The 72,089-nt window shown below is 35.6% G+C and overlaps 3 protein-coding genes across 3 annotated transcripts; all 3 read right to left on the bottom strand.

Moving 5' to 3' along the window:
- Positions 1–20,212: 20,212 nt before the first annotated feature.
- Positions 20,213–44,791, bottom strand: LOC108594388 (zinc finger protein Elbow). Its single transcript, XM_017979554.2, has 3 exons — positions 44,259–44,791; positions 22,534–23,347; positions 20,213–21,288 (listed from the first exon to the last, which is right to left on the bottom strand). Exons 1-3 carry the CDS (start codon positions 44,325–44,327, stop codon positions 20,549–20,551), a joined length of 1,623 nt encoding a protein of 540 aa, XP_017835043.2. The 5' UTR covers positions 44,328–44,791; the 3' UTR covers positions 20,213–20,548.
- Positions 44,792–55,339: 10,548 nt separating this feature from the next.
- On the bottom strand, positions 55,340–55,975 carry LOC108604965 (partner of bursicon). Its single transcript, XM_017994538.2, has 2 exons — positions 55,634–55,975; positions 55,340–55,569 (listed from the first exon to the last, which is right to left on the bottom strand). The coding sequence occupies exons 1-2, from the start codon at positions 55,886–55,888 to the stop codon at positions 55,399–55,401; spliced, it is 426 nt and encodes a 141-aa protein (XP_017850027.1). The 5' UTR covers positions 55,889–55,975; the 3' UTR covers positions 55,340–55,398.
- A 12,373-nt stretch (positions 55,976–68,348) lies between these two features.
- On the bottom strand, positions 68,349–69,112 carry LOC108594397 (histidine-rich glycoprotein). The gene is made up of 2 exons (XM_017979566.2): positions 69,101–69,112; positions 68,349–69,044 (listed from the first exon to the last, which is right to left on the bottom strand). The coding sequence occupies exons 1-2, from the start codon at positions 69,110–69,112 to the stop codon at positions 68,349–68,351; spliced, it is 708 nt and encodes a 235-aa protein (XP_017835055.2).
- Between the last annotated feature and the right edge of the window lie 2,977 nt (positions 69,113–72,089).

Here is a 72,089-nt window from a genome sequence, read left to right as displayed (position 1 = left end):
GATTTTTGTTAAATTGTCACAGCATTATTACATAAATTACAACAATAAAATTAAATAATTTAGTTATACTCGAAATTATTTATTTATTTACAAGATTAATTGTTATACAAACATTAGTTTTTAGACTAAAGATGGTAAGTGCTAGTACTATGGCCATCAACTCCTACTCTAAATTATATAAGAATATTATAAACAATTGCTCAAATTATAAGCATAAGTTAAAAAAATACAAACAATTTAATTATTTAGCGGACGTGTAAATAAAGAAATATTTTCAATTACCAAGATCTATGATTTTCACTAATAATTTAATAAGATATTTTACTTATACTTTATTTAATAATGTAATGTAATATTTGAAGAAGACAATACCTATTTGAAGAAAAGCTTACAGTTTAATTATTTTAAACACTCAAGTATTATCAAACTAACTAAAGCTTAAACTAAGCTAAAATATTCAAAAATTGTTAGTTCGCATGCAACCAAAAATTAATGTATAAATAAATATTTAATCTGCATTTTAGCATTCAAGCATTCTTATTTATTATTTTTTATAATTTTTTGCTATAGTTGCATGCAAATTTAACAATTTATATGCAGAAATTTTAACTGCACATGTCAAAGCTAATATTTTTTTAAATTAGTGCAGTAGTTAGCTGTTTTATCTAAAATCTAATTTCCAGTCTTAGCCGTAATGACCTCTCGTTTCAATGCGCTGTCGTTTGCTAGTTAATTTTGTAGCATTTTCTTAACAACGGCTTATCCAAATCATTAGCAGCAAGAAAAATGGCTAAAACAAAAGGCAAAGTGTGTAATTTTTATGGCCAACATACACACAGACACAGACATATATATGTATATATAAACATGGCTAACACAATTTAACACCGCTGCCAATGTAGCCATCAGGCGGCATGCAATGTTCGGCTAACGAGCAAAAACAACAACAGCAACAACCACAACACAAAACAGCAACAGTAATAACGACAGCAACAACAACAATAAACCAAAAACTGCCCCTGCCGACGTCGTGGTAATCAATTTTAAAATTTATGACAAAATTTGCAGCTTTAAATTATGCCATTAAGCACGGCATGTAACTCATATCGTCAGGCGGCGTCGGCATCGCGTTGGCTTAAAACAAGACAAGAAAGAATCGTTATGACCAGGCTAACAACGAATTCGAAATGCCCTCCCATGGTGAGCAGACTTGCATTAGTTGAGGAACTTAACAGTGTGTTAGTTATGTGATTGGTAATATGTAGGATAGCAACAAATTTAATTTGAATTTTTAAGCTTCACGCATTTAAATATTTTTAATATCATTGGATATTGATATCCTAAAAACAATAAATACGCGAATTTATTGCTTATCTTCAACTATTAAAGTAAAGTATAAAATAATATTATTGTAACATTTTAGTATTTTTTTTATAATATATTACTCAATTGTCTAAATGAGCAAAAGCGGATAATGCGAGTCTTTTTAGCCTTAATTTTTTCATTTTTAAAACATTGTTCCTAGCTTTGTATAATATTGTATATAATATTCACAAAATGTGTTTGAAATTGAATAAATAATATTGCAATCTAAGAATAGTTGGATTAGCCTTATTAGTTTAAGTTTAAACACAAAATTTGCAAACATTGACTGATAATTGTATCAGTATAATATTTATATTATATTCAGATTTATTTTTTATTGCTTAATATTTTATTCACATTTTTAAAAACTTTAATTCTTTTTTATTACAAATATTCAACTAAAGTTCACACTTAACAGAATTTCGGATGCTAAAATATCCTTTTAAATCAACGGAATTAAGTTGAAAGCTGGTGCGACTCTGGGGCAAGTGTATCAGAGAGCTGAAGGAGAAACATGTTAACTGCTTTCTTGCAACTGTATGTGTGTGCTTGCCTGTGTGTGTGTGTGTGCATGCAATGGCGTTTGCATTATACGCTCGTATTTCGCCACATTCAACAACGCTGCAGAGTTGACGGGTGCCATAACTCATGGCCCGATGCCGTTGCCAGTTGGAGAGTCCAACTCCGACTATGAGTCTCTGACTCAAAGACGTACACGATAGAGAGAGAGAGAGGGAAGCGGGGGCAACGAGCAGTTGTTGCAATTACAACTGGACACCACATGCTACAGCTGCCATCACAGTCTATATATCACACACTTGATGCTGTGCGTGTGGTGTGTGTGCGAGTGTATTTATGTGCCGGCGTGTGTGTTAAATATTGCAATTTATCACGCAAATGCGTTTTTCAATTTTAACATGCCGCCAGGCATCATAAAAACGTTACAAACCTACAATATGAGCCAACACACTCGCACACACACACGCTCAGAGAAGAGAGTGGTGTGGTGTGGTGGGTGGGGTGTGGGGAGTTGTCCGTTAAATCTGACCATAGGCAGGCGAGGGGAAGTGGCAAACAAACACCATTTATTCAATGCACCACACGTTGGCTAGAAAATGTGCAAGCAGCCAAGGGAAATCTGATCTGAGGAGCTGAACCTGATGAGAGATGGCTTCTTCGCCTACTTAAAGTGGTGGTGGAGAGCGGGAGCGCAAGAAGAGAGAATAAGTTATGACAGCTGCTCAGCATTAACTAGCACTGGACACTGATATCAAAGATTATGCGTATAACATTGTATTTTATTATACAGCCAGAAGATACAGATCTCATCAGAAACGACAATCTGGGTTCTATCAAAGACTTTTATATATTCCAAGTATTGGAGCAGTATTAATATTGGCTTTAAGTCGTTTGAAACTCAACAAAAGTTTGAGTTTAAGTTCCAGAAATTGTATAAAATATTCTATAATACAGCACACTTGTTGTTTACTTATAATTAGCACCTTTAATCATAAATTTCATTATTTATTTTAAATTTTAAATATTTATGAATAAATTGCTAATGTTAGCAAATAATTTATGTTTTACTCAATTATTTAATGATTGCGATTATGAACAATTAAAATGCGGTATTATTTCAGATTATTCAAAAGAATTTAAAGGTCTTATTTTCAATTCTTTTTGGTTTATTTTGGAATTTATTAAATATTTTCCAGTACATTAAACTTACGATTCAGACTTTGTTTTGTTGTTTTGCTGACATTATTAAAATAATTAAAAATATTCATCCAATTATTTTGCACAATCTAATCTAATTAAATTTCAATATTAAATATTATTTGATATTTTATCCGGGCAATATACATTTAATCATTTTGACTATTTTAGCTAAGAATTAAATTGATTAAATATCTATGCTATAAATTTATTATTTTATTACTATTTTAGTGCATGAATATGAATTTAGGGCATTAAATAGTGGCCAATTACTCATGCAGCATTTGATCGGCTTTGGCTCAAAGCAACGGCACTCAATTAATTATTGAATTTGGTTCCATAGTCCAATTAGCTAAACGCAATGCGGACTGTCAGCGTATTGGACTGTAAGTCTCTTTGCCAGTTTTGGCATTTTGAAATTTTAATAAAAAATGCATGGGATATGCATAGGACAGGCAGCAAGCAAGCAATGGTAACGATGTTGTCGTTGTCATGGCCAACTCTGAGCCAGAGCCACGAACTGTGCCCATTTGGGGCATTGGGGGGCTGTCAGAGAGCCACAGACCACAGACAGTCGACAGTTGGAATCGGACGCGGAGTTCGAGCTCGAGACAGTCGAACAGCTGGACAGCTGGACAGCTGAACAGTCGATATAGATAGTCTAGCTAAATAACTGGTCATGTTGTTGGGGCTGGTTAAACTGGCGTTTAATCTTAAAACTCAACGCCTGCAGCTGAGGCGCGCTGACGTCGATTAGTTTACTCGCAATTTGTACAATCAAATGCATGACATGCGTTTATAAAGCGATTCAGGGGGCTTTACAGATAAGGAGTAGCCCCAAGACTACTTTCTAAACTCAGTCAGTCAGTCAGTCGGTGAGTCGGTGCGTCAGTGAGTCTTTCTTTCGATCCCAAATAGACTGACTGCTCGCTTGGGTGCGGCATTGATGACTAAATATTTAAATGTCGCGTTTTTAAGTTTTAATTTGTTTATTTTCGAGCTTATTTTGATCAAATTATCTAAACACATCTGTCGATATCTGTTTGTGGCGCCACTAATGAAGTTGGTTATAAAATCTTATGACACTCTTAAAATATTGTATTTTAATGATCGATCGATCGCTCGATCGCTCTGCCCTATAAGTCCATTCGGTTGCAAAGTGGGCGCTGAATTCGAATTTGTATTCGAATTTGTTTAAAAATGACATTTATAAACATCAGCGATTAATATACGCTTACCAAATATATATATACGCTTTAATTTTGTGCTCACCCCAAAGCAAAACAAAAACAAGAAACTTAATAAATATGTTTAAGGTAAAACGCAGGTGCTATAAAGTTTTAACATTATCGCTCACACATTTCACAACTTTACATAAAATTGACTAAAATATTAGCTAATAGACTGGACCACTCAGAAATTATTTGTTGGTTCCTTAAGTGTTTTGAATAAACATTTAATTCAACGATAAAACATTTATTTTTGCATTTCCTGTTTTGCTTTTGTTTTTGTTTTCTTAATAAAAATGTTCGCTAGATTTATAAAGCTCAACGTTTTGTTCTAAACTCAGCCACAATATGAAAATATATTTTAAAAACACTAAAATGCTTATTTATGTTTATAGATAAATTCCCAAATGGTTATGAGGTAGTGTATACCGCTGCTCGACTTTTGTTTATATATTTTTAGCATTGTTGTCGTTTCATTTGGCATTTCATTAAATTTGAATATTAAATTAACACAATATTTAATGTCAGCCATATTCGCAAGCATCGTAAAATACGCTAAAATATTTTTATGCGAAATTATCTCTTGTGCTAATGGCTTGTCTGTATATAATTTAAAAACAAACTTTACTTATAGCCAAGCCAGCAAACCGCAAAAAATCGGTGGCATTTGTTATTTAAACAAAATATTTTGTTGCGGACAAATTGAAATGTGTTAATATCTTGATGCATAACAAACTATGGCTAATGATATGTAAAGTCTTCAAAAGAGCTAAAACAATACAATAAGCTCATTTAATTAATACTATTTATTAATAACAATACGACTGCAGCTTAAGTCATTTGCAGCAGATATAATAATTTTAACATAATATATGTTAATTGCTTGCTAATTGCGACATACTTTAGAAGCAGACAATAGATCTTTAATTTCATAAATGCTTTTTAATTGAGCACTAGACGAACCAAGCCCCTCAGCTTATTATTATACGCTTTGCTTTCAAGCTAAAGTTGGATGCAGCCAACTCTTTTATCCAGCGAAACCGTAAATCATTTGGAAGATCGTTAGATAAGTGTTGCAAAAATAAAATAAAAGAGCTTATAATATAGTAGAGCTGTGACTAAAATTGCATAACAAAGCGTATATTGTAGTTGGTTATTGTCACAGCTGTTTGCCTAATATTATATTCACTATTTATGTAGCAAGCATTGATATTTTGCTAGCTCACAAAGATCATAAAGATATATCTTAGTCGCTTTGCCTTACCAAGCGTATTCTATAGTTGGGTTGCTGCCACATTTGGCGCTTACTAAGCTAATTACTTGCAACTATTTACTTTTAATTTTAATCCACACAAGCCATCGCCGTATTTTGAGTTAATTGCTTTGCGTAATTTCAAGTGCGGTCAAATTAATTAGCTCGTGCAATTGTTGTTATGCTTATGTGGCAGTGTTAACAATTTATTTATGTAAAAGGCTTGCAGCTGTCAGTTGATGTTATTTATAGAAATGTCAGTGCGGCAACACCTCGTGGCACGATTTTCTTTTATTTTGTATTTTTTTCGCAGTTTCAACTCTAAGACAATCAGAGCGTCAACAGTTGGCTTGATTTATGTACACACAGTTATGAGTCAAATAAATATTTCTTTCGGCTTTGGTTAGTTAGCTTGGCTAAGACTGCAGCGGCAGTCTCTAAGCCTTGGCTAGGTGAGGCTGTCTTAGCTGTAAGCTATGCGACAGTTGATTATGATTAAGTGGCAGGCCAAAAGCCAAAGCAGCAAGTATATTCAATGCTGTGCCATAAATAATATTAATATATTTGCTAAATTAGCATACATTTGCTTAATCAAGTTGGCATTAAAAATTCCAAAAACAACAACAAAAAGCGAGGCAATCACAACATGTTGTCGCTGCTTAATTTATCTTTATAATTAAGCAAAGCATGCACTGAATTTTGCAATCGATTAGCTAAATATACAGACGTAAGCAAGCATGTTTATTAAGATTAAGTTGATTTTCAACTGGACCCAATTGGGTTGCTAATTAGCGCATTGGTGAATTTCAACAATGAAAATTCACCAACGTTTGATATGGCAGAATTAAAGCTTAAGTAATGCCATATTCAAATTCCAGCTGATTGTTTCAAATAAAAAACGAACGTTGGTGTATTCATTGTTGATTGTTGACGCCATAAAAATTTCACCAATCTTCAAAGTGAGCAAAGCTTGAAGTGCGTGTTAAATTAATTTAACTTATTTAAAGCAAACAAATAATAAATATTCATTATATTCAAAGTCTGTCATTTCTTCTTCTTATTTATTGCCTGCCGTCAAGACACAACAATACAACAATAATATTTGCAACGGAAACCGACGAAGCGGAAGTTCTATGCAAAATACACAGAAAGCTTTGTCATATATCTCTTAGTCAAAATTTTAGACATTTCCATTCATTCATTTCAGTCGCTCTTTTCATCTATGCAAACAAATACATATGCACATGTCTGTATCTGTGTGTGTATGTGTATAAATTTTGTATTTGGCTTTTGTGCAAACACAAATCAAAAGTTAAATGACATGCATAAATCAATCAATCGAATTATTGACAGACAGTCAGATCGTGTCAAGTTGAGTGACGAGTTGTTTATTGTTTTCTTTACTTTTGTTTAATAAATTAAAATGCATTAGTTGTACACTGTTTGTATACACTGAACGCAACAAATCGCTGCCTCTGTGTGTTTATACTAATTTAAATAATATTCTGTTCTGCTTTTGCAATTCTAGTGTCATTCATTTCATTTGAGAACTTGTTGGCTCGCCAATTGAAACTGCTTTAGTTCCAGTGGCTATCAGAACTTTTAAATTTAAAAACCAAATTCAAATTCCAAACAGTTTTTCATAAATTTCATATTGACATTTTTAAAATCAAACAAAAATAGCGTAAGGCTTAACATTTTTAGAATTTCTCTTTAATCTATAGACTATAACATAAAGTTATTGCAATATCTCGACTAATTTCAATGAAAGGCAAAATAATGTTTTTAATAAAATTATTACAGTAGATGTACTCTAGGGTCAAATTGTTATTTGGATAAGTAATTAGTGAGGTAAGTAGATAGTGTGGTTTGATTTTAAATAAAAGCCACTTCAAAATGCTTTATAGTCCCTTTGCTGTATGTGAAGCAGACAACTTGTCACACCCTTTGCGGTGTTGGTGGCGGTTGCGGGTGTTGGGTGTGGGGGCCTATTCTTAGGCAACTTATTAAGTGACCACTTTCGAATGCGAATGCGCCCCCGTGTGATGATTTCATGGCCCATGGATGGGGGGGTGTGGGTTAGGCGCTCAACTCAATTTGTGTGCTCATTGAGCAATCACAAATGAAATATCGTTGAATCGTTGTGGTAAAATATACTTGCAGTGTATATTTTTGGATGAACATGGCATTTCTGTTTTGCCATCACCCACTAAAATGTTCACGCACGATTAATAAATTAAATGGGAAAGACACACGAACTGTAAAATAGAGAAATAGAATTTGGTTACGTTTCAAGAGAAATGGTTTAAATAGTGGCTACATTATTTTCTGGCATATGCCTTGAAAAATGTCTCGACATGCTAATAAAAATATATATATACCAGATATATATATGTTGACTAGATTTATACTTGCTCTTAAGACAAACGTGTGTGTGTGTGTGTGAGTGAGTGTTTTTATTTTTATTTATTAGCCGTCTGCTAATAAAAATTAATTTGAAAATACGATTAGCCGTGGGTATGACTACGAGGGGCTAGTGCGCGGGGGTATATACCGCGAGTTGGGGCGTTGGCGTTAGCGTTAGCGCTGCTTAAGCTTAAGATGCTTATTTATTTGTTTTTCTAATGTGTGTTTTTGTACACATTATATATATATAGTATATATATCTAGTGAATAGTAGTACAGCATGCGGACTAAATTTAAATTGTGCGCCTTATTTATGAGCCGTGTGACTTGAATATATTATGCTATTTGAACAATCAGGCATAGTCTATGCATAGTCGAAACATTGTTAACCCCGGCGGATTATTCTCAGAGATCTCTCGAGTTGATGAAATACAAAGTGTTTAGTGTTAAGTGTGTGTGGCATGATTTATGAATATTGCGGCATTATTTGCTTAAAAAGATGAGTTCATGTCTACACAAAATGCTTTCCCGAATTCCTGCCACATATAAAAGTCAAAATTGTTCGGTTCGTTGGCGTGGCGTGGCGTGGCGTGGCCAGTGTGAATTTTCATTTTCAACATGTTGTTAAGAGAATATTGCAATTTATTATGTGATTTATATAAACTTAAGACCCCGAGCCATGGCTGCATGGAATATTTATGAGTTTATATACGATACATACCAGATATTTGGACCACTTGCATGCCCACGATGCGATATATAAAGGCCATAAACAACTTAAGTAAAACCGTTGAGGGTCATTAAATAAAATCTGTCTGCTTATTTAAAACATTAACAGCTGTGCCAACAATTTGTCAGCAACTCGCCGAAATTTATTCCTCCGAGCGGGTCGACAAGCAACAGATTCTATTTAAAAGCATAAATATATGTATTAGTACAAGTATATTTATTTGTTTTGCTGTTTACAAATATGTGTTCGGCAGTCAAAAGTGTCTGGAGCTGACATTTTCATTATTTTTTATTTTCACTCAAACATGCGACTTAACCTCCATAAAAATTAAGTAATTTCATGAATGATTCGTTGTTGGCTAAATATTTCTGTCGCATAAATTTTCCTCTTACCCACTTTCTGACAGCCCCAAGAGTCGACAAGAGTCGACTCGAGTCGAATATAATAACAAGAGCATTGATAATGCCACACGACGGGGCAGATCAAAGCGAACTGTCGACCGCCCTGATTGTCAGGCATTATAAATAATGTTGAAATTATGTTTTATGTGATTCTATTTTATTTTATGATTCTTTACTGCTGACACAAGTCATTAGTTAAACAATTTCAAAAATGTTTCAAATTTGGCTTTGAATTTATCAGAAGCTTCTTTACATATTTAAAAGTTGCTTTGTTATGTGGCAAACTAAATTGATCTATAATAAATAAGCAACTTATAGCGACTTAGCATGTAATTAATGTAGCTGGAGCTAGTGTGAGCCTTCGAATAAATTTCGATATTATTTTCATGAGCTTAGTACAGTTAATTTGGCTTTTATTATGCTGCAAGGTTATTTTAATAATTTTTATTCGAAATATCGAAATAATAATTTCATAAAGCATTATTTATTGATTGCAAGCTTAAGTCTCGTATATATAATTTTGTAGCAAAATAAACAAAAGATTAAGAAGACAATAGTAATTGGAATATTTGAAACAGTTTAAAATTGTCGCACTGCTTTCAAATATTACAAATATTAGTACTGAATTCTTTTTCCATTAGTTGTAATCAATAAGTAATTGAAAATATTTGTCCTAAATTTATTTGATTAGTAATCGTAATTGAAATTTATTAGCTATGGCTGGAAATTTTACTATTCATAATACTAATAAATTAATGTAGTTTTCAAGAAATGTGATTTTTTTTTTAGCGATTTATATAAGATTAATGAAAATAATTATATTGGAATAAATATCGCAACAAACTTTTAGCTTTCCAGGACTGCGACAATAATTTCTAGAGATTTTAGCTTGAAATCTGATGAAGTTTAGAAATATTTTATTATTCGGATTATTTAGTTACAACAGCTGAAAGTTGCTGCCATTCATTAAAATATCTTAAAGCCTCTAAAAGAGGAATTTGTCTCCATTAAAACAAGCTCATTGCTGATTTTATGTTGCTTTCAGAATAATTTAAAATTATATGGGCTGCGCTTTTTAAAGAAGCTCTCTCGAGTTGTTCCAATTTGCTAATCTGTTGATTGCTAATATCTTTTATTAACATAGCTTTGAGTGCGCTTTCACTTACAAAAAGTGCTTAAGCGACTTTATCATTTAAAGCTCTTGGAAGCTTTTTATTTTTGTTTTTATCACTGATGTCTGTTGCTGTTGCTTTAAGCAAACAATAAAATTAAATAATTACAAGTCGTGAGTGAATTTCACGCGAATCCAAATGCTGATGCACACACTTTGATAATAATGCCAAAGCACAAAAACCCGCTGCAGACCCAAAAGCAACACCACACAGCCCATGGCCAACTGCAGCTCCCAGCTCGCAGCTCCAGCTCCAGATGCAGCCAAGCTGAGCATGAAGTATGCCAAGTATGCGCAACGGATGCCAATGCTGATGGCGATGCCTTTAACCAGTGGACCAAGCGGACAAAACAAACCACTTTTATATCGATGACAATGTCACCAAATAAGTGCCGGCCAGACCGGGCCAGAGACCACAGCAATAACCACACCAGAGAGATAGAGAGATAGAGAGAGAGGGAGAGAGATAGAGACAAAATCAAGCCACGCACCAAGGCAATGTTTAATGATGTTCATGATGATGTTGCCACTGCTTTTGGATCTCCCAATGCCGGCACATAAAGTAAAAACAAAAACAAAACAAAAGCAAAACCCACTGAATTCCAGGAACATGTTAAACGATGTCGAGCATTTAAAAAAGAGTAATGTACGTGGCATAGCTTAAACATGCTTGGCAATCTTCTTACCAAACAGCATAGTAATGTTTTTATGAAGATATATTAGCCATCAGACGAATAGCTTTGGCCTAGACTTGGCTAGAAATTTGCATTGAAATTTGAGAAAAGCTCGAATGGGGTTATTATGTTAGCAATGAAATAATATAAAATTAAATCAGAGCTATTAATTCACAATAAATAAAGATTACACCATGAGCCAATTTCGTATCCTCTACTTATTTCCCTTTTTTATTTTAAACTAATGCTCTGAGTTCACTTATGACTTAACTTAAATTCGCTAATTCCAGTTCTAATTCTTAAGCGTCTAATTATAATCGTTATATTTGCTTAGAGTTTAGAGCTCTCTACATACTCTCTACCACACACCAGCAGTTCTATATTTGCTTAGTAATTTGTATTTATTAACATAATAATAAACAGGTAATTTTGCTTTGATATTAAGCTTCGATTTGCAACATTTTGAATTTCACAAAAATAGACTTGGATACATAGCCATGAAATAAAGATTTAAAAATATTATAAAAATCAATAAAAATCTTAACAGCTGTTTAGCTTTTAGCATAATTCTTCTATCGAATTTTGCTATGACTTATTAAATCTTAATTGAGAAATAATACTTGCTGTGCTTTATTAATCTAAATAAATGAATACAAACAAACTTTTGCCCAACAATTTCTATAGCTAAGCTGCAAGCCCACTGATGTTTATTAATAAAAAAAAGTACATAGAGTTGTTAATTGATTGACTCATGATTGGCACTCACTACTTACATTAGTATTTAGCAAACTAATTTACTGCATTTATCAGATTCGCAGATAGTACTCGGGTCTGGGGTCGGTCGGTGGGGGCAGTTCAATTAAAGTGGCTTTGTTGCTGATGTAAAATGCACTTAATTGATTACAAATTAAAAATGCATTTAATTAGCATGCTCGTCGAGTTTTATTTGCGCTAATTAAACGATAGCAAATGCTTTGGTAAATATTGAAATAAATTCAATTGATTAGCATGTTAAATAAGCGCATTAATAAACACGACTACAAGCAGATAGAACAGGCCAGAAACCAGTTCATAAGCTCTTGACCATATAGCACACACAGATACAGTAATACACATGTATGTGTAGGCTTTTAATTATATATGCAGCTGCCTACACAAAATCATCAATAACAATGCTTCAAGGATTGCATAAACTCAGCCCACCCAGACTCTCTCGCTCTCACTCTCACACCCTCCTGCTCTCTAGCTCTAATGGCAGAGAGATTGTGCACACAACTGTTTCAAGTTGAGCACAGCCTCTGGTCAGAGCACACACACACACACACACACTCACACATTGGTTAATAAATTATGAAGCAAAGCTAGAGACATGACTGCAGCTGCTGCTGATGAGTAACTTTCAGTTGAGTTGAGCTACTCCAGCTCCAGCTCCAGCTCCGATTCCTGCTCTCCCCCCCACTGTCTGTTCCTGTAATAAATCAAAAGCAGCTCTCGAGTCTCTGCAATTGTCTGGGCAGTCGGTCTGTCACTTAACCTGACCACCTGCCCATCTAATATGAGAGCGAGAGATAGTTTCAGTTGCAGCTTTTGCCTTAGATGTTTATACATATATTTATGCTTGGCTTCACATTTCTTCAAGTTATCATTTGTTACCTAAATTATGCATGTTGAGTGGCACTTTTTGTTGTTGGCCAAAGACGATTAACTGTATGTGTGTGTGTGTGTGGGTTCAACTAACTGTCTGTTGCCAATTAGTAGTAGGTTAATTAGTTATACATACATTTCTGGTTTTCGTATTTTCAATTATGTAAATTACCAAAATATCCAATGGCAATCAGTTGAAGCCTGCAATTTTACAGTTACTTAGCCATGCGCATTTACAAATAGTATAAATTTGTATTTTGCTTGTCAACAAATTGTTTACAAATTGGCCTATCTAATTTCTCAGGCGACATGTTTAGATTTTCTAATTGCAATTTGTAATTTCTAACATGCCAATCACAATTTTCGCATGCACACGCCAAAGCACACAAACAAAATGAATTTCAAGTTTTTTGTATTAGCTGCAGGTGCAGATCATAAATTGCTTAAAACCTTGGCCACTTTGACAGTGTTTCACATTAACTTGATCTATGGGCGATGTTTGCTTTGCATTGAAATCAAAATTGAATTACTTATGCTGCGGGTTCGAAACTTGACTAGGTGTTGGGAATTGGATAAGCGGCTGCGGACGGGGGCTTGATTATCAATTCTAATTTTTAGCTGCCAGGCCTTATTTACGCCTATTTTAAGCTGATTTTGTAATTAAAATTAAGATATGCCTTGCATAATTAGTTAGTTGGATTCGATTTTTAGGCTGGAACATGCTTAGAAACTAATTCTGCTGCAAATATGATAAATAGACGCTTCTTAAATTCATGTTGGCAACAACAACAACAGTTATTTGCTCTGCTTTGTAATAATTAACCGACTAAGCAGACCGTATGTGCATACGTAAGGCGTTTGTATGTAAAACAGAGATATAACTCAAACGCCTGTGTCAACGATATTTATCATACGCTTACATTGTCATTAATAATGCCGCCGACTTGAGTTGAGCAAGTGCACAAAGGCATAACGAGAGCGAGGATGGAAAGAGAGCGCAATGGGAGGGGAGGGGAGGGGAGCGGGAGCGGGAGCGGGAGCGTGTGGTCAAAGAGCGAGTGAAGTGTACAAATTGCAATATCTATGCAAATTTATAACAAATAATTACTGACAGCAATATTTCATTAATAATTGCAAGTACTGCGTGCACCGAACAACATTTTCTAGATAAAATTGCAAAAGCAGCAGCCCACAGCCCACAGCAAGCAGCAGCTCGGACAGCAGGCGCACAGTGAGGCAATTAAGCTGATGACGTTGATAAAAATCAACAGCAGCAGCAGCGCAGCAGCAGTAGCAAGAGCAAGTGAGCGAGCGAGAGCGAGAGAGCTGACATGACAACAGTTGCTCATGATTTATAGTGAGCGCGTTGTTGCGAGCACTGAGAAAATTATCTTCATGCAATACACACACACACACATGCGTGCGTCTCTGTCTGCCTGTGTATGTTAATTTGTATGTATGACATCGAGCAGTACTTGTAGTTTGTATTAAAATGCAGCGACATATTACATGTTAAAAGGTTAAGCGTCTCTGTAGAGCAAGTCTCCGCTCCGTTCCGTTTCGTTCCGTCCTGTCCCGTCCCGTAGAGTAGAATGATGTGACTAACTAACCGTATGACAGCTCGCTTGTCACATCGTATTTATAATTAATACTCATTGCTACTAGCACTTGTAGCCTATTTATTTTAATGGTCAGTCTAACGACTTTGAGATAGTTTCATGACTTTTGTGTAGCATATAAAAAATTAATCTTGAAATCTTTCGATTAGCAAAAGCTATTCAAAATATATATGGGTTATAGCTTAAAATAGAATTTTGTATTCCAAGTGCGCAAATTGTTTCAAAGTTCGTTGGTGTAAATGAGTCCAAAGGTGGATTTAATAGCCCGAAGCTCTAAATTATCTATGAATTCGTTATTCTTCGCTGATGCACATCGAGTAACTTTACTGGTTAGCGATCATTAGCCTTGATTACAACATTGTTGAAATTTAGCTGAAGATCACCAATCACCATTAAATTCACCAACAACAGCCTACTTTGTTTCTTATTTTAATACAATACACTGAAATTCAAATATGGAATTCCTTAAGCTTTAATTATGCAAAAAAAGTGTTGGTGAATTCATTGTTGAAATCACCAAATCAACAATTTCTGAATTGGCTTAAAACTTAGAACAGTCCTTTGAACTTTTATACATTTTTTGAAATTAAACTTACTTAGATATTCAATGAATTTGGTTGGCTACTGAGAATGACAAATTATAGAGGATCTAACCGCTAATTGAATTGAATTTAAGCATAGCCAAGTTAGCTGGGGCACGTAGCACACCACACACTGCGTGGCAATGTTGAGGCCCTAGGCGAGGACAAAGCCCCAAATCGGTGACAGGCGCGCGTGCTACGTGGAGAAGCCATAAAATCGTGGCATATATTGTCGTACTTGCAAATTTAACGTGCAACACGACAACACACACACACACACACACACACACACACACATAGAGAGTCGATGACAACAAGCGTGTGGCAGTGTGACAGGAGCGTGGAAAGGGGAGCTGACTGGGATTGAAGAGTACATGGAGTGTCAAGCTGCCAGCGCAAAAATTCTTGACAACATTGCAGGCGAGTGTAAAAAGCAAAAAGTGTGTGAGCTGGAGGAAGGAGCAGACGTTGGGAGGCTCATATTTAAAATGCACAACAACGTTGACCACAAACGATGAAAGGAGCCAAAGAGCAAAGGCGCGAGGTAATTGGCATGGGCCAAAAACCGAAACGTTGGGGGTAACAGCAGCACAACAGCCAAAGAGGCAAAGTATATTCAGTATTTTATGCCTGCATCTCGCACCTCGCACCTCGCACCGGGGACTTGTTCGCCTGTCAAATGCTTTCAAGGCGGTCTTCCTCTTCTCTCTCTCTCTCTCTCGCTTGGACTCTGCTGACGCTGCGTCGTGTGATCGGGCTCAACACCTTCAAAAGTGGCATCATCATTACCATCATCATCATCGATAAATACAGTTGCCAACTGTGCTCACAAACTGCGTTTGCTTTTGGCTTTGCTTACATTTATTTATACGTAATGTCCTCTCATGCATATTTAATGTTCACGCATTTCTGCCAGCGACAAAAACGTCCCCAAAAAGCACAGCAGCGAAAAAGGAAAAAAGGAAGAAGCCGAAGAGAAATAAAAGATAAACTGCACTTACCTGCAACCCAATCTTGACCTCTCAGCTCCACACACACCATGTTACTTGTGTTTCTGCTCCCGGTTTTCTCTTCCTCCCTCTCTCTCGCTCACTCTTTCTCTTTCTTTGCTTCTTTCTGTTGTCCATCGTAAGCAAGTAGCTGCGTTTGCCTTGTTCACGCTTGTAGCTACCGACGCTCTTAGTGATCTTCGTGTGGGGACCTCACTCGGTATCGTGTTAGGTTCCCTCTTTGTGGTTGGGAGACCTCAACTTGAGAGTGTTGGAGCGTGGCTTCGTATGTAACTGTATCTGCAAGTAAAAATGAAATTAGATTGTCTTTGCTTGTTTTGATTAAATATGAATGAAATCAAATAGTGTAAAATAAATTCAATCGACTTTAATGAAATTCAATCGAAAAATTTGGGTGTCATTACATAAAAGTTAAATTTTAAAGCTTTTGGAATTTGCTTAGTTAAGTAAATTGGGACCCGAGTTTCTTAAGAACAATGGGATCTTATTGTTAGTAACCAAAAGGTGTCAGTAGGGCAAATGACAAAAAGAAAAGAAATAAATATGCCAAAAATTCTAAAAAATATGCAAGTAAGAGGGAAACTAATAAAAAAATTTAAAACTTGGAATATTTGAAACTTTTCCTTGAAAGCTTTATCGAAATTTAATAATTTAGACCTTTAGCTCGTTGACTCTTAGTATGATAAGTAAGGAACTACTTTTATAACATCAATAGGATTTTAGTTTCTAAAGGTGTTATTAGGGAAACGATTAAATGGCAAAGTAACAAACTGAATGATTAAAGAAACAGTTGATATACCAAATAAAATATGTAGCGATTAATATGAAAAATGATTTAACCTGTTGAATATTTGAAACTTTCGCTATTATGTAATTATGAATTTACCTGTAAGGCGCTCATATCAAAATCGCCGTCACACCCAGAAATTTTGAATTGAGGTTAAAGATTTCGAGGCCCAAAGAGTCAGTCACACGGACGTCTGTCTGTCAGTCAGCTCATATAGCGATTCGTATTCGCAATCGCAATGCGCAGTCAACATCTCAATGCGAGACGTAGACGTCTCTTACTCACAACATATCACATTTGCCACCTCTCAGCTCAGAGCTGCCGAAGAATGAGGAGAGTGAGGAGAGAAAAGAGAGCGGAGCGGAGCGGTGCTGTTGTTGTCGTAAGAGAGACAGACTCATAAATCAAAATGACATGAGCAACCAACTCTGGGCATTAATATTTCAACACCATAAATGCGGCGTCAATTCGCACATGGGTTAAAGAGGAAGGCGAGCCGACCGACTAAGACTTCGAGACTGAGGTCTGGGGCGAGAACTGCAAACTGTGCATAATAAATAAATATGGTATGTAACGACAGACAGACAGACAGACAGGCAGAGCTCTGACTTCAACCTCGAGCATGTCAATCTTTAACTCCAACTCCGTCTCCAACTCCATCGGCGCAAATTACAGCTGAGCATCAAATCAAATCAAGGCAAGCGTTTAAACATGCAACGTGCAAAGACAAGTCGAGACACGCTCGACTAATTATGGAAATGTCATCAGACGCGTGAATTTTCTGGCAAGCGCGATTCCATTTATTTTCTTTCTTTTCTTTTCTTTTCTTCTCTCTCTCTCTCTCTCTCTGTCTATCTCTTTTGGCGTTTTGTGGGGTCTGCACTACATAAATATAGTGCGCATAATTTGCTTGCAATGCATCAACATTAACATCAACACATGCGACAATTTTCAGCGACTTTGCATGGCAATTTATTAAGTAAGTAGTTTGGCTTTTCTTTTTGCCACTCGCTCGCTTTTCGTTTTTTATTTATTGCCTGAAATTAAAATTTAACATGCCAGACTGTCACAGCGTGGCGACGCCGACGTCGACGGAGACTGAGAGCCGCGATTGGTTAAGACAGCCAGCGACGCCTTTTAAGTGACAAAAGTTCAGCTCGTGGGTGGCAAAGCCAGAGAGCCAGACAAGGCAAAGACCAAAAGGCCCCCATGCCACAATGATATATGGTTTTGTCGGCTGTCATTTGGCTTTGAAAATTATTGTTGTGGCTTGCATTATTCTCCTCCATGCACCAGACTTGAATTATACGAGTACTACTACTACGAACTCCCAGCCAGGCAGCGTCAGTGCCACTGGGAGTGCGATTGCGATTACGACTGCCTCGGCGACTGCGACTGGGCTGAAAATATTCATGAAATTCTCTTCTCTGTAGACTTTATGCAAAATGTGCATAAGCACTTGGCGAAGTAAGCTAATCATTATGAATTTAATATTACAAATTAAAATACAATTACATATATATGCACATACATATTTCAAAGGGGGTAGTCTCCCTCAAATAAATAAATTAGATTCATAAAAGTCTGACTAAGATTTATATATGTAAGTTCTTAGGCTAGACAGAAAATATCTATCTATAGTTCATATTTATGAGAACATTTTGAAGCAGCGACAGAGTCGTTGATTAAAGCCACGTTAAGAAAATTAGGGTACCAAAGATACTCTTCGAAAATAAAGCCTAGAGATCAAAGTTATAAATCCCTTCTAAGACTAAAACTATACTCAATTATTTTCTATATTGCTGTATTACTTATTTCCCTTTAAAAATATATATTCTAGTATAAAATAGAACGAATACTGTTTTGTTAAAACTTTGCTATAACCATAGGTCTATCAATAAGCATATAGGATCTGCAATTATTTCAACCAAATATTTAAAAATATTTAAGGTCCATTGCTTGAAAACATCTATCAAATGGACAATAATTATTTTTTAATTTGGATATAAAAAAAAAATATATATAAATTATTTACCTTTTAGAATAACTCTCGCCTAAAGCAAGTCTTCGAATAAAAGTTCCAAGTATCTATTAGGGCTGAATGATATTCTACTTTAGTTCATTAGATGTTATAAGTCTTAGCGTCTATACAACGTTTCACGTATCGCCATCTAAAGATTTGTACTAAATATTTAAATTGTACTAAAGATTGTACTAAATATTTAAATATTGTATTTTAGATGCTTAGTCATTCTATTGTTTGAAAATATCTATCAAAGGGACAGTACATTTTTTTCCTTACTTCCTAACTAATATGACAATTTAAATAACTTTTCTATCTACTCGCACTTACAGTTTCGAAAACTTTCACTTCATCAATGACACTTCTGAGCTGCTCTGGCTCTGGTGTCGCCTTTGCCCCGAATATTATGGAAAGTTTGTGCTTTTGTTGCTATTAAATCGACTGATTTCACAGCTACTTGAAGTCATAACTCATTTTGATATTGTATTGTTTGTTATTCCTTTTGCACGTTACTTCGATTTTTCATTTCCATTATATGCTGGCAGAAATAAATTTGCAAACTGTAAAAGAGAGATATATATGGGTATGTATTTCTTTTTTCTACCAAGCGATAAATATTTCTTTTTTTTTTTTGTGCGCTACTGTCTGTTGCTCCACGTAGTACGTGGGTGACAGTTGCAGTTGCGCTATGGGCTGTGGGTTATGGGTGGGAGAGCATTTGTTTTATGATATATGAACGCGGTCGGTCAGTGGGCAGCTTTCACCTGCGCTGGGTCAACAAATGGAAAAAAAAGATATATAGAGCTCGAGCTGGCGCTGGAGCTCGAGAGCTGCTGCTGCTGCTGCTTGTCAGATGCATTGAACCTGAACAATATATATATGGTATATATAGTATGCTTGGCATGCCGCGATTCTGGCGGCTGTATATGTGGCGAAATGGACATTTATGAAAGAATTATTGATAGCCGACTGCTGGCCAAGTTTTTTATGACCCCCCGCCCGACCCCCACACCACCGCTGCAGAGGTCATAGCCAATGTGGGCTGCCAAATGCCAGAGCGTATAATACAATAAATTGTCAGGTAGTCGCTGGGCGGTGGTTAGCTGTCAAAACGCAAGGGCATGCCTAATATATTGCCCACGACTGTCCGCTCTCCACAACTCGCACTCGCACTCGCTCTCGCGCAAATTTTAATTTATCGACGCCATATGTGGGCAGCCAGCGAGACTGGGAGAGAGCGAACTATTGAACAGGTCCCATCGAGAGGCCTCTGTGTCCCTTAAGTTCAGCTCAGCTATTGCCAAAAGCGCAACTTCTTGCTTTTTTTTTTTTTGGTGCTGGCTGGAAATATAAAATTTGATTTACTGCCCAAGCAGCAGCAGCTTTTCCAGCGCATAATTCAATGTTTGGGGGGGAAAAACAGTAGTAGGTAGAATAGGTAGCTCTGCTATGATTTGTGGCTCTCGCTGGTTTATTGCCGAGAGTCTGCATTGCCAACTCTTCCAAAAAGTTTCAGAAGACAAGCCTTAGGCGTTTGGTTGAATTTTGTATTTCTGTTGTTGTTTGTTTATTGGATTCCTTGTAGCGACTTAAGTAAACATTTAAAATAGCGCTCGTAATTACATTTAAATATAATTTACATAATTTTTTTTACAACTTTTAGTTTTTGGACAATCTTTACTCTTTACTCGTTACGCTTACTCGCTGCTTCTACAACTTTTAATAAATAATATTACAAATTATCATAAGCATGTATTTATTAATGGGGTTTGTTTTTCGAAAAACACACACACAAGACTTTAGAATTCCTTCTCAACCTAAAGCTAAGATTTCCAGATTTATCCATTAAAGGTTTTTTTTTTGTATGTAGCTATAGTACATTAGATCACTAGCGTTTCACGTTGGACGCGTGAGTCGAGTCCCGCCCACATCTATTACTACTACGGATGCGAGGAGCCCATGCGCGGCCCATAAAGCGAGTAGGGTGCAAAGTACTGGGCCAGCGCTGGATGCGGCGGCAGTCCGGGCATGCCGGGAGGCCCCAGTGATGGCGGCAGCATCGAGGGCTTCCCATACGGATGATAGCGCGCTGCCGCCGACAGCGGACTGAGCGGCGGCGTCGGATACGTGCGCTGGAACAGAGGATGATTCGGCGGAATGCCGCCCGCCGCTGCCGCACTCAGCACCGCATCCGGCACCGAGGCTGTGTGCGTGCGCAGATGCTGGAAGAGATCGTCGGAGGTGCCGAAGCGCTTGCCACAGTACGCGGCATCGCTGCCTATCCAGGAGCACACATAGGGCAGCTGCGAAGCCGCCGCCAGTGCCGCCAGCTGAGCGTGATATGAATTCGCAGCAGCAGCGGCGGCGGCAGCTGCTGCGCTGCTGCCACCGGAGCCGCCCGCTCCACTCGACTTGCCGCCCTCGCACTGCGGACAGCCCGCCGGACAGGGCTGACCCGCCGCCTTGTTGATGTAATGCGGACTCGCCGGACAGCCGGTGCAGTAGGGATCCCTGCAGACATTCGGAGCGGAGGCGGCCATCATGCTGGCCGGATCCGTCAGTCCCTTCAGCCGCGCGTAGTTCAGATACGGATTCATTGCGGATGCCTTGAACATCGCATGATGCGGCGACATCAACGAACTCGCTGTCATCAGATCCATGGGGTAGGGTGAGCCATAGCCTGACCAAATAAAAGATACAAGCGTTAGATATATAAATATAACTTTTATGAATGCTAATTACACAAATCGAATTGATGACTCACTTACAAACAGTTCATAATAACAGTTATCAACTCAAGTGGAAAAATTTATCTGATTGTGCGTTTGCTAGTTATTATTACAGAATTTATTTAACGGTAACTAGCAGTACTTAGTTCGAAATTCGAAAATTATATACAATTCTCTCATAATAATAGATGATTTTTTTAAACAATATATACTTTAATGCAAATTACTTGATCGACTAACGACTACAAAATATACATAATTTATATATATTTAGTTCGACTATATCATAAGCACTCAACTCAACTCGCAAGGGGCTTTACCCTTATAACGATTACGAATGAACTATAATCAATATGAAGTTTTGACAGACTTCTGTATAACGAATTTAAAGATTATTCGGGTTTTTTGCTATCAAAAATATAAATAAATAGAATGATTCAAACTAAATTTGCTTGGGCTTTACCTATTAATAAAAGTAAATACTTGTGATATGCTAAGTCTGCCTAATAATTAAGAAGTAATATGGGCAAGCAGTTCTTCCGATTCCTAAACATTATTTTATTCTATTATTAAAAACTTTATATTAAATTATTGTAATTTAACCATTGCACTAGTTAAGCCTTTTAAGATTAAATATAAAAATATTTCCAATAGATTATATCAACTTGCCTTATAATATAATTAATAAACTATTTATTGGAATTTGTATTTTATCGTTTTAATAAAAAATATATGGTTCGTATTACTTTTTATTTAATTATTCGTTAATGTGCTCTAATAAAATACAATCTTCTAAATATTTTTTTAACTGAATTTATATAAATAGAAATATCTTTCGAATTGTTTATTAATTAGCCTTTTTACTTTATTAAAATTATTGCTAAAAGTACTATAAATTAGATTTTGATTATTTCTTTAAATAAGAAATATATAGCTCAATAAAATGCCTTTAACTATTTATTTATTTTTCAACTAAACGCTAAGCTGCACTCATATTTCATTATTTAAATGCTTTAGCTTAAACTATATTTAGCACTAGCATTTTACTATAAACTGAAGCTTCAAGTGTGTCTATCAATTGATTGTTCATTCATAACTCGTTGGCTGCTGCTGCTGCTTCGCTTCGTATTAAAGCCAGCGCCATGCACTTGAGTCTACAGATAAGCTGCTTATGCTTATGGGTATAAGTGTTTTACCTGGTGGATAATAGGAGCCAGCCGAGGAGGCCTGCTGGCTGGCAGCCGCCGCATGCAGCGCCTTCACATAGTTTGCCTCCTTGGCGGCGGCGGCAAAGGCCGCCTCCTGCAGACGACTCTGGCTCTGGCTTTGGGCTTGGGCTTGGGCTTGGGTCTGGCTCTGATTCTGATTCTGGTTGGGGCTGTGCAGCGATGCGGACTCTTTGGAATTGCTGCGTTGGGGCATGGGCATGGGGCTGCCATTAAGCCGGGGGTCGTTTGCAGTGGGTGTGCGTCGCAGTGGCGCAGCAGCAGCAGCAGCTGTTGCTGCTGTTGTTGTTGTTGGCGATTCGCGCTGTGAGCTGCTGGCACTTTGGTTGGAATCGCAGCGCTGCTGTTGCCCATTCGAAGTTGCCTTGGGCGTCTTGACGCGCTGGTTGCCGCCACTGTTGCTGTTGCTGTTGTTGTGGTTGCTGCTGTGACTGGTGAGATTTGTAGCGCCGCAATCGTTATTGTTGGCCTCGTAGGGCTTGAAGGTGCTCGGGGTTTTGCTGTGGGCCGGCGGCAGCTGCTGTTGCTCCACCGAGCCGGTGCTAACGCTGGATGAATGACTGCTAACCGGCGAGGATTTATCGCGTGTGCTGTCCAGCAGACCCAAACCGTTGCCCAGGCTGCTGCCACCGCCTTTGGATTGCTGCTGTTGCTGCTGTGACTGCTGCTGCTGCTTTGTGGACTTTTCAATGTTGGCCGCCAGCAATTTGGGATTTGTGGTGTCCGCGCCAATGGCGCTGCATGTTTGCGCCAATAGCGCCAACGGGCTGCTTTTATTATCCAGCTGCAAAAAAAGAAGAAGCAGAGCAAGAGTTAGTCAAGAGTAAAGAATTATTAGCCTCAGCTCGAGTCTCTGCCTCGTTTCGTGCCTGGCGGCATCAGATAAGACCCGCTAGTCGCCTCTGTCTTTGTCTCTGTCTCTGTCTCTTATTTCTTTTACATATTGTCTTTGCACTTGGTTTGCCTTAAACACTTCCTCGCCTTCATCTCCGACTCGATCCTAATCTCAGTTCGCGCGATCTTTAACATGCGCTGCCTTCGGTTTCGGTTTCGTTTCAAAAACACAACTCTCAACTCATTTTAAGCCTAAAACAATGCCCCTATTTTCTGCTTCTTCTTGCTGTTGTTGTTGCCCCAACGTGCCCCAAAACAAGCAAATTCATGAGGCTATTAAAAATGTGTGTGTAAATAAAAATCTGCGGAAATTACAAGCGATTGTTAAACCCAAAAGCGCGAACTAATAATTTTAACAAAAAAGTAGCAAAGGAAAGGCAAAAGCATTAACCACAAGTATTTATTAAAAAAAATGAATTTTTTAATGCTTTTTATGCTGTATATAATGCAATTTTCAAATGAAATTATGATTTTTCAAACTATAAATTCAACGGCATAAGTGATTTCAATTTTATAACTTAAACTATAGACCAAGCAAGCCTTATGCTAACTTTCAGTATTGTAATATTTTTTTTATATTAAATTTGAATTACCAAACTTTCAAGCAATCGCAACATTTATTATGATTTATTTCATATTTAGTTTTAATTTATTTGCTACACCATCTCATAATTTACTTAATGTGTATCATTATTTAATTTTTAAATTTATTTAATATTTCTCAAGTTTGATAAATATCATAAAAAATTTATAAATAATTATTCATAATTATATTGATTTTATTATTAAAGTTACTTACAATTTCTATTAATTTTAATTTTTATTTCATATATTTCTTTTGTATTATTCATTTCTTTCATGTGAATTCGATTATCATACTCATGCTAAATTATTAATTATATTACTAATTAATGTTAATTTTATTATTTTTTTATTTGCAGCAATTCGCTAGCAATTCATTTATTTAAAAACAATAGTTAAGTAGCTTATGTAATTTTTGAATGTATTTTTCGCAATTTTAATCGCTTCCGCGCCTGCGGTTACTTTTAAGACTATGAAGAAAAAAATACTTGGGCTTGAGATTAAAATGAAGTGCGGGCACTCAAGTAATTGCGATTGGGACATTTGATGTGCTTCATACTGTGACTAATTAGCCAATTGCAGCAATTCATAAATTAAAATTGCCAGCCATAAAATAAGAGGGCAATAAATACATTTGGCATGATTAGAGCTGCGATGAATGGCATTCAAATGCCGTAAACATAAAACAATAGCAACAAAAAGAAGAAAATAATATAATTTAGTGCAAATCGTTGCAAATGTTGAAAATGAGTTGTTTGATCTATGGGAGGAAATGGCAGCGCATAAAGCAAATGTGCATTTAAATGAAATGGATATAACCCACTCGCCATAAACTCGAAACACACACACACACACACACACACACCACAGATGCAAGCTATTCGCTAATTGCAATAAAATCCATTTCGCCGCATGCTATAAATTATGGCACAGCAGGCCAAGAGAGTGAGATATAGAGCGAAAGAGCGGAAGAGAGAGCGAGCGAGCGAGTGCGAAAGCAACGAGTTGAGTGTCATAAATTCATGGCAACTAACAAAAGCCCCAGCGCACATTGAAAATAATGACGTACAGTTTATGTTTTAATGTACAACTGTATGCGTGTGCATATGTGTGTGTGTGTGACTGTGTGTGTGTGTGTAATTACCCCATGCTCATGCCCCAAACTGGCGCAAGTCATAAACTACAAAATATTGAAGCTTTTATAACACTCAATGGGCCGTCATAAATTATTATGATACTATTGTAAAAATGGCAAAATTTCTTATCGGTACTTAAGCAACTCCCCACCCCTTGATCCACATGCTCCGGTCTGTGCTCTGGCCCTAATGTGTGGCTGGCTGGCTGGCACTTGAGTCTGCTGGTGGTGGTGGTGACGCTTCAAGTTTCCAGAATCAAGTGTTAACGACTTTATAGGGTTAAGCAATGTATTCGCAGAATTCGCTTGATTTTGATTAAGTTACCATGAATATTACATTGAAGCGAATTTTTTGATATTAGCAGAAATCTGAGTCAGCTGATAATTAAACATTAGCGAGAGGTATCGAAATTTTTATTGAAACTTCAGCTTCAGGCTTTGAACTTTCATATATTAAATAATATACTTGCTATGATTACCACTTAAAATAAAATAATACAATATGAAAACAAAATTCTAGGAAAATATATTGCCTAAAATATAAAAATAACTAACTAACTATTAATTCAATATGTATTAGCATTCAAAACTTTAATAAACCCATTTATAATAACCAAATTTTTAGCGATTTGTATTTTAGTTCAAACTTGATTTCGCATATTAGATTTAATAATTTTTTAAATATTGTTCGAATTTACAATAACATATTTTGTATTTTTTTTCTCTTTTTAAAATATAAAAGAATTGTATTCCTAAGTATTATTGTTTATACCATTGATTATTATTTAAAAATGTCTTTGCTTTGAAGAAATAATAACTCCATATGTAAGACAGAAATTTTACGCTTATCTATATTTCAGTTAATTTCAATTTCATATTAATTATTTTGTTCAAATATTTGTTTTAATAGACATTTCTCTTTATATGAAATATTTGCACATTATTTTTTCAAGCTCAAACCCCCAATTGGCGGAAAAAACAGAAATAATTCCCACTTAGTCATGAACTTCTAGCTAAACAAACTAATGCTTTATAAAATGCACACACTAAATAAATAAAATTGAATTATTGCAGTGCATTTAATGGTATTTATTTATTTGTTATTTATTTGCTTAGAGCTTTTGCGTTTTGGCCGCCCATTTAGTGGGGTAGTCCCCACTAAATCAACAGTTTATTAATTTGGCCGGCAGGCAGACGCAGCCGCGTTGGCCAGGCCATTGAGTCTCGTTTTTAGCACACAATTGGCCATAATTTATATAGAATTGTTGATAAAGAGTTCGAGAACGGGAACGAGAGAACGTATTGCATTGTATTGATTTTTGATATTACGCATTTGTGTGTGATTTAGTTTTATAAACATTGTCGCAATATTGTGCCACATCTTGTATTTGTCGAGCACTAAGCACTAGGCACTCGGCCTATTATGTTTGCTTTCAGATAGAGCGTTCGACCCGAGGCAGGGAGCGCCATATGGGGCTCGTTGAATTTATGAGTGAACAACAATTGTTGTTATGAAGTTTATGTCGCTGCTTTGGCGATAATGACGCTGATGATTATTATTACTATTATTAGCCTTAGTCTGGGTTTTTTTTATTTTGCTAGCTGCATAATTAAAGAGCAAGCGTAAATAATATTTATGAAGCAACGCATATTAAAATGGGAGCGTGTTGTAATAAAACAGCGCTAAATTTATTTAAATAAATATATAAAAAAAAAAACAGGTATACTAGTTAGTTAACACACTTAATTAGCACTCAACGTTTTTTTTTCGAAAACGAGCACAGCGAGCGAAAAAAGATTAAATAAATAAATTTCCTGTTCTTTTGCATCCGTTTACAAATTATGAGTTGTGTGTTAATTAAAATGTTACACCTTGTGAAAAATGCGCGCAAACAACAATAAATATTTAGCTTTAGCCTTTTTGAGTAACAATAGTGTGTCTATGTGTGAGTGTGTGTGTGAGTATTTAGTCATGCATTTTGCACAATCAACTCACAGTCGGTCGTTAAATGTAGATAATTTAATTAGACACTTAAAACTAAACAGAAAGCCACAATTCGAGTCATGATTTATGACAGGCATTAACTGCATTTGCTTAACATTAGCTGTTTATTTATTTATTTATTATGCAGTGCTTTGCTTTTGCTTTTGGTTTTGCTTTTGTTGTTCCCCAGTGCTGAGGTTAGCGTGCCAACAAATTATTACTCAGCTGTTTGCATTTAGGGTGAGGTGAACGTAAGCTCTATTAAGCTATTCAAAATCATATTGTTCAGTATCAGTAAATTAATAATTTAGCTTTAATTCACTTTAATAATAAAAAGGAAGTCATAATTTTTAAATAATTGCATGAGCTTTCTTTATTGGGTTTTCAATTATGGGAAGCTAAAGCCTAGTCGTATATATTAAAATATTTTAATTATAAAATTATTTTCTTTCTTTATATTGAATAGTAAAGTTTTTGTTTGTATATAATAGTTGGTTAAAATTCATAAATAAGAAATTGTAAATAAGAAATTTTTTAATTTTGAATTTTTTTATTTTGAAGCAAACAAAAAATATTCGACTAAAAAAATAATTTGTGCAGTATATAAATTTAGTTCAATCTGCTAATTCCATATTCTACTTTTTTCAGCAAAAGCGTATTACACAGTCGCTTATGTCCCATTTTTCTTCAAGTGTGTCAAATGTAGCGGCTTCTCTTTCGCTTAATTCCCCAGGCAAGACGCGTCGCATTTTCAAAGCTCACACTTAACATGCTCGACACACTTTAGCCAGCGAATAGACACTTGAAACAATATTAAGTATGACAATCAAATAAAAAATAATAACAAATAGACAAACAAGTCTTTCAATTGCCCCCAGTGGCGTGTGTATGCAGGGGGAGCTGCGAGGGGGGTTCGATCAACTGCACACTTGAGACCACTCAAAGAATCATACTTTATGTTAATATGACAAAACATAAATGTTGAAACATCTCTGATAGAACGAGACAATGACAGCTCTCCAAATGTTCAAAGCATGAATTCAATTGAATTCACAACGAGAGCAGCAGCAGCAGCTGCCGACAGTCGACAGTTGGTTCGACGGATGGGTGGTGAAGGGGGTTGCGTTGCTAGACAGCCCAAGATCAATTCGTTGTTTGTTATTATTATTCAAATTGAAAGATGATGGCTGCTTTGTAGTTGCTTTGAAGTTTTAGCGGCAAACGCGTTGCGTTAACAATAAGTAGGCATCATTTGTCAGATTTTGAATTTTGGCAATGGAAAAACAAAAACCAAAAACTAGTTTCCATACTAAAGTGCGTGTCAAATAAATTTTTGGTAAACAATTCTATTGTCATATATGCAAAGAGACTTTAATAAAGTGTAAGATTATCTCTCGACTCGTTAGACATAGGAATCAACATAAAGTGTTGATTATAGCTGTGTCAATAAATTAGATTTTAAAATGTAAACACAGATAATTCGAGGCGTAAGCGTTGGAAATTATTTTTATGCTTGACCGCCACTGATTAGCTAATCAACCACAAAGCTTGAGCTTCGGTTGTGAACTGAATTCACCCCCGCAGAGCGCTTTAGCTTTTAAGCAAATGCACTCACCTCACACCATGCGCCTACGCTAAGCTGAAGCGCTCTTTAAGCAAATGAACTCACCTCACACCATGCGCCTACGCTTTGATAAGGTCAGATCCTTGCTTGAGTGTGTGCGTAAGTGTTGAGTTTGAACTGCAGCACAGTTGAGCGCATAGTTCAGTGAGAATGAGAGCGAGAGAGCGCAGCAAGCAAAGTGAGCGTTGGCTGACGAATTATAACTGTTCTTAGTACATGCGAGCTTCAATTCATAACAGTAGACGGCATTTATTTTTTGACAAGCAAACTTTTTCGTAGCCAAATGTTTATTACTTTCATAAATAAAAGCACATCTGGAGCAAAAGTTAACATTTAAATACTTTTTTTTATAAAAATTTTTGCACATTCTTAAGAAAACATGAATCATAGTGCTTCAGTAATTTAAACTGGTCAATATATTCTACTGATACTGAGTCAAATGAAAAGACCCGTAAAGCTAACAAGATTTTAGTAAGTAAACCCTATTTCATGTATCTGGAGGGATTCAAAAGGAGCTGATGAATTAACTTAGTGCACTGTACAAATTTGCAATTTATATTATTTTGTAAAACTTAATAAATTTAAAAGTAAGTGAAGCTTTAATGTATGTTTTTTTTTTATAGCTCCATATTAAATGCATTTGGCGAAATACATGCCCGGAACCAGACCAGGGGTTAGCAGCTTGCTATAAAAAGTATCTGCTATAAATATGAATTACAGGATAAGCATAAAAAGCGGAAATTGTGCGGCGCCGTTGATGTCGCACTTTGCATAAGCCGAACCCGAGCCCCGAACTCGAGCCAAAACCAAGTTGCTACCAAATTGTCTCCTAAGATGCTTTTACACTTTCCCAGCGAATTATAAAATAAGCCATAAAAATTGTATAAAAAACCCAAAGGCAGACGTACACACACACACACACATTGAGGGTTTATGTATGTGTGAATGGCAGACGCTTGCATACTTAATACTTACATATGTGCATAATCTCTTTGCCTGTTAGCACCTTTTTGTGATTCTTTGGCTGGTAAGTAATAAATTTGTCTGTCTTGCTGATATAGCAAAATATATACATATAGCAAAAAAAAAAAAAAATATAAAATAATATTTACATAACTGCGCACAAAGCGTTTAAAACGTTGGTGTTCAACCGATATTAAATTATATATGTAAGCGACTATTTATTTCAATTTATGCATAGGGATATTTCGAAGATAAGACTTGAGCATTTGTTGCTTTTATAAAACTGCACATATTAAAAAAAATTGATATTCATTGATATAATTAGAATTTTAATAAATAACTTTTATAACTTTTGCAATAGCTGTGAATTAAATTTCAAAATTTAGATTAATAAAATCAGAGCTTTCACTTTGAATGATATTTATTATTATTACTAACAAATAGATATATTAATTATAATAATTAGTGGAAGACTTTTAGCAAATTACAAATACTGCGAAAATTTTAAAAATAAAGCCTGGTAATTTATTTCTCTTTTAAATAAAAAAAAATTTTTTGTTTAAATTAATTTTTTGTTTAACTAATTTTTTAATTGGAGAAAGACGCATTTTTTTATTATTTATTTCTAATAATTTATTTGAATTAAATGACTTGTAATTTATAAAAAATATAAAAATTTATAGACTTATTGCAAATATTTAATTAAAATTTCCTATAATTATTAAAAGCAATGTAACTGCACTAAACGATCTACTTAAAATTCATAATAAATTCACTTAAATTATTGTGAATTGTAAACAATAAAATGAACAAATTTGAAGCCAATCCACTTTACAAATTTGATTGCCACACTGTGCTCTAGAAATTGCTGATATGTTAAACTATTTAAATATACCGTTTGCTGCTGCTGTTGTTGTTGTTGTTAATTTTTAATGTCATTTATTTAGCGAAACTAACGTATCAAGTGGCATAACAAATTGCGATAAAAGTGCAGCAGAGCACGAAAATGCGAATGCGAATGCAGAAGGATGTCAAAAGCGTTTGAGTGTGTGTGTGAGCCAAATTACTCTGCGTGTGTGTGTGTGTTTGTGTGAGTGCAATTGCAATCCAATATGCCTGTAAGTTGCGCCTTTTTTGCCGGCGCTGTCACATTAACTGTCAACTGGCTGCAAGCCTGACACTTGTCATATTGACAACTGACAGCGTCATTTGACTGTCAAACTCGGGCCGAGTAAATATGGTCGACCAGCAACAACAACAACAATAGTACAAGATAATATGTATACAAGTATATTTAGCAGACACACACACATAGAAACAGAGACACACACATAGACAGTGGCATGAAGTGCACTTGGCGTTAGACAATGTTGCAATTTCAAGCGCTGCTGCTGCTGCTGCTGCAACAACAACTGTCAGCTGTATCATTGCAATTGTCACAGTTGCTGCTGCTGCTGTCTGCTTGTTATTGTTGTTGCTGTTGCTGCTGTGGCTGTTGCTGTTGCAGCTTTGAGTGACACATTAATGCCATTTTCATGTGTCACTCTTTCTTTCATTTGCGAGCAGCTCGTTGTGGCTGCTGCTGCCCGCACCTCTCCTCTCCATCGCTTGTTAGATTTCATGTCAGACTTTTGTCAACATTACGTGTCCATTTAGTTGTCAGTTAAATAAAAAAAATATATATATATGCATATATGTTATTAGTGGCGCTCTCTCACATTTTGGCTTGTTGTTTATTTATTTAAATTAAAATACATTTTTGTTAGCTAATATTTTGTTCATTTGCTTTGTCAGCGCGTAATTGTTAAAACACTCATTACTCATACGCAGCGTAGTACACGCCTATAGCCAACACTTTTAGCTGCTTAAGCGCTTAGCTCAAGGTTTCTTTTTTTTTTAGCAGCTGCGTATGCTCAACATATATTTATCAATCATACGTCATGTGCGCCTTGTCAAACGATCATCATGCCTAGTTTATGGCTTGTCGCGCTCGCTCATTTCACGCTAATTATACAAGCGTTTATGCTATGCTATAAAATGTGTCCAAGTTCAAACTGACTATAATTATAAATATAAAACGCACAAAAATTGATTAAACTCTCGAACAATAAGTTTTGCATTCGCCTGGCGGCGTCGGCAGCTGTTGCAATTTGCATAAATTGAAACGGAGATTGTCTGTCATGCTGTCATTTGATTGACTGACTGTGGCGCGTATATAAATAAATATGAATCTCTCGACTTGCGCTCATTTCAATTGTAGGGAAAGCAAAAAAATAACTACACTCGTTTTAAGCTGACAGCTGACTAAATTAATTTGACAATAATTAGCATTTCAAGTTGTCAGCGTTAATGAATTCGCACACAGCAAGCGGCGACTGTGGCTAATATTGAATATGCATACAAATATTTTATATTTATTCTCGCTGCAGTCCCCCTCTCTCTCTTTCGCTCTCTTTGGCACACGACACTGTTGCCAGAGCATGTCAGCCATAATAAATCCAATGACACTTTTAAAAAAATTATATATTTTTCGCTGCTGCAGCGGCCAATGCACATTGCAGCTTGTCAGCGACAATTTCACTGTCATCTGTTGCCTTGGGCGCTGTCAAAATGCCAACCAGCGAAATTGCCAACACGCTCAGCTCAGCGAGCGAGCGAGCGATTCCGCGACCGAAGAAGCAAAGGAGCGAGTGAGGGCACAAGAGATTCGCCGTTGGCGGGAGTAAGAGTAAGAGTGATATCGACAAATGTTGAAGGTGTCATTTGCATTGCATTTGCGGCGCGTTAATTACGTGTTATTTATAATTATGCACTCGACACATGCGTTGACAAGTCTTGTCAGCAAAACAAGGGAGGAGCGCACTGCTTTTGTGTGTGTGTGTCTACTCGCTGTGCTGCTAATAACGGGTAATATTTTTAATTTCCTTTTTTGTATCCCGTTAATACACAAATATACGTTTTTTAAACTGATGTTTTAATTAATGAAATATTAGTTGTTAGTTAGTAACGAGTACCTCTTGAACTCGATTTATTATTAAGCAGCTAAGACTTTTAGATGTCTCAGATTTACGCTTGACTACAAGAATTCTTGTTTAAGGACTTGATTTTCTTCTTAAATTTATAACGAGAGTATTACAGAGACAGTACAACGAGTATGAGTTTATTACTTATATGTTTTATGGACCTATGGCTCCCAACTATGGGGGAACGCTAGCAATAGCAACATTGATATTGTCCAGAGAGTCCAGTCAAAAATCCTTAGAACTATCACCGGGGCAACAGGGACGTTCGAAACGAAAACATAACAGAAAGATCTAAATATTCAACCAGTCAGAGAGGTAATAGCTGAACACAAGGTAAAATACTACAGCAACCTTTCTTCGCATCCTAATCCACTCGCGCGAGGGGCTAACAAGGCTGTGCATCCGCTCCCGTCTGCGTCGTAACGACCTACCAAACAGCGATAGAATCTAGGAACGTGCAATCCTAAAACAGTTTTACAGAAACTGTTAGATAATGTTTAGTATAAGATTTGTATACTGAGTTTATTACTTATATGTTTTATATACAAATTTGCAATCAGTTAAATTAAAACGGGTAAAAGTAATAACAAGTAACGAGTAGAACATGAACTATATTTATTCATTTATTTATTTTAAAATACGAATTAAGTCTGTTATACGCTTGACTACAACAATACTTGATTTACTCGTTAAGTTTTTAAAAAGCAGCGAGTTTGTAAATTAATTTACTTTGATAATAATGCCATAGAGCTGATGGTTCTATGCAATAATCTTATGCTGCAACTGTAGCGAGTAACACACACACTCGCTACATTTGCAACGAGTGTGCAACTTTCTTTTTATGTCTTTGCGCTAACATCAATTTGCTTTTAATTGAAATGACACTTCATGCATATTCACAGCAACTTGGCCTGGGACTAACTATAAAATTTTCTGCTGCATAAATAGATTATTGTGAACTTCCGTTATGCACACAGCTAACTCATTGAATATACGACGACGACAAGAGACAGCCAGAAGGCCAAAAATAAAAAACGACGAGCAACTGGCAACTGTTATTTGGGAAACAGTTACAAATAGTTGCAATTCTTATATGAAAAGCGTATAAAAAGTGCGCCTGGCTGCCTCTGCCTGCCTCACGGCGTGAGAATACGCGAATGATTGACTGACACACAGACAGACAGACAGACAGACAGAACGACGCCCTTTTACATACGCTGGCTGCTCTGTTGTTGTTGTTGTTGCCAGAGTCTTTTAGGTTTGTCAGTCTTTCAGTCTTTTTGTCAGCTCGCGTCCATCACTTTGCATAATAAAAATGAGAAAAAAAGCGAGCGGAAAAACGAACGAAATGTACGAAACTAAAATGCATGCGAATGCGAACAAGCGCCCAAAAAAATGCAAGCGAACATATTTGTATACCAATGTACATGACAGCGTGTTAGAATTCACACACACACACAGATAGAGATACGTATGTATGTAAATATGCATTGCATTTGTACTTCCGTTTTTTTATTTTTTTTTTTTGGTGTATGCCCCTTAAGCCCTTTGGCTGATTTTTTACAGTGCGATAAGCAAATTTCAAAAAAAGTGCAGCTAGACAGACAGCAAAGAGAGCGAGAGAGGCAGAGAGAGCGGGAGCGGCAGAGCGCGAGCGAGCGAGTGAATGACAGCGGGTGAATGTGCGGGAGTGACAGCTGCAACTGTATAATGGAAAGCAAAGGTAAAAAATTAGTTTTGTTGTCTCTCTTTTCTCGCTATATTTGCAGCTAATTTAAATAAGCATCCAACAACAACAGCAACGAAAAGTGCAACAGGGAAGTGTTAAAGAGGCCTCCTTTGTGCGCCTCTGAGCTCTGATCTTCAGACACCTGATAAGCAACGTCAGCTGGAGCGAAGCAGCGCAGAAGAAAACTTTAGACAACCCGGACCCAGAGCCAGCCCCAGCCCCAGTCCCAGTCCCAGTCCCAGTCCCAGTGAGCGACCCAAATGAGGATGTGAAGGCGTGAGTCGCTTGTCAGCTTATTGTCGTGCTTTAAGCAAAATGCAATTTATTTTCACTTTCTGAGCGAACATTTTCACATAGTTTTCAGTTTTAGGGTTAAGCAAAGTGCCAGGCAACGCTATAAACTTTTTTTTGGCTTCTAAAAACTTGACAAACTGCAGACTTTTGTTGACTTTATTATTATTGTTATTAAAACTTACAATATGCGGCTTCAAGACTAGAAACCTTTGAAAGTGAGGCTCTTAAAAAGAATATTTCGCATATATTACTTTTGTAGGCTTCTATATAATTTTTTTTGCAATTTAAATGCAAATTTATTTTCAAATTCATAGCTAAATTTTACGTAGTCTTAAGTTCATACAAAGTTGAAGTAGTTATAATAAAAATTAATTTTTTTTGTGCTAAAAACTTTATAGACTAGATACATATATATGTAGTTCTAAATGCTTGAAAAACTGTAGGATGAGGTTTTGGGCACTTGAAATCTTTTTAGAGCATCTAAGGTTTGATTATTCTTTGTATAATTTTTAGAACCTACCGGATTTTATTTTATTTGCATAACCTACAACATAAAATAGTGCGCAACCTTTTGTAGCTGTCTATATCATATCTATATATATATATATTGCTGTACAACTTTTTGCATTGCTTAAAAACTTTGAACTAGATTTTCTTTCGCTCTTGCTTCGATTATGTTTCCTACACAGATATTTGAGCATTTGAATTGCATTTGGATATTATTTACGTGATGTGGAGCTGTCAACGGCAAGTTGGAAACGTTAGTAGAGTAAATATTGTGCTTGCTTGGCATTTGACATGACATTCATGTCGTTTGGAAATAACAGCTCCCTGACATACTATTTAATGTTATGTTTTTCTTCATATTTTTCTTTTCTAGCAGCAAGCAAGCAACCTTGGAATATTATTCGCCTTGAAGTGTCAGTCAGTAAGTAAAGTCTGTTTCGGGTTCAAAGAGTGTCAATAGCAAAGAAAGAAGTGTAATAAATTGGTTGCGTTTACACTAGAAGCAGCAACAGCAACAACAACAACAAAAGCAACAACAAATAGCAATCTAAATGTGTCAGTTTGACACATGTCGTTTTCTATTTAAATGAACTTGCTGTCAACTTTATTGTGAAAATGTACGTATTTCATTGTTTTCATTTTGTTGGCTCTTCTTGTAATGAATATGGATGGATTTGGGGGTTGGGGCTGGGGCTGGGGATGGGACTGGGGGCTAACGGCAGCTGACAGCTGTTGTTATTTAAATTGACTGCAGTTTCTAATAGAAAAACTATGAAACTAAATCATTTTTTTTTTACGCAACTAAAAATATATATATTGAAATTGCTGATTAGACAGAAGGTTAGCTACAATAAATGATAGTTGAGACTTTAATAGTATTTTGCATTTGCTATAATTAAAATGATGATGTTGATTCATTTTAAAATATTTGTAGTCATAGTTTGAGGTCAAACTTGTTGCAAATATTTTTTAATTATTTTGAATAATAGTTTTTTTTTTTATTAAGCTTTTATGTCAGAGAATAAATCTACTGATTATATTATAGAATAAATCTATGATATTTACTTATTAAGTGGCATGAATTTTAGAATTGAAATCAAATGACTTCTGTTTGATGAATTTTTTAAAATATTTTTCATTCGCATAAAGCTTTAAAAAATTGTATAATAAAAAAATTACATAAAATATTTCTAACATTTTTTTTTAAATACTTCTCAATCTATATGACTATTCAAAAATATTTCTGTAGGCTGAGAAATGTTTAAACTTCTGAATTGAAATGACAGAATAAGTCCTGATTTGTGAAAATTTTGTATGAACTGAAGCTCATTTGTATTTTAATATTCATTAAAATTGATTTACTTTCAAGGCGCCGAAGCTATCTCTAAACATTTAATTAAGTACCTATGGCTATCATTAAAACAATTTTCGTCGAAACTTGTTAAAAGTGCGTTATTTATGCCGTTACTTTCACTTTTAAACAGATATGGGGGCACACACACACACAAATGAAATTTGAAACGCTTTCAAATCGAGACACAGACACAGACAAGAGACAAATTTACAAATGCCGCTCAAGTGGCGCCAATTAAAATGATTAACATCGCTAGAATAGAGAATTAAAAACCGAAAAAAAAATTCAAATAAAAAATAGTGTCGCCTTGTCGCATAATAATAATAAATATAGCTCAAGCCAAATAGAATGATAGATAAGAAGACAAGCGGGGACAGCTCAGAAGTTGTTTCGGCGCATAATTGATGTGATTGAGATTGATTGTTTATTTGTTTTGGTTGCGGGACTGCTGCTTTGATTGAAAGCCCAACCCCAAGAGTGGACAGCGTCTCGTCTAAAGGCGCCACACAAACACACAGATACACACACATGAGTGTGTGTGTGTAGATCGCTTTAGCTATGCTTATCAATATTATATTTCTGTTACGTAGCTTGGACATTGTCCAAATGTAAACTTGCAGCTTTATGCCTTAAGCTTCTATGTGTGTGTGTGTGTGTGTATGTATCTGTGTCTAGGCTTTGTGGGTCTTCAAAAGCAATTTGTGCATTTAGTGTCAAATGTTGTGTTGAGCTTTTGTAAGCCTGTTTTGTGGTCTTTTCTTTTTCGGTTTGTCTGTGTGACCATCGCATAATTTTTTATGGCAATCACTCATACGTTTGCGCCGACTTAATGATCTGGCAAGTTGACTGATGTCGATGTCGACGTGCAAGCACAACTTAGAAGCTCGTCGGTTAAGTATCTGGGGCTGAAGTACGAGCGTTGTACGTGGGTTAGCCGTTCTGGACCCGTCGTCATAATCGGGTCTCCGATGCCCTCCTACGTGCAGGTGGTGGGGGATCAGTCACTGCATTATCAGACGGCCGCGTATGCAACCCATCCACAACATCGAGTCTACTACCAGCAGGGTGATGCAGTGGCAAATAGGCTCGGCTGCATAATGTGATGATGATGATTCGGATCAGGACACAGACGACAGGGCCCGGCCTTACACTGTGAGGATTCGGGAGCGTAGACTATAAGGCTTATCAGCCCGAGGCCTACCCTAGGAAGTGGTCCTTGCCGTAAACAGAATGTCTCAAGAAAAGGTAAAGCAGTGTCGCGTATATGTTGATCCAGAGATGAGGTGACACGGCCAGGTTGCCGGATGTTCGGGACAGTAGGGTCTTGGACTCCAATGAATCCAAGTTTGATACTGACTTAACCCTGCAGAAGGGGTCCAGCTGGCCAGAAACGACCCATCCTAGGAGGTATGACGAGTGTTCGGTGAAGGGGGGCTTCACTGTCTTCAACATGGAATGTGAACCGTACTGAAAGCAATCATTGAGCGCATGGCCTATGTGGAGACAACTTCTCTAGGGGCAGCGCGCTTCCAATTGGCGGACCAAGAGTATCATCGCATTTTCATCCGTCCCCTACTGTTGACCATTAGTATGCCTGAGACCCGGAGGGCCAGTGAAAGGTTTCGGCTTCATGGGCTGACACTGGCCCAGTCTTTTATGGTACTACGAAGTGCTCACGGTTAGCTAACAAGGCAACGCGAGGGTAATGGTGCGATGAGAAGGTGCGTATGCATACACGATCTGGGTCCGGCGTACACTCTAAGGCTAGCATCTACGCAAAATTGAGCAAACTGCGAGTGAGCCAAAATTTTGAAAAAGCCATTTAAAGTTGCCCGCAATTAACGAACACATCTAACTTAAAGCGCATTACAGGAAAAATGAGTTCACCAAAAGTGGCCTTTTTAAGACATCCCAGAGCACACGGGGTGATAGATATTTCAACGCTTTTTGTGGGCTTGCAGTTGTCACTCCTTAAAACTCATTTTCCATAAACACAAACCGGCATGAATGTAGACCTTGTAATACCGATTTCCACTATCAAATTATCAATTATGGATGTGGCTGATGACTCTGAATATAAATCATTATATTTGGCACACACAAACCATTTCCTGACGTAAATCTATCAAGTACTTAACCAAGATCTATAAGACATTCCCAGTCGACGAAAATACTGAAAACGTCATTGGTAAAACAAGATTATGCTCGAAAAATTTAGAAACGTCAATCAAGGAAGTTTTCATTTGGAAGGATGTCAGAGATCTGATTTATAGACTGATAAATTATTGAGAAATTCTCTTTCATTATTTTTATTTCGATTTGATTTACAAAGTCCTAACTGAAGATACTGAGTACAGGACTGCTCGGTAGATTCTAGACACAGTGCAATTTATTTCTATAATACGAAATACGGAATAATTTGTCAGAAATTGGATCTTCAATAATGCTTTTCAAAATCTCAGCGAAAACTTTAACTTAAAGGCCACTCAGGACAGAGCGCTTTTACAATATATTGATAATGTTGATTTATGCATGGAGGGACGGAGGCGCTTTAAATTATAATAACCGATATTTCTTCAATAAGGGATTCTAGAAGAAATACAAGAAAAAGATGGTTTCATATGAATTTAATAGCTTGAAATAATTGTCCGTATCGTCTCTGTTAAGGGAAACTTCGTACACTTAACCATTTAAGCGATCAGACCCATGTACATACCAATTCACCTAAAGTTTCAGTAAATTCACCTAACAAGTCTGCTTTGTTTTCCGAATCCGAAGTTTATATATTCGAATTACTTAATGTAGTATTGGTGAATTTATTGTTGAAATCAGCAACAAACTCAACAATTCCCAATAGCTTTACTAATGGAAAGCTATTTACTTGGCTAACTTACACATTACTTTCATTTTAGTTAAAGCTGCTTATTTATTTGCTAGAGACTGTAACTAACAAACTTCCTAGCTGAACGCAATTGACAGTTATCAGCATGTTCATTAATATGATTATTTCTATATTAATTTATTGGTTAATTTGTTGCCGCATTTTACGATTATTGAGTTTTGCTGTAGGTCCACCATTAACGGCCACAGCCCGCATCCAGCCACCACAAGACGTCAGCCTGCTCCATTCATAAGCATATTGCGTTTAATCGCCGTAGTCCATAGTTGTGTAATATGCGGTTGTTGGTGGGGTTGTCTGTTAGAGTGTTTGCTCGCGCGCACTAAAAACGAGGGATCATTATGTAATTGGTTGCTGTATTTAAGGCAAGGCGAGTTTCGCAATTCTAATTTACTCATAGTTACTGGCCGTGTTCGAGTTACGCACAGTTAGATGAAATTCATTGTAGTTCCGCGTTCAATTTCACGTTCGGTTCAGTTAATCAATTACGTAGTACGTTAACGTAATACCATCTTAGGCATTGAAATTGGCAAGTGGATTTGAAGCTATTTGACATCTTGGCGCGTCATAATTGGCCACAGACAACAGTTTATATTGGTTGCGTATAACTATTTTCTTATTGAATAATGCTCAATTTTATATATCGAGAACTCTTAAGTCAAAAGAGCGAAGAGCATACAAAGATTATCGCAGTCGAGGTGGTTCCGGGGGCAATGGGAAGTGTAAAACAAAGAAGGAAGAACAAGGAACAATAAAATGTTTCGACTCATCGATTCCTTCGTTCGCTCCACTTTTAACTTTTATTTATAGTTGCTGTATTCACTAAACATTGCCTCGTTTAAAATTTATCGAGACGCATAGAAAGAAAAGAGCGAGGCTCAGCAAATAAGAAAATTATATGCCATAATAATTTACACTAATAACAGCTTAATTTAGAATGTTCAAGTACATTTGAGTTATGTCACGTCATCTTAAATCGATAGCACGACGCGTTAGGTAGTTTTTAGTTTGACGAGGGTACTGAAAATATAGGTTTCTTATGCGGCGTTACACTGTGACTGTAGCAGTGCAGTCGTTGGTAGATTCTTAAGAACAGCGAATTTGAATTGAGCGCGTATGCCTGAAGATTTATTAGATTCACTATAGCACAACCAATACAGTAGGAACAAAGCTTCTGTCGTGTGTTGTCGTGTGCTATGCGGAATTTATTAACACTGATTAGGGCTTCGCAAAACAATTATTATGTGTGCACGATCATAATTAACGCTGGCAGCTTCTCCCAAAGACATCGCAATTTATCAAATGACATGCCTCAGTAAACTCAATCTGATGTTGTTGTTGTTGTCGCTGTTGTTTTAGTCTATCCTGTTGATGCGACACTTTTAATTACGCCACACGCAAAACACACACACCACACACACATATACAAGCGTAACCACCACTACAACTGCAGCAACTACAAATACAAGAGCTAAATTGAACTGAACTAAAGTGAACTGAAACTCGACTTAACTTAACAAACGAGTAAACTCTGCTGCCGCGCGCTCTGCTCTGCACAGCAATTGAGCAAGGGCGCCAATTTGCCCCCGTACCCCCCGCTCACTCTTATACTAAATGTGTGCAAGCGAGAGCGCGCGCGTTGATGTCAAGAGCACACTTTAACTGCCAGAGCAGCAGTTTGAGCTGCATGCTAACTGCGAAGCTCAAACGGTTTAATATGCTCGCCGCTGTGTTGTTGTTGTTGTTGCTGCTGCTGCTGCTGTTCAAAGAGCGACAGGCACTTAAGCGAGAGTGGGGGGCGAAGAGCGAGTGCGCTCTTTATGTGTAGCTGCGAGCTTTTGACTGCGACTGAGATGGCAACGTGTGGTTAACTGAAATGAATGTCTGACTGCATAAATGGCTTGGCTTGACTGACACATTTAATTATATTAATGATGTTTGCGGTCAGCTGACATTTGCACTTTATTTACTTTTTTACAAGCCGCACTCGCTCTCTCACTCTCCTAGTCTCTCTCTCTCCCCGCTCAGTGGATTTTCAGTTTTGCTTAGCTCAGCTCGTCTGTCATTTTCTGCTGACTGGCGACTGAGCAGAACTGACTTTCACAGTTGTGTTTGCTACTCAGGTTTTTATGAATTATTACCCAACACACACACACACACAAGCACACACTTGAGCACACAGACAGGGCATATTAGTTTTCATTTCTGTGGCAGTTTTCTTTTGCACTCTCTTAAGTTCGCTTGCTGATCATTTTTCACACATGACAGCAAATTATCAACAGTAATTTCTATAGTCTCTCGGCCATACTATTTTCTCATATTCTTGCTTCACTCATTTCTTGCATATTTTCTGTTTTGTTTGGGGCGCCACAAAAACAAATGATGACACTGACAGCTGTCAAGTTTAGTTTATTTGATTTTATTATAATTAATTGCGAGCAGATGTCATTAATCATTTTATTTATTTTATGCATATTCACCACGCCACGCTGACACGCGCCAGCAAATAACTTATTAAACTGGAGAAAGGGAGAGAGAGGGGGAGCATGCTAAGAAATGAGTGCTCATAATTTCTGCAAATATATTTCAATCAATAGCATCATTAGCATGAAGTGGGAGAAGCTTAAATTGTTTAATAAATATATTTTAATATAAAATTAAATTAAAATAACATTATATGCATTTTGAAGCATATTAGAATTATTTTAGTTATTAAAGCAGGTTAAAATTGTTTCAAAAATATATTCTAATATAATAAAAATGTTATAGAAGTAATTAAAATTGTTTAACAATATATTGCAATATATTATCGAGCTACTAAAATTGCTTGCAATATATCTTTTTTTAAAGTGATGTTTTTATTTAATTGGCCAACTCGTTAGCTCTTGGCTTTTGGCCGTCTGTGTGTGTGTGGCAGGAACTGACAAAAAGTATCTCTGTCTGTTAGAACTAATAAATGCACTCATCCATTTTACTTGAAGCATTCGCAATTTTCTTTGCTTATGCGAATATTTACACACAAATTAAAATGAAAATTTATTACCCTTAACGGCCTTTGGGGGAAGACAGAGAGAGTGAGAGAGCGACCGCAGCAAGAGCAACAGAGAAATGACTTTGACTCTGATTAACTGCCATAGTTTTCCTCGCTTTACACACGTACACATGTGTGTGTGTGTTTATACGTATGTGTGTGTGTTTGTATTTGGGAAAATGCATTTGTTTTCTGTCATTATAAATTCAAATTTGGTACACCATAAATTTGAATACAGTTTTGCCAGCGAGGTGCAAACTCCCCACCCCCCATCCCCTGCCCCACAAGCAGCAACTGCAACTGGAGACTCACAACTCGACTCGACTCCACTCCGAGACAACAACAACTTTAATATGCACAAGCATAAATAAGTTTTATGTGCAGATATTGGAAAATTTATAGTGCTACAATTGCGAATTTGTTATTTGTTGTTTTTCTCGCCACTTGCCACTTGCCAGTTGCCAGTTGCCACTTTGCCACTTACGAGAACTCGTCGTAAACAGCTGCTCTCTCAACTGAATAGTCAGCGATTTGAACCCAGCGGCGCACATGGCCCCAAACGCTTTGAAATACGACAATGTGTGGGTGTAGCATAGAGGGGGGGGGGTGTGTGGGTGGGTGGTTGTATCTATGTGGGAGTCAATTGTTGTTGTCGCACTATAAATTCGCTTGTGGCGAGTCTAGTAATTGCTTTTCTGTCGACATTTATATTATTTATATGAAATATCAGACACACACACACACACGTTCATAAATAATATCGACTATTTTTTGATTAAACACAAAGCCAAGCCCCGCATATATCAGCTGTTCAATTCAACGCTAAATGCATAAATTAATATGCAAAATAAATCATTGCCAGGTACGTAATATTTACAACAACAATTGTCTGTGTGTGTGTGTGTGTGCAATTGTTTCGAAAGAAATTAACATTTGCATAAATAATAAGCAAACAAAGGCCGCAATTTAAGTAAAATATAAAAACGAAGTTTGTTGGGCATTGTTTTCTAATTTGCGCGGCAATAAAACAAATTGAGTAATTAAGCGCTGAAGATAAGATCAGTGTGAGTTATCGACTATATAATATATTTATTTTACAATACATTTCGTATTGATTTATACAACTTCTAATGCATTTTATTGTATTTTTATTTAAAGAAATTTCGAATTAATTTGCCAAATTCCAATATCTATAATTATTTATTTAATTTCTGCGTAAATGAACATGAACAAGTATATTTAAAATTTTTATTAGTATCAATTTCGAACTGATTCCTCAAATTCGAGTGAATTCTATAATTTTTCGGATATATTTTATTTTTATTTAAATTCTGAGTAATTGGCAATTGAAGATTGGCACAATGTAAACTCTTTCATATTTTTATTTAAATAAATTTCGATTTGATTCTACAAACTCAAGTACATTTTACAATATTTCTGAGTAATTGTTAACTCTCGATAGCATTAAATAAATGCACATAGTTTCTATAATTCTATAATTATTTCAGAAATAATTCTGAGTACTTATCAATTGAAGATAAGATCAGTGTGAACTCGCGACTTTATTATATTTTTATTTAAACAAATTTTGACTAGATGCCCCCACCTAAAGTGCATAATTTGTATTTACAAACTATGTCTGTATTTTTTGAATATTCTGTGCCTTCGAAACTTACCGCTGTTGGTGCTGCGGCTGCTGTCATATAATCCGGCCTCAGATAGTGATGATTGCTGGATTGCAGCATTTTATTATAGTTTGTTAAATCCACTTTGAAGCCTGTTCTTTGGTTAATTGGAGGTGTTTGAAGTTTGAGCTTGGGCTCTGGTTGGGCTTAGCGAAGCGCAGAGAACGGCGTCGCTAAACGGTAAATTTGAGTGAGCTTTGGCGTTGGCGTGCTGCCAACTCGCGTGAAAAGCGGCGCCTGCGCTTCGAACTGAACTTGGCTGCGCGGTCGCTGCGCTGTTAAGTTAATGAAGCCGTTGCGGCTGTTGATTTTGTTGAAATTGCAATTGGTATTATTATGTTTATTATTATGATTGTATTGTTGTTGATGTGTATTGTTGTTGTTTGCTTGCTTGCTCGCGCTTGTTTGTTTGTTAATTCATAATCATAAATAATGCAGTTGTGACTTTCACGCCAGCGGCATTTTAAAATCTTTTTTTTTTATTATTATTTGTTGCTGCTGCAGCAATTGCTTTTGTTGCTGCTGCTGCTGCTGCTGTTGGTTGCAAGCGTAATTGTGTAATAAATTTATTAAATATTGTAATTAACATTTATTGCATATTTTATTATTGCTGCACGTTATGATTTCATTTTGCGTGACGCGCCAAAAAATTGTTGCAAAGTTGAAATTGTATGCGAATTGCGAACTGCGAAGAATTAAGAGAAGTATTCAACGAACGATTGGATTACTTTCTTTCTTTGGCTTGGCCGTTTTTGGTTTTGTGGTTACGCTTGACTTGCTGCTGCTGCTGCTGCTGCGTTTAGGGCGCGTTTATGACGAGGCACGTACGTGTTATTTTGACCATAAATACACACACACACACAGATAGGCACACATGCATGCATATGAGAGGAAGGGGAAAGGGGTCGGCGGCTATGCAGCTACAATATATCCTTGTCAGTTTTACACCGTTGCAATTTGCAAATCGTTTGTCAGTCTCTATTCATATGAAGAGCACCATTGGGTGAGAGAGTACACACTGCACACTGGAACGCAACGTATTCGAAAAATAATTGAATAATTTCCCATGCATTTAGATTTTTACGTATTTCTTGGATACACGCGGCACACACACTTCATTTATTTGTTCACATACTACGCTTCACACAATCCGTTCGCAGCGCACGTACATTTAACGTGAAATAACAGAATTCGACTAAAAATCTATAAACAACATTCATGCTCATTCGCTCATTCATGTTTTCGCTCCCGCAGCAAACTGGCGCGAGCGTCGTATCTTTATCTTAAAGAGCGTGAGAGCGAGAGAGCGAGAGCGCCAAAGCACACGAAGAGCGCCCGAAACCAGTTCATAGTGTTACTTTCTTTGTTGTGGTCGTTTTCATTTTCAACAAGTGTGCTTTTGTTGTTGCGAGAGCGTGCGCAACGTTGCGCTCTCACGCTCTCTCGCTCTTTGCTGAGCGCGCATGCTTTTTGCTGAGTTTGTGCAAAGCGGCGCCACAACATTTCAAAAAAGTACTAAATGGTTGTATTTAGTAGTAGATGTCCATTAGTACGTTTAATTGCTAAGAGTATGAAATAAATAAATACAAAAACCTAAATACATTTTGTTGTTATTTCATTTCATTTTGTTTTTGTTGTTTTTTGTATTTTTGCTTTTTTATTACTTACTTTTGACTGCCTTGTTGACTGCGCTCATTGGATGATCGACGCTTTTTGTAGCCATTTTGGGAATTTTTTCTCATTGTTGTTGTTGTTGTTGCCTTGGGTAATATTGAGAGCACGGCAGCCATAATTGTTTACAAGCGTGGTGAGCAGGTGGGCGGTGGTGAAAATGTACATATTAGCTAGTCTCTACGCTTGTGTGCGTGTCTTTTTCACATAAATTATTTGTTTGTTAGCTGCCGCTCAGCTCTCTGAGAGAGAGAGAGAGAGCGCGAGACGCAAAAGAAAAGCAAGACTTGAGAGCGCGACACACAAAAAACTGTAAACAGAAAACAGCTGCTTACATATTTTTCAGCAGGCAGGCGAAATTTCCTAAGGAATTTATGTTAGGATATTTGCGCCAGCGCGATTAAATACTAAAAGCGTATCGATAATAAAATAACAACAATACCTATTAAAATTGCAAATGATCGTTAGCGCATTTTAAGCCATTGTATGATTTTGCTATTCTTAATTTATGATAAAAATAATCACATATTAAGATAATTCGTATTGTTGGATAAAATCTTAGCTTATGCTCTCTTTGCTTAATAATATTTTCAGCTGATGCTTTAAACTATAACTGTAAATATTTTGAAATAGTTTTTTATGAAGTAAGGCTAAATTTAAAATTTGAGTTAATTTATCAAAAACGCATTTAAGTTTCTTGGGAGCACTAAACATTATTTTCGGGCGGTCTAAAATGTGTTAAATTGCCATTTGATCGTTAAATTGTTATTCCCACAACTAATGTTGAAATGTTAGCTTAATTAAGCTGATAAGTTTAAGAAAAACATGTTGAAAAACGCCTACAATTATTTCAAAATTATTATCTCAAGTCTGCCATAAGCCCACGCTGAACTTGCTCATTAGTTTGTGTGCTAGACGCTCTATTATATTTTATTACTATAGCAGTTAAATAGCAATGCTTACGATTGTAAATATTGATGTGCGCTTGTGCTCGTTAAAGATTTAATTATTTTATTTAATGGTTTCATTTGGGTTAGACAACTCTGTTCACAAACAATTGAGCTTTCAATTAACTGCCACAAACACCTATTTGTCTGTCTCTCTCAGTGTGTGTGTGTGTGTGTGTGTGTGTGTTTATGTTAACCGCAGAATGAAGTGGCTAACTGAATTTGCGGCCACACATATTCCGCACACATACATACCGCAGAGAAAAAAAAGGTTGTCCTTTTTGGTAAACTGAAAATCCCCAAAGACAAATAAGGGACTGAGAGGCTTAGAGGGAGCTGCTGCTGCTGTTTTCGTTAGCATTTTAGCAGTTCATTTATGTGGGCTTAAACAAAAAAAAACGAGTATAAATGTAGACCACATAAATGACTGGAAAAGGCAGTTTCCAAAATGCAAACATAACAAATGGCCATTTGAGTGGTTCCCCATTGTGTATTGTCTAGCAAAGTTTTTGTTTTTGTTGTTTTAAAGCTGCTAAATGAAACTGTAACATGTTTTAATAATAATGTTAAATGTTTGTTAGTAATTGATTTGTTATAAGCGCCGCGTGTAAAAAAAATTGAAAGAAATACTAAGAAATATGGCGACATGTTGGGCGCAGCGAACTTTTTAATACACTTTGACGAAATATAATTGTTTAAAATATAATAAAGCTTGCAAGTGTTTTATTTGAGACTTTTCTGTTAAGTATTGTGAGAGTTAATCGGGGTTTTTCGACTATCAGAGCGTTTTCTATTATTTTGGAATGTGGGGCGAGTATAGAAAATATTTAAAAGTAAAGGCGAATCCTAGAAATAACTGTATACCGAGTTTCGTTGCTCTAGCTCTTAAAGTCGCTGAGTTCTTGTTGCTCATACAGACGGAGGGACAGAAGGACATAGCTAAATCGACTCAATTGGTCTTACTGATCAGGAATAAATACACCTTATGCAGTCTGCTGTCTTCTTCTGCCTGTTACACACAACTATCCATTTTCTATAAAAATATCAAAGTGTATAAACATAAGTTTTAAACATGTTCACATTTTTTGCTCAACTGCTACATTTTCTTAATTAAAATAAAATGAATAAAGCATAGCGTAACATAAGTTGGCAGTTGAAAATCTTTCGAGTTATGTTTTCCTCATCTTCTTTTAGTATTCGCCTATTTCTATGTTGGTTGGCAAACCCGACTTTGCTGTTAAGTCAAGCACATTTGGCCTTTTATGTAGAAAGGTACAAGCGCATACATAAGTGAGAGCAGTCGGTATACAAGCATGTTGGCCCTTTTGTGACCCCACTTGGGTGTAAGTGTATAAGTGTGTGTGTGTGTCCACTTTCATGTTATATTTATGAATTATATGGGCTGTGCACTTTTTAACCCTTGGCATATTTTACAAGCTGCTTTACTTGCTCAAACTCTCTCTAATAAACATACAAACGCACTTACACGAGTGTGAGTGTGTGTGTGTGTGTGTTTTTTATTTTGCCAGCTTATGTATACACACGTATGTGTGATGTGGACTCAAGTGCGCTGCTTGCGGAGTTCATAAATTTGCCCTCTGGGGCGTATGAGTAATGTCCAAGGAGTCTGCCAGCACACTGCTGTGTGAGTGTGTGTGTGTGTGTGTGTGTGTGTGTGTGTGTGTGTGTGTTGGTAAAAATGGGCAGCAGCCATATGTTGGCTTCAATTTTATATTACAGAGTGCAAGGACATTATGCAAACATTTTTTAAAATATACTGCTAGCAAAATATTTTTTGAGGTTTAAGAAAGTTTGAAAAGTATGCAGAAGTATTTTTTTAAAATGTGGGAATAATAAATAACTTAGATATTGTAAATATTAGATATTATAATATTTGGAAATTAATGCTTAAGAGAATCAAATTAATTAACAAAGCTGAGTAAACTTAAATAATGTATTTAAAACTACGCTTAACATATTAGTAAATTAGAAACGCTAAACACTACAATAGAAATTAAAAAAATATATAGATATATATATATATATATATAATATATATATATATCTATATATAATAATAATATAATATATTATAAATTTATTATAAAATAATTTTTATATATATTGAAAAAGTGCATAAATAATAAATCATTAAAACTACGCTATAGTTATCATGCATATAAAATAAATTATAACAAAAAAAAATTACATTAAAATTATATATATATATATGTTAAATAAAATAACTAAAAAATTCAAGTAGGTTGAAAAAATGCATAATTATTAAATAAATAAAAATTATGCTACAGTTATGCTGTTAATAAATTCAAAAAATTAATGTCATAAAAATTTATTCTTGAACAGCATATAATTATTAAAATAAGCTGAGTATAATATAAATTAATTATGAATATTAGATAAATAAGAACTACGCTATATTTATAGTAAATTACACACTATATTATTATTATATTTTATTTTTGTACGCAAATGATATAGAAAGAGCCAAGTGCGCCATTCCCCTTGACAATGGCGATTAGCATAATGGGAATACATTTATTCTGGAGTCATTTAACCGGTTGCATGCTTTAGTTGCTCGTATCCGGTCAACTGTTGACGTTTATCATAATTGCAGTTCATCTGCATGCGCCAGCAGTTGACAGTAGAGAAATAGATGGTGCCACCAGCCCCAGGAAGAGAGCAAAAGGAACGCAAAAAAATCAGCTCACTTTTCATTTAATGCTGCTCACATCTGTGCACACGCCTCTGGTTGTTGTTGTTGCTGCTGTCAGCGCCTCTCAAGCGGCAACGGCAACTGTCGTCGTTGCAGTCACTTCATGTCGCAACGCATGAGAATATGTTACACGTAGCCCCCCCCCCAATCCCAACCCACTACCCGCTCCACCCATCAGCATAAAAGCCTGAACAGTTGCAGTTGCGCGCGAATTTTTATCTTATGACAGCTGCTGCTGTTGCTGCTGCTTGAAAAATATGTTGCTGCTGTCGTTGCTGTTGCTGTTGCTGTCACACACACATGTTGGCTACGTGTTCTGCTCTGTCACTCTGCGCTACGCACTTGCTGCAAGCCATAACTCAGACCCACAACTACAACTGCAAATGCATATGCATATATATTATATATATATGTATATATAGTATGCATGTTTGCATAAAGGAGTAAATGCATGCGCTTGCTGCATATTCGTATTAGGGCTCTCTCTGCTCTGCTCTGCTCTTGCTCTGCCACTGGCGGCGCCCCTGACAAATGTCAGCTGTAAAAATAATAAATTTAATGCAAAATGCTAAAACGTTGAGCTTCGCTGCACTTTTACTCTTGACAGCTGACTCTCTTCACATTCTCTTGTTTGCCCCTCCCCTCCCACTCGTTCGCTCCTCCCCACTCATTGCGTCAAGTTCATGACAGCAACACCCAGCGAATCTTCATTTGTTATTGCACTTCTGTATCTTTTACATGCCAAGCACTTTTAGATAACAAAGTGACAACAATAACTTTGATAGAGAAACTATTTTGTTTATTAATCAAGCGCTGAAGTTCATAATTTTATGCTTAAGCATGTGAAGTTTTGTAGCTTAAAAATTAATTTATTTATTCATAGCTATTTGAAAATATGAAAAGATATATAGAATTTTAAAAATATTACTAAAGATTTATTGTCTTAAATGATTAGCCAACATAAATGACAAAACATTAATCATTATAATTTTAAAAAATATTCTCTTTTAATTCAAAGCTAAATACATAATTAAATGATTAAGAACTTGATTATCGAAATTAATGCATGAAATAATAAAAAAATGTCAATATTTTATTCTCTATTTTGTATAAAAATTAAATTATTCATAAGATATGTATTAGCTAATTTATGGAATAGATATTTGAAATTTTTCATAGACTTTAGGCAATTCAAAAAGCAGAATACGATGAAATGAATATAAAAATTAAATTGTTACTGTTTTTTTTTTAATAAAAAAAAAAATTTAGCATTGTTAATTTTTTTAAACAAAAAACTTTGAATATTTAAAAGAACTTAAACAATTTGCTAATTTGTTTAAGAATTTTGCTATTTAGCTAGATGTGATTTTATTTTTAAATAGTGCTAAGACATGTATAAATCAATGTTTATAATCCTAATAATTTTATAAAAAAAATTGATTGTCGTAGATATTTTTCTGTATATTTTATTCGAAAATAAAATAAATATATTGTTGCTTTTCTAGTTAAATATATTTGATTTCACAGCAACATATATTTTGTTAATTTAACACAAAATCGCTTGTCAAGATAATCTTGAAAGATTAGGCGACATTAATAGCAGCTGATAAATAAATCATTAAATTTGTTGCATTGATGTCTAATGAGCTTAGTAGAAAAATTCGTTATGGATATCTTTGATCTTTGAAGTCGAACACGACAACTGAAATTTAAAATTTTAGAGCTTGCGTAAATTTAAATATTTATATATTTTTTACTGCGCTGTTCATACTTAAAATTCTAGTTTATATATTGCGGCGGCTTGCCTATAATAAAACAGATGTCTAGCTTAATATTGAAATAGTTCAAGTTATTTAAAATTCTTTTGTTTCGCTTGTGTGTGTGTGTGTGTTTTCAATTTGAATTGAATAATGGCTTTTGGCTTTTAGTAAATGTGAGCAGCGGCTAGAGGAAACGGTATTTGTTTTATTCTTTTGCTAATAATAATGCTGAATGCCGAATTGGGCTAAACTAAAGACATAACATAAACATAAACACAACATAAATTTCAATCAATGCGAAACTAATGTGCTAATGAAATAGCAAAAGATTTAACAAACTCAATAAATTTAGACACAAGACAGCGATACAATCGATACAAACGAACTGATCAAATGATCACTGCGGGACTTGGAAATTCAATAAATGATGTCACGCTGTCTGCCCTGCTCTGCTCTGGTCTGGGGCCCACTCTCGTTAATGTGGGCGCTTTGATGTTGTTAATAATATTATTATAGTGCTGCTTCGAATTGTTGTTGTTGTTGTTGTGGTTGTTATGCTTTAAGCCACTAAAAGCATTTTTTCAACATTAAATGCGATATTCGCGGCTGTCTATTGTAAATTGTTTACATTTCGCCTTGGGCTTTCATTAAAAATACACAAAAATATATATCACAAAATGACACAAACAGAGAGACAGACGAACGGACAGACAAGCAGACTTTGTATTAATTGCAAAATCATGCAAATCAGCTAACCAAATTACATATGAAAACGTACAGAAATCAAGTTGGAAATTAATTGCCAATATCAACGCATTTTAACACACACACAAACACACACACGTGCATGTCAAATATATTGTAGTAGCTTGAAATGTTTATAAATTTTGTTCGCCTGGCTTTGTTTCCCCTCTCAAATTTGTTATTAATTAACAGCCATTTATTAACAGCTCGAAGCTCTCGCTCGAACGTATAGAAAATTTCAAACTCTGCGGCTGCTTTGTTGCTTATTTTTATTTATGTCTTATTAATATGCAACAATTTTTTATTTAATTTTAGTGAAATATATATTTTTGTATATTGCATTGCCAAACGAGACAATTGATTGCCCACAAATTATTCCTATATCAAAATTGATGAGCGTAATTTAGTAGTTTTCAAAGCTACAAAGACAGCCGAGATTATTAGCTTTCTATTAATAATGCTATTGTTTATACGAAAGTGAGCGCCAGAAATTCCTATGTGCAAAAAAAATGTGCAGATCGTTTGTTGTTTAGTATATACTAAGATTAATGCTTTGTAAATAAATAAACTATTAATTCAACTTTTTATATATTGAGAGATGTATTTACTTAACCTACTTTTCGATAAATATGTTAACGATAGAGATGTACTTAAGTCACGTTTGTTTCAGAATGTTACTAGACTAGTTACTACTACTAGTTAGACATTCTTAAGAATGTTTTGGAAATGTTTTTCACACATGTTATGTTTATTAATATTAAAGAGAAAATATAATATCAATTATAAGCATACTACTAGACTTATTATTCAAGCTATCGATACTATCGATCGATTTTGTCAAAGCTGTTAAAACGATCGATAGTTTGATATGTTCAGATGGAAGAACAGCCAGAATAATAAGAGTTACTTTTTTATATAGGGGAAAAATGGAATTAGAATACAAGCATTTAAGCTTATACTTGTCTACTATTCAAATTATCGATAGTATCAATAAATTGATACCTTCAGTTATACGAAATATTTAGTCAAACACTTCATAGAATGCTTTAGATAGTTTTCTTTCATAATAAATTAAGCAGAAAATAGGGTTCTACTAGAAAAATATTTCAACTATAGATAGTTTTATATCTTCAGGTGAAAGTAGAAGTAAAACTGTTTTTTTATGAAACTTTGGAATTTTTCATATTTTTGTATTAAATAATATATATTTTCTTTTTCTTTTTGTAGTTGTTCTGAAAATATGTATAGAATTTTTATAATTTTATGCTCGCGGCTTAAGCTGCTGTTAGACAAGTTAAGCTTTAATGCGATGCAGCTGATAATTAAGTTTCTTACCTAATGCTAAGTTGGTGCCTGTCGATAACCAACAATGTCGGCGGTAATTGTTTATGCCGGCATTATACTGTTAAATTAACTCATTAGCTAACGAATGCAGCTAACAATCGTAGCTAACAATTTTTCTCTCTCCCGACTCCGACTCCGACTCCGAACTCAACTTGTTGGATGTTTATCCACCCGGAAACTGTTCGCTCGCTCTCTTTGGAAGAAAACATAATAATCAAGCATAAACTGCACTTAAGCTGAAAACAGCTTGCAAGCTGTTATTTTATTGTTGTTGTTGTTGTTATTGGCAAGAGACATGCCGCTGCTGTTGCTGCTGCTGCTGCTGCTGCTGCTGCAGTTGGGGCCAAGTTGATTAAAAAGTAAGTGCGCACATTGGTTAATTGTAAATTGGTGAGCGCTGAGCAGCAGTTTTGCGGTCTAAATAATAATTTCATGTTCACAAGCACATTTGCACGCACTGTAATTTACTTAAGCATTCTGCCCCGCTATTCATATAATCAGCCCAGCGAACGGGTCCGCTCCCTCTTGGCCTGGTCCGGCCCGGGCCCAGTCGTTCGTTCCGTTTGTGCGAAACTCATAATTTAGTTGACACGCCCATTAACAACAGCAGCAGCAGCAGCAGCAGCCCCAGAGAGTCGCCTCATCATCAGGCTCATTGTTGGGTGGCATCGCGCGTCAGTTGCTCCATCAACAGCAGCAGCGCAACGTGCCGACACAATATAAATTATAAGCATACACTTTATATATATAACATGGCATTAGCCTCACCAGCTCCTCAGCTTAGCTTCGGGTTCTGTTTCTTCTTTCTTGCTGCTCAGCCCGGTCCGCAGTCCGCATGCTTCGCTGATCGAGCCCACCGATCGCGTCGAGTCGCGTCACGCAGCTTGCCAAAGCTCAAACAGTGTCGTCGTCGTCGTCGCGTGGAAACACTCGAGGCCCAAAGCGATCACAAGTAATAATATTATGCGGTTTTTAATAGCTACCACCACCACCAGCACCACCGCTGATGTGGTGCATACAAATATGTTGCCTAAAGATTGCAGTTAAACAGCAGAAAAGCAAATGTTTGTTTAAATATAGAATAGACTAATTGTTGAGTCTATTAAATTGATCCTTAGGTGTGGTGAACAAGCTACTTAGTCAGTACTCAAACCAACACGAGCTCTGACTCTTTGCTGAGCGCGTAAATGCAGTTGAGTCTCTTTTTTTTATTGATGATTATATATTCCATGTTTAACAAAATGTTAATGTGTATATAAAATCTAGTATATTTTTTATAAAAAATTAAAGAACTTGTTATCCACTCTAATCTCTGCCGTAGAACTAGCTTGATGATTTTATATAAATTATATGAAGCAAATATTTGCAGGAGACTTAGCATAGAAGTAGAACAAATAATATGCCAATATAATATTAAATGGAAAAAAATAATCATTAATAAAAAAAAATTAAAATTTGCTTAAAAGTTTTGTCTAACAATAAGTGACTAATGCTTTAAATTTTATATCATAAATCATACACTATAATAATACACTTAAATAAATAATATTAAATATTTAAAATCTAAACTATTTAAAAAAAAACGTAGGCGTACAGACAAAGAAGTTTATTTGATTTTGAATTTTGAGCAACAAATATAAATATTTTGCTTAAGAATTGCAGCTACGCAGTAGAAAAGGAAATGCTTCGTCTATTAAATGGGGATTTTTGTTATAGTTTGGCTGTGGTGAATTAGCTGCTTAGTCAATACTCAAACCAGTGCGCTCTCATTTTACAAACAGCATGCATGTGAAAAAGAGAGAGAAAGAGCGAGAGAGCCTTAATTGCAGTTGCGTTTCTCTTTGGTTGCTGTTGATATTGAAACTCGAAATCTTTGATTTTGATTGAAACAAATTTATGCTTTGCTTTATTTATTTGTTTACTTTGGCAGCTTAGCGTGTAAAGTCACCGCATTTGAAACATTTGCACTCGGTGGGCTCTCGCAGGCGAATATCCATGCTGCCCATTTCGGGCGAGTTGAGGCGCGTGCCATCGGGATCATAGCAGTGGGTCAGAGTGATGACCTTTTCTTTGAGAAAACTTTCGCGGCAGCAGTAGCACTCCTAGCAAATAATTGAGTGATAAAGAGAGTGTGTGAAAGAGAGAGAGAGAGAGAGCATCGCTTACTTTCAGAAACCCCGTGGGCGTTATCACAGATGGTTGCACTTGGCTGTTGCAGAGTCCTTCGCACTTGTTGACTATGACGTCGGCGTTGCAGGTGCGTTGCATGCGGCCCAGTTCATCGAACTCCTCCTTGATCAAGTGAATTTCCGACTTGAGCGTCTCGCAGTTCTCATCGCCAGTGCCTTGGCTATAACGCAAAGCTCGCAGCGCCTGCGGCAAGAGCAGAGCAAATATCAATAGCAGCTCCTGTAGATGCATGTCGCAGGACTTTAGCGCCAAACTGTTGAGCCTTTGAGCGCCACTTGCTGCTTTTATACAACTCAACAACGAAATGATGCAATTCGATTTGATGATTTTATTTTATATACGACCACACTGATGGAATGTTTGTGTTTCTGTTCACAGCAGTTGGTCTAAATCGTTTGAGCTGTGTGCTGTTGTCCTGTTGTTGCGGTAGGACATTCTGATGTGCATGTGGCTGATGATGATGTGACCAATGTGCTGGATGTTGTGCTGTTAATTGGTGCTTAAATCAAATGACTGCGGCAATCAACTGCCAAATGGAGCATGTAACAAGGTTCACTGCACTGTGTGCATGACAACTCTGTGGCATGTTCAGCGTATTTGCCACATGTGCCACACACACAAAGCTTAAGCCATGTAAACAAATCATTTCAACTTATGTTAGTCGCATACACAGAGAAAAAGAAATGCAGAGCATATTGATTGATTTAATTAATTTAATAATAAAATATATATTGAATATTGTCAAATTGACTTGAAGAAATATTATAAAAATTGTTTATTAAGTTAAAAACGTAAAAGATAAACAAATGGCAACAACTATGGGCTTAAGCTTCCCAATTTTTGTGCAGTCAAGTCAAAGTATTTAAAAATATATAAATTTTAATTAATGCCAAAATAATTTTCTGATTACTAATTTTTAGCTTATTTATTTTTTGATATTTAGACTTATACAGCATAAAAAATATAAAAAAAAACATTTTCAGTCAAAAATAATTTTTTTTTTATTTGATTTTTAAATATAATATAATGACTACAATAATTTTAAAAAATAATTAATAATTGAAAGCAAGTTTTCATTTAATATATATTATTTACACATAGAAATCTTAATTTTTTTAAAATTAAATAAATTGTTTTAAGCGACATTATACCACAGGCTTTAAATTTATTTTATTTTGTATGAAAATATATGAAATATTTTATTCCATTTTCATTCGCCTAAAATTACTTTTAAAAATATAAAATAAGCTCAAGTTTGTTTTATTCTCTGTCTAAAGCACAACAAGTTATTTTTCAACAAGCAGTAAAATAAAGTTTTCCTGCAGGGAATACTCCTATGGTAGGCACTGTATACGGTAGCAAAACTCAAGTCGTTTGTTGTTTAATTTTCACTCGTTTGCGGTGTTTGCCTGTCATAAATCATGTCGTTAATCAGCCGATATATTTATGCTTTAATCTGAAACCAATATGTGTTATGTACAGAGCATTCATCTTCCCACAGACTCACACACACACACACACACACAGCCACACACATATACATTCGAATACGAGCATTTATTTTTTATGCAAAAAACTTCCATCTGAGCCCACGAGCCATTCAACATAATGCCTGCCCACCCAATCCTTCTCCCCTTCAGGCTGTTAAAAACTTATTCGCCGTAGCCTGTATCTCTACTGTCTCTCTCTCTCTCTCTTTCTCTCTCTCTCGGCAGTTATACTACCTACACCTCCCTTTTGGAGTTGAAGCGAGGCCGTCTGGGCCAGAGCCCGAGAGCCCGGTGCGCTTTAGAATCGTCGACGAAAACGCAAAAGTCTCAATGGCGCAGTAAATTATGTTTTATTATGCAATAAAGTCAACCATAAAAATGCAGCAATAAATTAAATTAACTACTAAAAATGCTGATTTTATTTTTACCCTCAGTGCAAAAAAAAGTCAAAACGAAATGAAACTGTTTTCGTTTCGTATTAAGCGAAAAGTTGAGGCGGCTGCTGATGCTTCCGATTTAGATTTGAAATGTCTATTTATCGCATTTAGCACGGCAGAGCGTATAATTCGCTTTAGTACAAAGATATATAGTGAAAATTAAGTGTTTGAGGGATAAGTAATCTATAAATCTATAATAAATATTATAAAATAACTAAAAGTAAGCTTAGCCTTTGCTACTAGTTTTGAAAAATATTTGGCATTATATAAAATATCAACTAAAGAAATAAAGAATAAATTATTTTAGGGTCCAGCAAAAATGTTAAAACCTTAAAGTTTAAATTCAGTTTAAGCGACTACGTTAATACACTTAAAGATAAAATTCAGTTTAAGCGACTGCGACATACACTTCGGCAAATATTTAAAATACTAAACTATTTAAATCCATCAAGTGATAAATAATAGTAATAAATATAAATGAGAAAAAATATTAATATATTAAAGATGAATAATTAATATAATAAAATTATTCAATTTAATATATAACATATTAATCAATGAAAGTTTCTTATTTCTAACTTTATAAGCTAACATCTAATTTTATTCTACAGATTGGCAAATTGGGGCAGCATAAATACCTTATAAATATATAGAAAATAACTGCATAGTTTTTATAAATGAAATTCATAAAATTGATTGATGTCAAATTAGATTTTAAATTCTACCCACTTTCTTATATGAAGCCCATGCAGGGTCTTCCTCAGTCGTTTGCGTCCGACTGAGCAATCTTTAATTATAATTCATATTAAACTTGTAGCTGAGCCACGCCCCTTTTTGAATTAGCAAACATGTGGGCATACATATATTTTGAACCTGAAACGCTTGAACAATTTAGCTGAAACTTCAAAGGATATCACATGATATATGAACGCTTCATGCTCATGGGTGAAAAAATTAATGTTTTTAATGGCTTCCAGGCTTTATATAGCGTGCACTCAAAAGCGGATGCACACGGCTGATAACAAAACAAGAAAAAATCACAACAAAAGCGCAATGTTTTAAATAAATAAATAAATATGACACATAAATACAAAAGCTGCTGCTGCTGCTGCTGCGGCTGAAACAATGGACGGGGTGTCTCTCTGTCTCTGTTGCGAAAAAAAAGTGAGCGGAACAGGCTAACAAATAATAAAAAATAAAAAAAAATCCAACAACAGCAGCAGCAAAGCTAAAAAATTGCAAAGCAAGCGGTACAAAGCCCAACCGACCAACCAAGCGACAGGGCCGACAGTTAATTCCGCGAAAGAGGAAATTACAATTCATGCCCTTTGGCGGGAGTCCATGATTATCAGATCGAATTAGTGTCTGCCTGCCTGCCAGAGAGACCTCTGAGAGTGTGTGTATGTGTGTGTGTGTGGGATCTGACGACCAGTGTTGCCAGATGTTGAGGCATCCAAATAATCTAAATTTAAACTAAAAATAAGCTGGACGCTACTTAAGCTCGCAACTTTTTCCATTAGTTTCTATATTTGGTCAGATCATGTAAAAAAAATTTACACAAGCGTCTCATATTTAAGTTGATTAAAGTATTTTTCTTATCACTGACTAATATTTTAATAAATTAATTAAAGTTTTCATAATTGAATGCTACTTAATCTAGCAAATTTTTAATATTAGCTTGTAGTATTTGTAATTTAGAATATTTTGCAAGCTTAACTTGTATTTGATTTTACAATGATCCCTCAGTTAAGAAAATAAATTCACATATTTCATTGAAACTAATTTCAATTTCCTAAGAATACATTTATTATTATCTTTAAAATTACCTAAATTTCAGGCTATAAGCTATTTAATTTTCCAATAAGCGCTAGATCTAGCTTAAAATAAGCCAAACTTTCAACACTGCTGTCGACTCTCCAGGCTCTGCTCATATGTGTGTGTGTCAGTTCAGAACTCATGAGTGTGTTAGACTATCTGTGTCCTGGGGCAACACTCACGCACACACACACACACACATACGCACACATGTGAAGTTTTTTGTATGCCGCACTTTTCTCTGTTTGCCTCAATTGAATGAACTTGGCATTTTCATTTGTTGCTTGCTGGGCTGGCCTTTTGTTTTCAGTTGATTCACATTTTTTTTCTGTTCATTGTTGTTTTTGCTTACCCATCTGCCATCTAGTTTAACCGTAACAAACAAGCAGCTCTCTCTCCCTCTCTCTCTCTCTCTCTTTCTCTCGCCCTCCTCCTCCACCACCAACGGCTGCTGTCAGCTTCAGAGAGTTGCCCTTATAATTCAGTTCCGTGTTCACTTGTTGTATTTGCTAACAACTTTGACAGATGTGGGCAGATTTCCAAATGAATATGCCAAGGGCTCCATCCCCCCCTCCACACTGCTAACTCCTTTTTGACCAATGTGCAATTCCGCCTCAAGTGTCTGTGGTAATTGTTAACTAATTACTGATTTAGCAGCGCGAAAGTGATAGAGGTAGCATCATTTATTTAAATTAATTGCATGAGTTGTAGCTGGCATCATTAATTAATATTATTTTTATTTATTTTATTTGACTGCAACAAAATTCAAAATTTTAGCCAACGATAAGTAATAGAAAGCTCCAAATATTTGCTTAAAAAATTTATTTGGTACATTATTATAATTAAATTGCTATTTAATTTTTAATAAGATTTTGTAATCGATTAAGGCCGACTGTTCGCAATGAACATAATTTAAATAATTGAAATTAAATTGACAAATTAACTAAATAAAATTAAAGCTTGTATTTCTTGTGAAATTTTATATTAAGTTCATATGTATAAATAAAAGTATTATAATCTTTAAAAATATAAACATGTGGGTATAATTGCTATAAAAAATTAAATAAACTTTTGCCATTTCTATATTTTCAGATCCTGTACAAAATATTGACTAAAGGTCTTATAGTCTAAGCTGAGCTTTAGCTGAGTCGCTTGAACTTTACGACTAATTTTTAATAAATTAATTTTACATATTAAAGTTTTTATAATTTGATCAATTTGCTGCGCTAAGTCGCTTAGACAAAGCGACTAATATTTTAATAATAATATTTTTATAATTACCAACTGGAAATCAATACTATTTAATTTTTTTTCGAAATTTAATTGAACGTCAATTAACTTGCATAAGCATTAGTTTTGTCTATTATTGTTTAATGGCTTGACTTTAGCACATTAATTATATTAACGAGTTTTAACGCCTTCGGCTGCCAACTGACATGACTGACTGTAGCAACAACAACAACAAAAACAACAACAATTGCAACTGGCAAAGACATGTGTTAATTTATGTAACTTTCCCGAAAATGCTTTTGTGACGTTCATTAATCATTTTTTAGTGTGTGCATGTCTGTCTGTCTGTCTGTCTGGGTCACTGACTACTTTTATGATTTTTTTCTGTTTCTGCGTTTAGTTAATTGTTTGCGCTGTAAAATGTTTATGCGTTTTGCCTCTTTGACTAATGTTAATGTGTGCCGCGTGCACAATTTTTGCCTTCCAATGATTTATTATGCGCCAAAGCATTTGAAGGGGATTTAACTTACAAAAAAAAGGAAAACAAATTAATCATTTTCAATTGATTTCAATGTGCACACATGCAATTAAATAATTGCAAAATTGTATTTTAATGCAACAATATTAAAAAAATCATAATAATAAAAATATGTGTTAAGTCTATAATTGAGCAAATGCTAATTTTAGTGAATAAGTATCAAAGTTGAAACTTGCATTGCAATCATTTGCCTAATTCGGATCTAATTGAAATATGTCGTATCTGAATCTTCATGAGTTCTTTTGCCAATGCTATTTATTATTTGTTTTTATTAGTATTGCATTCATTTTGTTTGCCTTTTTGGCTCAGTTGGATTTCAATCAGATTAAGTTGCTTGTTTTTCAATTGATTTGTCCTATGTTATTATGATTAAATGGGAATGGTCTAATAGATTTATTTATATATGTATATATATTTATAAAAAATTTATTAATTGTTTAGCATGACATACTGTCAAGAAATATAAACACATCCATAAAATATGATTTTTAAAATATTTGAATACATACGAAGATTTTTTTTAAAAATAAATATGTTAACATTTTTAATTTTATTCAAATTATGAACTGATATTTTGAACTTCAGTTGATTAAAATATATTTTAATAATTGTTAAATAATTTCTTGTTGCCGTATCATTGATAAGAGTTCGCAAATAAATAAAAATAGCTTAGCAAACAAGATTTTTGAAAAATTCTTGAGAATATTATATATATATTCACTTATAAATATCGCAAATAAATATTATAAATATTAAGTTGCTTTTGGGAATGCTTAACATATTTATTTAATGAGAAAATATTTCAAAAGTAGTTTGGTAAATAATTTGTGAACTTAAATTCATTGCCAACTTTGAGCCTTGGAACAGCTGTTAGGCAAAGCGAAAGTCAAGGGCTTAGCTTTAGCAGCTGAGCAAGTTATTACACTACACATTACACTATGCAACATAATTGTAGTTTGTGCAGCTGAGTGTGTGTGTGTGCAGAAGTTGGGGCATGTTGTAAGCGCAACCTATAATCAGTATTAAGGCAAGGCCTATTATTAAGTTGATTGCAATTTTGGATAACTAAAGACAAAAATGTCTGCTTTGCTTATGTGTGGGTAACACCTCAAGTTGCCTCAAGTCGCGCAACCCCCACTCCACCACTCCGCTCACTTTGGGGTGGGGAGACGCGCATGTGGCACGACTTGGAAGCTGAAGGCGAAAAATTGGGAAGCCGCAGCTTATTGACGGATGAGTTGATGGTCGTGGCTGACAGTCCAGGGCGTCAGACTCACTTGAGCGCTGCTCAGGGCCAAGCTTTCAAATCTATCTATATGAATTCTTGTAGCAACGGCAGGGCCAACGCAATTTGCCGATCATTAATCATGATATTCCACTCACTCAGCCCCAAATGCGTTTGGCCTGTCTATATAGTCGATATATATGCATAAAGTCTGTGAGCGCATGTGCGCGTAAACAAGCATAAATTAATATGGCAACTAATTTAATTAGCCATAAATCAACGAGTTTATTAAACAGTAGCCCCAGCCAGCAATAAACTGCCCGCAAATTGGCTAATGCCAAAATCGTCGACCTCAAAGTAAGCCCCATGTGATTATTTATCTTACTCTCTGCCCGACTTCAAACGCCGCCCACACGCGCCCAACACATTTCGAATGCACATTAAAAATCAGTTAAATTTGCAACTCACACACACACACACACACACATGAATGCAGCATATGAAATACACTAAATTCATAACATTTCCCAATGCGTTGTTCGGTCGCTCAGTTCGGGCTCCGTCGGTTGCTCGCTGGCCGGTTGTTGTTGGCAAAAAAAAAACCGCAAGGGGCAAGGTTACCACTCAGAAAGTATTGTTGTTAACGGCGAAAGGCACAAGCTGCGGCGCTTACACAAAAAATTTATAAATATTTTTACATGCAAAGTTATGATGTAATTATTATGTCAAGCCAAATTACTATTTAATAAAAGCCCGCACTGCTGCTAACTTATGTTATTTAATTACAGCTGCTAGCCCGTTAAGTTAACAAATTTATTGCAGTGCATAAGCTTAAGAAATTTAATTTTTCATAGCCGCGTTAATGACAAATTTTAAAAGCGCTAATTACTATAAATTGCAAAAAAATCTAATTTATTTTATTATATGTGGGCAGCTTAGTTGAGTTTCTATAATTGCTAAAATGATTTAGCAAAGAATTTGCTAAGCCTTGAATAAATTCTTATTAAATAATTGATTGATTGATTGCATAAAAAATTTTGTATAAGTAAAAATGCCAAAAGATTAAATACAAATGTTAAAAGCGCTAATTATTCGCACTTGCAAAAAGCTGATTATAGAATAAATTCCTTTTGGCGAATATCAAAACTAAAAAAATAGATTCTATGGTATTTTCATAGGACACATTAAATAAGTATTGCATATGTATTAATAATATTTATATTAATGAAGATATATTAATAAAAAACCAATTTTTTAAGTATTAATTGTAGCCAAATCCTATAAAAGTTTTAATGATAAATATTTTTAATTGTACACCAAAATTAAACTAAAAACTGAGATGTGTACAATTTCTTCTGTTGAAAGGAGAAAATCAAAATTAAAATAATAAATTTTATGGTATTTTCTTTGGATACCTAAATAATTATTGAATATATATGTTATTAATGAAGAAAACCACCAATTTTTAAACTTATGACTTTAAAATTGTTGCCAAATCCTAAAAAAGTTTTGATGATGAATATTTTAATTTGTATAAATGAAATGAAATAATGACATGCATTGCTTACAAAAAAAGGAAAGTGTTGCCTAGTGATTAAACTAGCTACAAACTGTGGATATTTTCTATACTGAAATTTATATTACATTTTATGCTTATTATGATATTAATTTAAATAATAAATTACAATATTTACAACTGCTCTCAAACTGTTCACATTAAGTGCTGCTTAAGCAAACTGAAAGTAAACACATTATTCGACTTTGGCCGCGTTAAGTGATAAGTTGAGCGACCATTTGGGACTCGAAATCGAAAACCGAATCTAAGCAAAGCGAGGTTGACAAATAAGTTACGCTTAAATTGGTGGCAAGCGTTTATAAAAGCGAAACACGCAACACATGTCGAGAGAGGGAGAGTGAGAGAGACACAGCAGCACCTAAAGCCGAATCATTAAAAACGCCAATGGCTGATAAAAAATTCAAAGACCGAGCCGGGCGCAAATTGAAGCTCGAAGCTCTGGGGCTGGCTGCTGCCATAAACTTTGAATTTTACGACGCTGTGTGGTCTCATTTGACATATTGTGGGCTTTACGAATCCGAAATTAATGACAACCAGAGAGCCCAGTGCAGGTAAAGGGGGCGCCTCGGTTGCCTTTTTGGTAGCAAAGTCGGTTTGGGGTTTGGCTGGTGCCAATCCGGTTTTGTTTTTTGTTTTAAGCGACAGCCTCATCAGTTAATAAGACACATACCCATTTTTATGGCATTAAACGACGACAAGTGAAACATAAAATATATATTTACTTGATTTTTATGACTCTCGACTCGACTCGACTCGAAGCGACTCGACATAGAAATTTGAATTGCAAATTTCGAGTTTGCCACAACAATTTGTGAATTTAGAGTCAGTTGTCTACTTAAAAACAAATTCATCGCTTTGCTGCCTTTTATATATTTACATACTCTTATATTTTATTATTAGCATTTTCGAAATAAATCGCAATCAACGTAATTTACGAGCCGCGCCGCACAGTTGAAATTAATTTATTTAAATAACACGGCAAACTCAATAAATTTCTATAAACAAAATGTTAAGCATTGAATTTATGCTAAAAACTGCAGCGCCAACTTGCGCTGAATAAAATAACATTCTATATTATTCTCGATATTTGTTTGCTTTAATTGAATGCATTATTTGCTAACGAGATTTGAATTTGATTGCATTTGTTCATGTATTAAATTATGCACATTTAATTCAATCGCTTGATAATTTCCTGCTCACTCAATCAACAGCTGCTAAATCGACAGACACACACACATATATATATATATATATATATATGTACATATATATATTTATTTTTAAGCATTTGCTTTTGTTTACGCCTCAACGAGTTTATTTATTAATTTGAGGCAGAATCGCATTGCAAGCCAAATGTGCGCTCAATCAATTTTTAATACACACAGCATAATTAATTAATTTATAATTTTGTAGAGTGCGCACACTGTGGCTACGTTAGTTACACTGTGCAACAAAATTCAGCTTGAATCATAAGATAAATTCGAACTGCATTCGATTTGAATTTCTATATTGCTTATTGTAATATTTTAAAATGTACATTCTAAATGCTGTTTTAAAATTAAATTAAATTAAAATTAATTGTGCCCCAAAACATATTAAGTTTAGTTACGAATTTCAAAAAATATATTTTTGCTTATATATTTATAAACATGCATTAACTTTTTTTAAAGCTACAAACCACTTGCTATAAGAAAAGAGCAAGCTGGTTTAAAAGCTTTTAAATTATTATCCTGAAATAAATCTAAATGAATTTATTTGAAGTTTAAGATTTGAAGACAGATTCAAAATTATAAAAATGTATAATAAAATAATACATAAAAAATATGTAAATAACAAAATACAACAATCTGTAAAAAACCATCAGATAATGTACGATTTCTATATAAATAAATTTAGTTTCGATTGAATTTAATTTATAAATATATAATTATTATAAAATAATTTATGCAGTAAAATTATTTTAGTTTCTCTTCAATTCTTATGTTTCATAATAAATCAAATCTAATCTCAACTGCTGCCTTCACAAATTCAACAATTCAAATCATAAATTCTTAAATATAAATTTAGCTTCTCATGATGTGTTTGTTGCTTAGTGTAATCCATAACCCACATATTGTTGAAGTTGCAATATTGTGTGGCATGCAGCATTCTTTGCATAGCTACTGTTGCTTTTATCGCCTCGATTTATATCGTGTGTTTAATCATGCAACAAAATGTTGCATAAATCCTGATTTATGCACTTGAACCAATTAAATCTCTGAGTTATGCCCGCAGCGCTCCCAACCCAACCCACCCCACCCCACTCCGTTCGTCAAGGGGATAATTTGGGTCAACCATGCGATATGGCTTTATGCGTTTATGAAAAGCGTTATGAGAATAAATCATTAAATTGGCATTACACTCGACTCGACTCGACTTGACTACTTAACAGCCGCAGTATGCTAAAAGTTTCTCGAGAGAGATGCGACTTGTCTTTCAAGTTTTTCGCTCTCACTTGATAAATGCCAGGGACACATTTTTCCAGCTCTCTACTCGCAGCATATTCATAAATCAGCGCTTATTATGTGTGTATGTGTGTGTGTGTGTGAATTTCTACCCCCGTATAGTCTATAATTTGTTCAACAGACAGGCTTGCATCCTTGCCCGTTATCCTGTTGGCCCCGTTCTCCTTGTTTGCTGTATTACAAATGACTGTGGAATATTTATAAGCATCATAAATTTAATTTATGTCACCACTGCCGCCCGCCGCGTTTATTGTGCGCATAATAAACGCTCCTCACCCCGCCCCAGCCCCAGTCACAGCCCAGCCCAGCCCAACCCCTCCCCCCACCTCTCACACGCTCAGTTATCCAGCTATTGAAGTAATTTATTATTTTTATACGTTTCGCATGTGTGTGTGTCTGTTTTTGCATTTGTATGTGTTTGTGGCACGCATTTTATACATTATATAAAATATAGTGCGAAAATTGCAGTAGCTATTATTTTTATTTATTATACAAGTTTTTTTTTCTCTGCTTTCTGCGAATTTATGTGCTAAGTGATAAATATGCTGGCTCTCTTTTTTTTTGATTTTAATACACATAAATTATTTATTTTGTTTTTCGTGCAGCGGGTTGGGCCCCGCTTATCTCTGCATAAGTTGGTCTGATAAAATATTATATTTGAATTTGCGGCTTTCTGTGTTGCTGATTTACCTTTTCCACATTTTCCACATTTGTGTGTAAATCAGTTGTAATTTTATTTACAGTTTTGTACATTTTTGCATAAGAGCTTCAAAATCGATAATAAACGGGGCTATGTATTTAAGCCGGTTTCCGTTGTATGTTGGATAAATAAAATGATAAAATTCTATAATTTCAAATGTGACTAAACGAATTAATTCAGGTTTCGAAAATAGACCAATTTTTTTTTTATATATACAGCTTTCAATAATAAATAAGTAAGCAATAAATAAAAAGTATACAAATATAGTTAAAAAAATATTAATAAGAGAAACATCAGAATGTTTACTACTCACTAAACTCTTATTGACTCGAATTTCAATTTGTTTAAGTTTGAGTAAAACTAGCGACGATTCTCTCATTTTATATTAAGGATACCCTGAGAAATTATTGTTAATATAATAAAAATATTTTATTAGCCACTAAAAAATTAAATGCATATTAAACACTAAAATCTCAGACGGTCTCCAATGTTTATGTTGAATAAATAATGTAAATAAAATGATATATTGCAAAACGTTAAATTCTATAATTTTTCAGATTTCGAAAATAGGCAGACCGTGTTCGATTCTTTGCATGCAATTTTTCATATATACAGGTTTCAATAATAAATAAGTAAACAATAAATAAAGAAGAAATAAATTGAATAAAGAGTATAGAAATATAAATTTAAATAAATAATTATAAGGCATACGAATTTTTACTACTGACTAAATTCTGAACTCAAATTGACTCTAATTTCACTTGTTAAGCCTGATGATTATTTATACGATGATTGCATATGGTATAATTCCCACATAATGATAAATAAAAAATATAAAAAAGAAAATTCCCTTATTTATTTTTATTAATTAATCAAATTAAATTCATATTAATTTTGATTATGATTGAATTAAAAGCTAAAGAAAAAAAGATAACTTATATATTTACAAATATTTAAGTATATATTTGAAATATTTATTTTTAATATTAAACTTAAGATCAGTGTTTGAGCCAAAGATCATGGAATACCCTGTATGCTTATATTGTTTTTTTTTTGTTCATATTAAAACATGCATTATTCATTTTTGGAAAAACTCTGCTTGGATTTATTTAATATTGTTTATGATTATAAAATTTGGTATTAACAGTTAACAACTGAAGCACACTTGGGTTGGCTTTAATGGTAGCTATGCTCATCATGCTCCGCATAGGCGTGTTCATACTCCACTTCATGAGCGCCCAGCTCATGGCCCAGCTCATGACCCGCATCATGCTCGTAGGCAATGTGAGCGTGCTCGTGTCCAAGATCATGGTCATGACCATGACCATGCTCCTGTTTGATAGAAAAGCTGCTGGAGCTGGAGCCATGACCGCCATGATGCGAGTGATATTCGTCATGACCACCATGTCCGCCGGAGCTGGAATGCTGCTCGAACTCCACTTTGCCGCCATCGTAGCCGCCATGGCCATGATGCTCGGGCACATAATGATGCAGTTTCTCGCGATGCACCTGAGCTTCGAATCCCTTGTGCTTATCCGCCGTATAGTGCACGGTGCGCTTGTGTCCATCGGCATCGATTAGCTCGTAGTGTCCAGTGACCTTGTGGCCATCGCTATATTCGCTCGCCTCCTTTACATCGCCAGTCTTCTCATCCTTGACGCCGTATTTGAAGTTGTACTCAGCTGGAGCGTGGTGCTCATCATGGTGTTCATGATGATCATAATGGTGCTCATGGTGTCCACTATCGTGTGAAGTTATTTGGAATGAGGCATGACTAGTGGCGCCACCATGACCATGGCCATGTCCATGAAAAGGAGCTGCTTGTATTAAGAGCAGCGAGCTCGAGCTCAGCAGAGCGAACACTGTAATTAGCTATAAAGCGAGTTAGTTGGACGTCCAGTTTAGCTTTAGCTTTTGGCCAGACTTACCTTTTGCACCATTATTGCCGTTTAGATTGCAGTTAGCTCTAGGCCTTGTCTTTAACTTTGAGACCTCAAGTGAACTGTGCCTAACTGTGGGCCAAACATGCGTTTTTATAGCCAAAGTTCAAGCTGTGTGTTTTAACTTTCAAAATTGCCAACGCCTTTCGGTTTTCTGTTTCACTTTCATAATTGCTCAGTGTGTTTGGTTTGGCAGCCCTCTGATTAATTTTAGTTTCAAGCTCTAAGCACTCGTAACGTAATTCATTGTGAAATTTATTGTGCCCAGTCGGCCCCCCAATTTAAAAAGCCAATTGTTTATGTCGGGCATAATCGCCATTGCAAGTGCCTTCTTCTTCTTCTTCTCTTGCGATAATAACGTACCTAAGATTTTATTAACGCCACCTGTCGGCCATCCGCACCTGGTTAAAGTCTTGGGACCGTTCAATCAGCTATACAAAAGAGTCATCATTGCATTGGGAAGACCTCTTGTAGAGAATCGAGGCCAGGGCCGGATCTCTCGGGCTGCTCTTGCTTGTGCCTGTCAGTAAGCAATCGACGCTGCTGTCATCGTGTCGCATTCATTGAAAGACGAACTCGCATTCAACTTGAACAATGGAATTTGGGAAATATTGGTGTGCGCTATGTATTGGCGAAAGGACCTCTCTGCATCTTCCAGACACAACGCAACGTCCCTCGCACATTGCAATTTGCATTCGCATGCGTAAGATTGTTGCAAATATATTTTGCAGCTTTTCATCAAAATGTAGACAAGCTGCGGCTATTGCATAATGAATTTAATGCTTTGCTTGATTGATGCACAGGAATTTTTAATATCAAGGTCACAGTTTGTTGACTTAAGAGCGAGCGAATTGGAATTATATTGAAAAATTTAACATTTTGTTATTACTTTGCAATATCTATTGCTGTCACTTTTCACAAATAAATGTAACAAATATAAAAAATAAACTTAATGATTACAAAAAGCTTGTCAAACGTTTCCATAATATAGTCAATTAATTAATTTGAAAGCTCGGTTGAGTACTTCGCTACATTGTCTATGGGCTATCGCAAGAGCAATCGATTGTAGTTCGCAAAAGTACTAACATTTTTTATTATATTTACCCAACTGCATTAATTATGCTTACTTGAGATTTTTTAGATCCTGTACATAACAAAGAAAGAAAATTCGAATATTAAATTTTGTTAAAAGGTTTTTTTAGGTACCTAAAAGTTCTAAGTGAAATTCATCGTCAGATTTTATAAAAAGTACAAAAACTACAGAGCGTGGATTTGATTCACTGCAAAGATTCTTTTTTTTTAATACTTATTAATATGTACCATGTACTGTGTCTCGTAATGTCGGCTGTACCCAACTTTACTTTCTGAGCTTTGTAATTTTAATTCGAAAATCCCATACGCAATCGCACCAATTAGCAGTAGATTAGAAAGTAGACTTCGCTAACATTAAACTTGAATGAATTCGAAATGAAAATAATGTAATTATTTGCAGCAATTAATACGCTTTAATACATAAAAACCGAAAGTATTGCTAGTCAATGTTTGAGCGCAATGTGAGGCAATGTAAATCAGATTATGAGCTGCATTGCTTATTGTTAAACATAATAAGAATTTTTTTTAGGTATTGTCAGGACTCTTAATGATTATCAGTTGGGTCGGAAGCCTTTCTTCTTCAGTGTCGTCAGTTTATCGCTGCTGCTGTTGTCGGTTGCTTGCTTGGTTCGTTGCTTGGCTTGGCTCTGATGTCAGTGTCATTGCTGGCTGCGTTTTGTGGGCACATTTCGTTTGCTTGATTACTCATGTCAATCAGGTTTCCAAACAGCGACGACATGCTGTCAATCTTTGTGTCATGGCCGTTGCAAGTTGAAGTTGTTGCCATTGGAGTTTGAGTTGGACAACAAGTACGCTTGATTGTGCGCCCCAAAAGGCAAACAGGGAGACAGACAGATAGAGAGAAAGAGGAAGAGAGGGGAAGCAGAAAAAAGGAAAAGCTGATGCCACAAAGGTGCTCACTGCCATGCCACTGACACTGACAGTACTTCAACGTTCGTTTGTTTGTGTTGCTTTTCTTGTGTTGTGCTTTTCGATTGAAATAGTGCATGTATGTAAATTGGTGCGGCTCGTTTTCCGCAATTTGGATGCCGCCGTCAAGGATAATCAACAGCAGCGGTCCAGACCAGCAGGAACGAAAGCAACAACGGCTACGACAGCACACTCATTAGGCAGACCATAAATTTGCAGACGCGTCTGTTGTTGTTGTGCGCTGCTGCTGTTGCTTTCGTATCGATTGGGTTGACTGTTGTCGTCGTCTGTCGCTTGATTGCTGGTACTTCTATAACGACGCTAAGAGATAGATACGACTGCAAAGTACGGATAAATTTGCAACGCAAATTTCTATCCAACTCCCTGCCGACGCCGCCGCCGTCGCTGTCAACTTTAATCCGACTTTTATCCATCGCGCAAGTCCAAGAGTCACATAAATTTTGCCGCTCGTCTGACATTTTCGCCCCAAAACGGTTACGAAAATTGAAAACGTTGTTCAACTTGTTGACAGATATTCCGTATGACAGACCGTCAACTGTCACCGTCAACCGAGCGGCGTAAACGTTGACAAAAAAAAAAAACCACCGCAAAGGGTCCCCAACAAACCAACCAACCAAATTGATGGTCCACCCATCGTTCCTTTGTGGACAATTTCGTCTTCTGCTCCCTCTCTCTCTTTTTCGCTTTCTCGTCCTATCATTATCATTAAGGTAGACTCTGAATTCGGACAGCTACCGCATGCAATTTACTGCATTGCATCGGAATGCGCTTGTCTTATTCCGCTGGCTGATCCATTATGCAGTTGCCTTAACCCTATTGGCATTATTAATGCAGCTCAGACCATTTATAAATCCCACTCAAAGGAAATCTCAAATGGCATTTTTAATTCGCTCTCATTTCGTATACAATAAATTGTTATTAATAATGGAAAATA

This window comes from Drosophila busckii, chromosome 2L (assembly GCF_011750605.1).
Source record: "Drosophila busckii strain San Diego stock center, stock number 13000-0081.31 chromosome 2L, ASM1175060v1, whole genome shotgun sequence".
In the NCBI taxonomy this organism is placed as follows: domain Eukaryota; kingdom Metazoa; phylum Arthropoda; class Insecta; order Diptera; family Drosophilidae; genus Drosophila; species Drosophila busckii.
This window is presented reverse-complemented; position numbering and strand designations above follow the sequence as displayed.

What these genes read in the sequence shown, in the direction of transcription:
- LOC108604965 (XM_017994538.2), bottom strand. Translation starts at nt 55,888, where the DNA reads ATGCATCTACAGGAGCTGCTATTGATATTTGCTCTGCTCTTGCCGCAG. An exon ending in CGCCCACGGGGTTTCTGAAA is followed by an intron (nt 55,570 to 55,633) that starts GTAAGCGATGCT and finishes ATTATTTGCTAG; the next exon opens with GAGTGCTACTGCTGCCGCGA.
- LOC108594388 (XM_017979554.2), bottom strand. Translation starts at nt 44,327, where the DNA reads ATGCTGCAATCCAGCAATCATCACTATCTGAGGCCGGATTATATGACA. An exon ending in CAGCCGCAGCACCAACAGCG is followed by an intron (nt 23,348 to 44,258) that starts GTAAGTTTCGAA and finishes CTTTTTTTGCAG; the next exon opens with CTGGATAATAAAAGCAGCCC. An exon ending in TGGCTCCTATTATCCACCAG is followed by an intron (nt 21,289 to 22,533) that starts GTAAAACACTTA and finishes TTATTTGGTCAG; the next exon opens with GCTATGGCTCACCCTACCCC.